The 72,089-nt window shown below is 43.4% G+C and overlaps 2 protein-coding genes across 2 annotated transcripts; both read right to left on the bottom strand.

Annotated features, from left to right (window-relative positions):
- Positions 1 to 13,422: 13,422 nt before the first annotated feature.
- LOC127195272 (interleukin-1 receptor-like 2) lies at positions 13,423 to 38,449 on the bottom strand. Its single transcript, XM_051152656.1, has 8 exons — positions 38,391 to 38,449; positions 37,705 to 37,744; positions 36,384 to 36,546; positions 29,655 to 29,784; positions 28,836 to 28,972; positions 22,600 to 22,743; positions 15,625 to 15,786; positions 13,423 to 13,888 (listed from the first exon to the last, which is right to left on the bottom strand). Exons 1-8 carry the CDS (start codon positions 38,447 to 38,449, stop codon positions 13,470 to 13,472), a joined length of 1,254 nt encoding a protein of 417 aa, XP_051008613.1. The 3' UTR covers positions 13,423 to 13,469.
- Positions 38,450 to 51,367: 12,918 nt separating this feature from the next.
- Positions 51,368 to 53,647, bottom strand: LOC127195271 (interleukin-1 receptor-like 2). Its single transcript, XM_051152655.1, has 3 exons — positions 53,584 to 53,647; positions 52,604 to 52,838; positions 51,368 to 51,656 (listed from the first exon to the last, which is right to left on the bottom strand). Exons 1-3 carry the CDS (start codon positions 53,645 to 53,647, stop codon positions 51,368 to 51,370), a joined length of 588 nt encoding a protein of 195 aa, XP_051008612.1.
- Between the last annotated feature and the right edge of the window lie 18,442 nt (positions 53,648 to 72,089).

Genomic DNA, 72,089 nt, shown 5'->3' with positions numbered 1-72,089 from the left:
AAGCCACCAACAGCCTGTTTGTCCCACAGGGAACCAGCAACCCCTGAACGTACTCCTGGTGCTCACTCTATACCCATTTCATCAGGTGACATTTTCCCAACACCAGGAAGGGGGAGGGGGAAATCACTCTAAGTAGCTTACTTGGTACCCATGGAAATGAACACTTTGGTGGAGCTGGTGTTGGGTATGGCTGAAGCCAGCAACTTGTCAAAAACACAATATGGCCATAGCTGTTGATCTTTCCCACTCTTAACCTTCACGGGTGGTGGGGAGAGGCAGACCACCACTGGGCCCCTCTACCAAAAACACAGAGGTGCTGCTGGCCCTGACAGAGGGATGCCACACTTCAGTCAGCCATGTCTGTGACTGCTGCTGTGTATTTTAAAAGATGAGGGACAGAGATATCAAGATGTCTCTGTCTCATGGTTACCTTCAGTCCTCTCCCCCTCCTGGTCCCTGTCCACCCCCCACTTTGTGACAATCTCAGGGTTGCCTTGACTGGTGCACACCATCAGTGCTGCTCCCCTTGCTCCTCTTCCATCCACACAGGATGGACACCTGGACAGTGAGTGTTAGCAGATGACAGTGGCACTCAGAAGAGGCATTTGGGGCATTTGCTGAAACATCATTAACTGCCCACAAAAGGATGTCTTCTCACCTACTGAAGGGATCACACCTTAGCTTCTTAAACTGTGGATGGAGTGACTCAATGTGGAGGTCAGGAAATGTGACAGCAATAAAAGTGTCTGAATGCAAGAGGACCAAACCAAACCATGAGCCTCTGTTCTGAACACACAGCAGCCACACTCTTCTGAACATGCCATGTTAGCACAAAAGGATGATGGACTGAGTCAAGTGGGGGAGAGGGGGCAGAGAGAGGGAGGAAGGAGAAGGAGAGGAATGGAGATAACCATGGGACAGCTTGATGTCTCTGCCCCTCATCTTTTAAAATATACAACAGCAGTCACAGACGTGACTGGCTGAAGTCTGGCCTCCCTCTGACAGGGCCAGTGGCACCTCTGTGGTTTTGGTAGAGGGGTCCTGGGGTGGTCTGCCTCCCCCTACAACCCATAAAGCTTGAGAATGGGAAAAATCAACACATCTGGCCATATTGTGTTTTGGGAAAGCTGCTGGCTTCAGCCATACCCAACACCAGCTCCACCAAAGTGTTCATTTCCATGGGTACCAAGTAAGCTACTTAGAGTGATTTCCCCCTCCCCCTTCCTGGTGTTGGGAAAATGTCACCTGATGAAATGAGTATAGAGTGAGCACCAGGAGTACGTTCAGGGGTTCCTGGTCCCCTGTGGGACAAACAGGCTGTTGGTGGCTTACCCAGGGCTGGGGCTCCTGCATTGCCAAGATGAAAAGCAAGTGGCAAATGCTGACCTGTCCATTGGACAGTTGTCACCATGTTTCCTCTGCACATCTTGTGAGGTCTTACAATATAGTGAGCCCCTCCATCTCAGCCTGGGGTTATGTACAAGTCTAATTTTAACCTGAGCTCTGCAATCTTTTGATGTTGCAGAAACATCAAATTACAGATATAAACAACACTTGACCTGGGTGTCTTTACCTGCTTAGATGTCATGGTTACCAGATGGATAATGGGTAGGAAGGAAGTGGGACTAACCTCCCATTTGCTTCTCCAGCCATGTTCCCAGTGTGCCTTGCTTCTTTAATCACTTCCTGGGTCATACTGGAGTCCTCCACTCCAGAGCAGCCCATGGTTGTATTTTTTTTTTTTTTGGCTGTGTGCTGTGTGGTGACTGTCATAAAATGATCAAGATGTGAATCCTATATTTGCTCACAGAGTTGGACACAAAGGGCTCAGGATGACAACAGGGAATTCTGCTTCAGAGTCTAAACCCTCCCACAGGCCACCACCTTGCCTCCTTTAGGAGCTGCCCTTTCAGGAGTGGTTAGGCAACAGCAGTAAGCCAAGCAGTAGCAGGTGAGAGCCCAGGGAGAGAAACCCAGGGATCTGGGGCCCTTCCTGAATCAAGAATCTGTTGTGGATAATCAGGGGGCTGTAGACTTATTGCATTAATGCAGCCAGCAGGATTTCCAGGTGTATTCTGGGTAGGTGAGGGTCAGCATGTGTGTACTCAGTGCCCTAACCTTCAGTGTCCCAGAAAAACGAATTAATTTGAGATCAGACAGCTTTAGCCATTGAACTCCAACATTCAGCAGCATTCGGTGCCAGGACATGAAGCCAACACTGTGTATTTGACATCCAAAGAACAGAAAATTTCCACTTTCTTCCTCTTTAAACACATCCTGCCTCCACTCATCAGACAAGCATGTGCCAGAGGAAAGTTTATAAACAGAAGACAGGGCCAAGACCTTGCGGAAGGTCAGCTGTGACATTCAGGGAAGTGTCTTGTACCACGGGGCAAGTTGAACAGTGTCCCAGAATGAGGGAGACATGAAGAATGGAGCAAAGACAAGTCCAGATCAAGGCTCAACCTTATTTAAGCAAGCATGGCTTATATAGCAAAACACCACAAGCTCTTATACCTGTGTTTGGAATGTTGCTGGTTTATGGAAAACAATCGGCTCAGCTGTCAGCCACAGCTGTAAGTACAGTGGTTTCTACTAACATGGCTTTCCACATTTCACCCTTCTTTATTTTTTATGAAGCGCCTGTCTTAGGTTGGTAAACTGAAATCCCTTCTTACCCATCATGGAGGTCCTGGATACAATTCTCACAGGTCTCTGTCTTAGGTTGATAGGGATTCAGAGCCCCTCTTACCTGTCTTTGGCTGCCTTCATGTCACACAGGGCTAGGGGAGTACTTCTGCTTTATACCATGCACCTGTGCCTGCATCAGTTGAAATCACTGAGGCATGAACTGTGTCAGGCAGGGAAGGAAGGCACGGGCAATAATTCCAAGCTTTACCATCCCTGCCAAGGATAATTCATATTGTAGAATATTGCTAATTCCAAAAAGATGACGTTGAATATGAGTCCAATTAAATCTATGTGCATTATATTCATAAGAGGCAGCACAAATCCAGGGAAATCCAATATGACATTGTAACCTGTTCGATGTCTCAAACCACTAACCTCTTCCTAAAGTACTCGAGACATTTTTAGTTAAGTCATTAATATAATTAGTAGTCTGTACAGTTTGAGTTAAATCAATAGCAGAAACAGTAGTAGATGCAATAAGTGTAATCAAGGCAGCTATAACAGCCACTATTAATCCAATAGCAACTCTCTTGGTTCTTACTAACCCTCTAAGTTCCTCAAATACTTTCAACCCCTTATCTGGAAAACCAGTCAGCGGAGACATTTAAAGGTAACATAACAAAAGGTGACTGACAACCATTACTTCAAGCCCCAATCCTTTAGCTATGCAATTGCTCAAATTACAGGCTGGGCAGCTGACATCATAACTTCTATTATTGGAATGAATAATAAGACAGATTTTACCACTCAACAGCACATAAGGAGCATGGACACAAGCTGTCACAGGTCCCTTTTCAGTCCTCCACAATCCTGCAGGTAAAGCTAACTCCAACAATTAGAGTGGAGATTAACTTGTACTGGAACAATCCAAGGTATGGTCAGGTTAGGACATTCTTGAGGTCCACAAGGAGGATGCCTTTAGGTACTAGAACACTTGAAAAAGTTGAAGAAAAGAAGGTGCATGCATTTAATCCCAGCACTCGGGAGGCAGAGGCAGGTGGATTGCTGTGAGTTTGAGGCCAGCCTGGTCTACAAAGTGAGTCCAGGATGGCCAAGGCTACACAGAGAAACCCTGTCTCGAAAAACCAACAAAACAAAACAAAACAAACAAACAAACAAACAAACAAAAACAAAACACCAACCAACAAACAAACAAAAAACCAAAACAACAAAAAAAGAATATATGTCTAATAAACCTTTGCCTCTGACTTTGAGATCATCTGCAGACTCATCCATGCCAGCATCCACTTGACACCTGAGCCTCTTGGGTAGCCAGCGTGCAGCATCATGTTCCTGTGAGAAAACACAGACAGAGCCTCATCCCCATGTTAATACAGGGTGGGGTCCACTCCACTGTCCAGTTAAAGGATCCTTCCATGCCACTCTGGCGAAGGATGACTGAGTATTAGTACAGCTGAACCGATCATCTCCAGAATTCCCCTTGGCATCACGTAATAGAAAATTCAGAATAACGAGAACATGACTCAAAGCATTTTTAGGTGATTAGGAATACAGCTCCCCATTCTTTACTTTTTGTAAATAGGTTTTCGTGTGTGAGTGAGTACGCTCCACCATTCCTTGTCCTTGAGCATTATAAGGACATCTATAATATGCTTTATAGAAAAAGAATCACAAAATTTTTGAAAAGCCTTGCTAACATAACCTGAACCATTGTCTGTCTTAATAGCCTTAGGCACAGCAATGTAAGAAAAGGCAGACAAATAATGGGCAATAACATTTTCTATAGCTTCTCCAGACTGAAGAAAACCAAGTATATATGCAGAATAGGTATCTATGAAACCATGAACATATTTTAACTTTCCAAACTCAGGTATATGTGTAACAGCCATTTGCCAAAGTTGACTAGGCACCATCCTTTTGGATTAACTCTCAAATGTGGTACAGGTAAAAGCTGAGGACAGGTGGAGCATGCCTTCACGATGGCTTAAGCTTGTTCTTTAGTAATCCCAGACTGAAGTCTTACACTTTGGCTATTAAGATGATGTAAATCGTAGGCCTTTTGATCTTTTTCTACATTTGAAAGGCATAGCAAATTTCTAGTAGCTGTATCTGCCATATCATTTGCTTTTGCTGAAGGACCAGGCAATCCAGAATAAGCTTGAATATAACTGATATAATGAGGATGAGTCTTTGTATATAAATGTCTCTAATCGAGAGAACAATAATTGCATTTGAATATTAGTAGTCTCATTATATGGAACCGTTTCTAAAATCTGTAATGTTTGAGCTATATATTGACGATCAGTGTATAAGTATTAGCCATTATATCAAATACAGCGGTCACAGCCCTTAATTCAACCACTTGAGTTGATGTTGAATTTTATCTGGAACAATAAGCAATCCATGCTTTTTAATTCAGGTTGTAAATGTGCATAGGCTGTTAATAAAATACCTTTATTTTATAAGCTAATAATATATTATAGTTTCTTTTTTTTTAAAGAATGAATTCATAGTGCATACCCATAATTTTTATAAAATAAAACCAAATGTTTACAGTGTTAATAATCTGGTGTGTTTTAATGGAACCACAGCATTAATTCTCATTATTCAGCCAACTATTGCTCTCTGTTGTGAGTAGTGACCCTGTACTTACTCACTATGTTGAGGCTTTTGAGCTTGCCAAAGCTCAGAACATATATTAAGTATTTTGGCAGCCCTGGGCTTACAAGCTGGAAACTCACAGATGTAAATGCCTGGTTCCAAGGACAGAGCTAGCCTATCAGTTTTTGTTGTCTCTTTTTATTTTGAGAATCTTTGAAATGAGTTAGAAAAATGGCCATCAGGTGAAGATTGGCCTTTTCCTCAGAATATAAAAATTAAAACAACATTTAAACAATTAAACAAATTTATAGAAACAAAACCTGACATGATAACCATAAAACAAACAGACTGACTGGCAAGAAAATGACACAGTCTCGAGACTTTGATAATATACAGCTGAACAGATTCCAGGGGAAATTAGAAGGAGCTATGTGACCGCTATGAAGCTGTTCTTGTTCTGCAGCCTGAATTTACACAGGCTTGGGCGGCAGGCAGAAGGCATAGTTTCACTTTTCTCGAGCATTGAGGCGACCCTCGCAATGTCGGTTTAACTTTTTTCTTTCATGCCTGGAGTAGAAACTATCTCTCACTAAATCCCACAGATGAAAAATATATACAGGAACCTTCTCAAGTATGAAAGCATCATAATGATCCTGTAACTCAACTTCCACCTTTTGCTAACTTTACTGCTCTGTCTTCAGGGAACCGCGGACATACCTCATCCACAAAATCTAGAAACGTAAAGCAATTGTTCACTTTTTACCCTGACTCCTTGTGTCTTAAGCATAGACTGTAATGTCTGTCTGAATAAATTTATGCTACTCTTTTGTCCCATTTTTGTGCTGCTTTCCTCACAGTTTCTCCAGGAGGCAGGTGACTACAATGAAAAACTTCCACTTTATTTCGAGCACTCTCCAAAGCAGCATCCATCACTTAACCCCTCTTTTTCAGATCCCATTTTTCACACTCCACATGTCCCATCCTGAGGCAAGTCAAATGGGTTCCCCGAAATAGGGAGTGAGGACTGAGGCGAGAGAGACACAAAGGATGGGGGCAAGACAAGTCCTGATCAAGGCTCAACTTTATTTAAGCAAGCACTGCTTACATAGCAAAACACCACAAACTCTTACACCTGTCTTTGGAACATTTCTGGTTTTGTGAAAGACAACTTTTGCTCAGCTGTCAGCCACAGCGATTTCTACTAGCATGGCTCTCCACAGTAAAGATATCTGAATCACCACCACAGGGTCACACACATGGATAGGAGAAGCTCAGCTTGAGCCCTCACCTATACTGTCCCACTAAAGGCTCCCCATTGTATCACCAGCTCAATCAAGAGCTTTCACATATGTACCTTCTGTTTGTCCTTTGTTTGCTTTGTCCAGATAGGGCCTCACTATGTAACCAACTTGAGCTCACAATCCTCCCACCTCAGCATCTCAGACACTGGGATTACAGGCTGCACTATCACACTCAGCGTGTATGTATATGTACACACACACACACACACACACACACACACACACACACACATATATATGCACACACTAATCTAGTTGGTCTTTATGATAAGCCCCCATATCATCTCAAGTCATTTTCATGAGCAGGCCATGGTGAAGAGAAGGCAGAAAGTGGGTTTTATGGCTGACTTAGTCACTGCAGAGTGACACAGGGGGTCAGCACCTGCATTTCACCCTCTTTGATTTGCTCAGCTCTCTCAGCCACAGCTGCGGTTCAGCTCCAGATGCACAGAGGTGTGTATGTGTGTGTGTGTGTGTGTGTGTGTGTGTGTGTGTGTGTGTGTGTGTATAGGCTGTAGGACATCTTTGTAGAGTCAGTCCTCTCCTTCCGTCCTACACTGTGGTTCTGCACTCAGGTTGCCAGGCTTGCACATGAGCATCTTTACCCTTTGATTTGTCTTGCCAGCCCCACTTCTTCATCTTTACATTCTTGCTATGTGTTTAATTGCTGAAATGCATTTGTCTGGATAATTTTCAGCTAGTAAACAAAATAATGAGTTTCATCATGGCATTTTCATGTTTGTGTATCTTTACACTTTGCTCACAGTCACCATCGGGAACCCTCTTCTGTCCCCCCTCCTCTGCCTGCTAGTCACCGCTAAAGTACTACCCATTCTGATTTCATGTTGTTAAAGTACTACCCATTCTGATTTCACGTTGTTAAAGTACTGCCCATTCTGATTTCACATTGTATATTGTAGAGAATGTTAATTCAGAGCATGGCTGCTGGCAAGAGATCACATCCAAACATCTGCTAAATCTGTGTGATCTGACTGGAATACAAACACGACTTTAATTTGGAAGACAGAGGCAAGCAGATCTGAGTTCAAGGACAGCCTGGTATAGAGCAAGAATCAGGAAAAGAAAGTCTTAGGTCTAGGTGTGGTGATCTCAAATAAATCTGAAATAAAGGTAAAATTAGTTAGTAGAAGGAAGCACCCTTGTTGGAAAGTGATGTCTAATTGAGTGACAGAAAATGTGATGAATCAGAGAAGATTTGACAGACTAGGATATGCCCAACTCTCACAAAAAAAGAAGAAGGGGAAACTACTTAAGAGGCAGTTTTATCAAGACAGGAATAGAGAAATGGGTTGCAGGGACACAGACCTCAGTTGAAGATAGCACCAGCCAGAAAATGAGAAGACGCCAGAAGATTAGAGCAGATTGCTGAGTTAGTTTGAGGCCAAGCAGAGTAGTTCCGGGCTGAGAAAGAAGCCATATATCTCTAAGTGACACATTTGTCAGCCCCATCCTGTATTTCTGAAGTCATTTCTATTGCTTCAGGCCAGCCGCTAGCTGAAGAAAGTCAGGAAGGCACCCCTCCTGCCCCAGCCCCATGTAAGTGAAGATGGTGGGGCTGACCCTGAATACTCCTTGGCTCTACCCACAACCAGGCACACAGACCCTGGGTCTGAAGACTCCTAGGAGGAAGCAGAGCTTAAGCTTCCTTAGGTGAACTTTGGTTGACTTCATGCTCTATGTTAAAGTTTTATCTCAGATATGTCTCCTAGGAATCTGTGCCAAGAAACAACTGACACACAACCTCACTCACTGATCTCATTCAACTTAAAAACCCTTAGCACTTTGGGAAGCTGTATGATGCCTATGTTTTAAAGCCAAGTGCCCAAAAGAAAGCCAGGGCTATGATGTGGGCACACTGGTGTTGAAGATCCTGCCTGGTGTGCTGGAGATCCAATGTGGCTATTAGTTATTTATATTTGTCAAGGATGAATTCCCTAGCCATAGCCAACAGCTAACAAACCTAGCCAAGGTCAAAGGCTAGCAATCCTAGACAAGGGCAATAGCTAGGAAACCTAATCATGGTCAAAGGATAGTAATCCTAGCCAACATCAAGGTCTAGCGATCCTAGCCAAGGCGAAGGGCCAGCAATCCTAGCCAAGGGTAAGGGCAAGCAATCGTAGCCAAGGCTAAGGATGAACAATCCTAGCAAAGGCTAAAGGCTAGCAATCCTACCCAAGGCTAAGGGCTACCAATCCTAGCCAAGGCTAAGAGGTAGCAATCCTAGCCAAGGTGAAGAAGGATTGAATAAGGGAGAACACAGCAAAGGATTGACCCCTGTTTGAGCAGACAGTGTGTGATCATCTCCTTGGTTAGGACAAGGGGACACGCAAAGAATATGTAGGCCTGCCGTTGGCTCTGCCTATGATACACCTACCAAATTAACCAATCTTGATAGAAACCCTAACAATCTTTGTCCCATTTCTGGCATGAGCCTATAAAAATAAAGTAAAACAGAAGAAGCTCCCAGCCAAGGATCCTGATGGTACCTCCCTCAGGACCCTTCCACTCTGAAGCTTCAGTCCTTCCTGCCTTACTCTTCATACACTGGCTCCTGCTTGCCCACCCCTCTGTTTTCATTGTCTTTGTTTCTCATCTAAATAAAGTAGCTACAGGAGAGTCACTGTCTCAGGTGACCTGAATCACCTGAGCGTGGATCTCTAGATCAAGTTCAGAGGGCAAGGGAGGTCCCATCACTCTCAAAGGGCTTCACAATTACAACCAGGAGCTGGTGTCAAGGCCAGGAGGTCTGGCATACCTTCTGAGATCTAAACTCGTCAATGGTTTTCTGCTGTGGTGACTCAGGGTGTCCAGTCACTTCACGGCTCTGGGCCTCATTTTTGTCCTTGATAGATTGGGATAGCAGAAACAGAGTGTGAGCACCCTTATCTTTTCCTGCATGGCGTACAGTCATGAGTACCCCATGGGGCCAAGATTCTCAGCACACCTGGGGGCACCATCATGGTCATCTTTCTTATCTTATTGTGTGTTCTGAGGCTTTTGTTACTCACAGTCAACTGAGGCATCGCATCATCTCACATGAGCATAGATGGACAAGTGTGCTTATCAGATGATAAGGGATTTTGATGAGGAGATTCCATGATCACATATATTTTATGACTGTACATATGTTACAGGAAATGTTTGACCTTGTTCTCACTATTGTTAATCTGTTTCAGAGGTATACATTAAATATGTACATCTAGGAAAAGTGTGTCATATATTGAGTTCAGCATTATCCATGGTTTGAGACACCTATCACCATGTGGTCTTGGACCAACTCCACTAGAGATAATGGGGATTTATCCCAGTAAATCTGGAACTCATTAATGACACACCCATTGGGGTTCTGTGATGGCTGACCAAACATGACTAAAAGTCAAGGCTGCTTTTTTACAATTAATTCTTAGGAAGAATCCAAATGACTCACTTCTTTATCCCTGGCCTACCACTCAGTCTCCTGTAAAAATTGTGCCATTGTGTGTTTAGTAAATACAAAACTAAAAGACGGTTTGGGGTGCAGGTCTTATGGGCCTGCTGTAAATCTCACTGAAAGGCTGTAAGAAACCCACCAAACTCCTGGAGGTCTAGTCATGATGGTATTACAATGTTCTCAAAAGTCACCATGGCTGTTATAAAATTATCAAAGCAAAGTTACTGCTAAAGATAGTAGACTTCCTGCTACAGAATGAGCTTTCTCCATCTTTAAAATATGAGTCTGTGTTTTCACAAATCCCACATCAAAGCAATCGCCTACAAGCAAGAATATACTCAACTCCAGAACACATGCCCAGTGCTCAAACATAGGAGGTAGCAATTCCTTTGAGCAAAGGAGTCCTTGTGTCTTATAAAATATACTTTATTTAAAAGTCAATGTGCTAATATAACACATCCACATTTTACCATCCATAGTACATTTCCAATAATTTTAATCAAAAGGAAAATTAAGGTCCGCCCCTAGGTTTCTCAAGCGTTGCTGACAGTTTCCAGGAATCAGCCAGGAGCAAAAACACATGAATGGAGGGGGAGACAGAAGGGAGAGCCAGTCAGAGGCATCTCTTGGATGCAACAAACACTTTACTGTGCTTGAGCCAGCAAATCCTCAGGAGGAGTTACAGTTCCCATGGGGCAAAGAGAAATTGAAAGTCATATTTTACAAGTTTGGGCTTAGAGGAACCCTTAGTGAGCTGGCCATGCTGCAGGCATCCAGATGCATCTCTGTGCCTCTCACGCACTCTTGAGGAGGGAAAAAATGTCTTAAAGAGAAACAAAGACGAGCTATAATGATAAACAAAACAAAAACCGAATCTCATGGATGAACCTTGAGGGCACATGAGGACTCTGTGGTGTGTGAGACAAGTCAGTCATAAGATGAGAAATACTGCACGTGTCTCTCATTGCAGTTCCTAGAATAGTCGGATGCACAGGGGTGGGAAGTGGAGGGATGGTTCCCAGGGGCTCAGAAGGGGGAGGATGGGGAGTCATTAGTCACTGAGAACAGAACTGCAGTTTGCAATGAATGGAAGGTTTTGGAAGAGGATGGTGATGATGATTGTATCAACATGAATGTCTTGAATGACCTTGAGTTGTCCACTTTAAAATGACTAATGGTGAATGTGGTGTTTGCATGTCTTAACATATTTAATTTTTTAATAGAAAATTATTAAACAAAGTAAAGATGTCCAGTGTGCAGTCAGGATGTTAGTGCCAGGATGCTGGGCTGCCTTGCTACATACTCACAACAGGGATATGGGCTTCCCAGGAGGCCTTCAGCCTTCCCAGCTCTCCCTCCTGCCCCCTGTCCTGCCAGCCTTTCCCATCCTGCTGGTGGCCTAGAAGCGCCTCCTGTCCCCTCCTCAGTAAGGCTCAGTTACTCTGTCACAGTGTGTTTCTCTGCAATTATCTCCTCCTACCTTCCTGGCTCCCCTGTCCTCAGAGAACCCAGGGTAGGAGTCACAAGACCCTGAGCCATGGCCTTAGAGCAGAAACTGCTCCCAGGGGACAATGCTCAGTGGCTGCCCAGAGCTCTAGGGACTCAGCTGTCACCCGCACTGTGGGGGCTGGTCCATGACCAGGCTGCCTTGGAGTCACCATGCTCTTCCAACTAAGTCCTCACTCATATTCCTGCAAGAAAACCAATAAACCTGCTGGTTCATCAACCTAGACATATACGGACTGGTTTTCACTGTCTATGTCCTATCAGGGGCAGGAAGACGTTTTGTTCACCATTCCCCCAAGCTCACATGCGTGTTAACCACAACTTGACAGAGTTGGATTGAACCTGAATTTGCCCAGGTTCAGCCTTGGGAAAAGGAGATGGTGTTTAGCAGCTCAGTTTGGCATTAAAATCCTGGATGAACTGAGCAGTCATAAGTTTCACTCTAAAAGGAGCACACACAGTAACAAAGGCCACATGGATTTACTGGGTTAGGATAGCATCACACCAGTGCTGTGGTTCACACCTCTCAGATGTTCCTCAAAAATCTGGTGGACAAAGCACCTTCCTTAGTTTGTTTTGACAGATTATCCTTTAATGCTTGGGGCCCATCGGTCCAGGTGACATGTAAGTGGCTTCCAGGGGCAACGTGCTAGTACCATGGTTCATTCTCTGCAGGAGTAGCATAAAGGAGATTCAGACACAGTCTACACTGCCTGAGGACCAGATCCTGGTGGACACTGGACACTCAGAGTCATTGTGCTACTGTCCTGGCTGGCCCTCCCCAAGGCTGCCCACTTGGCATCTTCAGACTGGCCAGCCTCCCATCTCAGATGTGAGACAAGCATCCTGGCCACCAGTTCTGCCATCTTGACCATTTTCTGGATGGCCAAGAGGTGCAAGGGAATAGTCACCCCATTTTCTTTTTCTTTTTTTTTAAATTAATTTATTCTTGTTACATCTCAATGTTTATCCCATCCCTTGTATCCTCCCATTCCTACCCCCCCCCCATTTTCCCATTATTCCCCTCACCTATGACTGTTCCTGAGGGGGATTACATCCCCCTACATATTCTCATAGGGTATCAAGTCCCTTCTTGGCTACCTGCTGTCCTTCCTCTGAGTGCCACCAGGTCTCCCCCTCCAGGGGACATGGTCAAATGTGAGGCACCATAGTATGTGAGAAAGTCATATCACACTCTCCACTCAACTGTGGAGAATATTCTGACCATTGGCTAGATCTGGGAAGGGGTTTACAGTATTGTCCTTGGCTGATGCCTTAGTTTGAGCGGGACCCCTGGGCCCAAATCTGCTTATCATATTGTTCTACTTGTAGATTTCTGGGACCCTCTGTATCCTTTTATTTTGCTATTCTCCCATGCGTCTCTCATTTAGAGTCCCAATAGGATGCCTTCCCCTCTGTCCCAGTTTCCTGGTAAGTGAAGGCTTTCGTGGGACATGCCCCTTGGGTTAGTATGCAGATATAAGTGAGTATATACCATTTAAGTCTTTCTCCTTCTGGGTTAACTCACTCATTATGATCATTTCTAGCTCAATCCATTTATCCACAAATTTTGGGAATTCCTTGTTTTTAATAGCTGAGTAGTATTCCATAGTGTATATGTACCACAGTTTCTTTATCCACTCTTCTACTGAGGGACACTTAGGCTGTTTCCATGTTCTGGCTATTATGAATAAGGCTTCTATGAACATAGTCACCCCATTTTCAGTAGCATATATGGGTGTTCAGGAGCCATGAAGCCAAGAGAAGTAATAAAGATTCAGCTATGATTAAAACCACCCAAAACAACATATAAACAAAATCAAAAAACCCAGAAACGACAGAAAACACCAATGACAAGGACAAGAACAAAGTCCCTCACTAGCACAGAAGAGTAAGCTGCATGGTAAACAGTTCAAAGAGGATGTAGCTGTGAGCTGCTGCACTCTAACCAGGCTCTGTCAGGAAGCTATGAGCCCTGTGGCAGCGTCCCATTTGCCTGCCGTGCAGGTGCAGGGTGTTCGCCTCAGCAGCTCGACTGAGGCAGGGGGGTGATATCTTCTAGGTGGCATATGGTACCTCACTTTCTTCCAGAATTTGGTCTTGGCACACTGCGGCTCCTCTGTGAAGTGCCCCTTGCACTGGATGGCCCCATGCTTCTGCCGGACATACTGAATTGACTCAGGCATGGTGCTATAGTCCTTGATCTTCCCCAGTTCAATCAGAATGACCTTCATGCCATCCTGGATGAGGGCATTGTAGACAGCGATTTGTTCTTCTGACATGGTCTTTAGAAAGCCGAAGTTGGATGACTCAGGTGTCATGAGCACAATCAGCCTCCTGCACAGTTTGACGTTTTCATCAATGATGTTGGCCACAGCTGGAATTGAGAAAAAAGATTCAGAAGACCCAGCATGAACACAGCAGGGCTTAATGCTACAAGAAACCAGAGGACTGGGCAACGGGTAACATAAAGGGAGTTGTAAGTAGCAGATGCCCAGATGGATGAACACTTGGTACCCGCTGTTCTGGGCGGGGCTTGTTCTCTGGTCTTCTGCTGTCATCACTCTCCTCTTGTTGAGTCATTTACTGGTTGTGTTATTTCCTGTTATCTCATGTTATGTCTCTTTCCCTGACACTACCTCATTGTGCTGTATTCCTAGAGTAGCACAGATTTGCTTGTATGCTAGGTAATGCATATATTTTAAAATCCAGAGCCACAGAGGGGACCCTTCCTTTAGCATCCCACCCAGTTGGAGACTCCATGTTGCTTTGGGTTTACCAAGAGTATCAGACACTTGAAACACTGAGCCCTTTGAGTGGCAGGATTACCAGGTAGCCGTTGAGGTGAAATTAGAGTGACGCCTGGACAGCCTGGTGATGCTTGAGCCTTTTATGTAACTTTTTACCAAGCCTTTGTGTATCTCTGCTTATTAATAAAGAAACAGAGAAATGCAAAAAATCTGTTTTTAATGAGCAGGGAACCTTTCCCCATGTTCTTTACTGCTAGTTAAGCGATCAGAGTTAATATCGCTAATTGTAAAGCCAAATAGCACAATAGATGGTTTCTTAGGGAGAAGAAGGAAGAGACCATCAAGTATTAAGTTTACTTGTTTCATCTGGTCTGTGGTTGCCTCCTGTGATGGGCATGAAGAGGGTACTATCTCTAAGGACAGGATCTTTTCCAGTTTGCTTACTTTGTATTTCTACTGTATATCTGCCCAGTGTCTAGAGATAGCTAGTACCTATTCTCTCAATAATAATTAAAAACACTTTCCTAGTGAGAAGAAAGTATGTTTTTTCTTTTAATGTTCAGTTACTTTGCAATTGTAAGACAGGAGAGCAAAGAGGAAAGGGGGTGGAGGATTGTGCAAGCTGAGTCCTGTGATGGTATTTCCATGGCCAGGTCTCTCAAGCCAGGAACATAGGCATCTCTATTTCATCCATGCAAATAATGGTGCTCATCAACTGCCCTAAACCACATGCCTAGTAAACAGCGAAGATAGAAGATTGATACATAGATAGATAGATAGGTACATAGATACATAGATGGATGCATAGAGATAGGTAGATGATAGATTATAGATGATAGATAGATGAGAGATGAGAGAGAGACAGAGAGAGACACCAGATGTAAACATAGTAGCATTTGCATATTCAAATGAGAAACTATACCATAGTTATGCTCAGGGACCATAAAATGGCCACATGACTTTTTTTAGTTTTGACCAAGACTGCTGCTTGTTCTCATGACCAGGGCCAGTGTATCCTTATGCTGAAAAGACTCAAAGGACAGAAACCAGGATTCCCTAAGTCTCTGTTGTAGCAGTAAGTGTAATGAAGCAAGAACCTAACTTCTGAATATAAGGGTAAAGGGACTAGGAGGCTCTGGGCATAGACTTTTGACAGTTCTATATATTAGGAGAGGAGAGAGGAAAGGAGGTGATGGGAAGAGAGGGGAGGGGAGGGGAGGAGACTGCAGAGGAGAGTTGTCTGCTTGTACATACAACGCCAACTGGGCCTGTATCCCTATTCATCCTGGTTCAATATCCCCAGTGCTGGCATTACAGGCCTGGCCTCCCCCTTTTATTGTCTACCGCCTCAGTTAAATCATACCTTGCCCAGGGAATTCATCCCTGCCAAATATAAATAACTTATATCCACACTGGTTCTCCAGCACCTCTGGCAGGATCTTCAACACCAGTGTATCCACATCCTGGCCCTGGCTTTCTCGTGGGCTCTTGGGGTATAAGACGTAGGCATCATACAGCTTCCCATCTGAAAGGGAAAAGATTCAAGCTCATGGAATGACTGCACCAGATCCCCCACGTGAACAAAGAGAACCCTGGCTTGCTACGGTGACGCACTGCAGCCTGGGCTCACTGACCTCCACAGGCAACACTGGCTGAGTTGGCATTCAGTGGTACCACACTGCATTCTCACTGCTGAGCTGTGCGAGACATGCCTCATCCTAGCCACACAGGTGGTGCCCTTTCTGCAATTTCTAATGCACCATAAACCTTCCACTACCCATTACAGGGATGAAAATAAGACTTTGGAAGCCAGGACTCACTATTTACAGATGTGGGTTATGGATCCCTGTGTGAACTATGCCAAGCAAAATAGGCTGAGTCCCTCCTAATCTAGCACACCAGAAAACTCATCATTTAGAAAGAACAATGCCTCAATGTCCACATGCCCATAGTGGACAAGTCCTTCATGGACAACCAGGAACTCCATTACCATGTCAACCAGGGCAACGAATAACCAGACACACCCTGTGACTGTGCACATGACTCTCATATACAGAATAAAATGGTATGCGATATTTAAGTGACAACAGCCAAAAAAGAAAAACTTCTTGTTGTCTGGAGTTCTTGATAAGCAGTGTTCACCAAGGATACCTAAGGACTCTTGGGTGTGAAACCATGGGGAAGAGACTGGGAGCCAGTGAGTGAGGATCCAAGAGCAGAGGGCTAGTGCTGGTGCGAGGGAGAACCCTGCCAGCACAGGGGTTTCAGCCTCCCTGCCCACTGCCCTGCATGGAGCTGCTGCAGAGCTAAGTGAGGTCTTGGACAGGACAGGCCTCCATCAGTTCTCACCAAACATCTAGACAGTGACAATGAGACCTGGGGTAGAGGAAGAGGAATGTCTTGACCACAAGTAGATTCAGCTTTGGAATCACAGGCACGTGCTAAGAGGGGACTGATTTCTGTTTGGAGACAACCAAACCAGAGACAGCTAAAGCTCTTATGTTGCCTTAAAGGACAAGATCATGACTTCAGGAAATAGATAACTTTTCCATATAAAATCTAATGCTAAATATATGACTTTCCAAAGTTCAAGATTTTTCTGAGAGTGAAAGAAAAGAATAAAGAGATGAAGTAATGGAAATCTGGTAAGTTCTTATTTCTTGACTGTTTAAGGATTAAGTCTTCCAGTATAAGGGTTTAGAAGTGTTTAGCCTGGCATTCCTCGGGAAGTGTTGGCTGCCTGGTGCTCCACTTACAGCAAGGAGCATCCTCCTTGGCACATGTAGTTCCTTGCTTGGTTCCCAACTTTATCACTGCACAGGCCCTGGTATCTCTTCTCCCATCATTTCTCATTCTCCTACAACTGCTTCAATAGGAAACAGAAGGAATTACATTTGCCAGATGTTTTCTTTTTTGAGAGAAGGCCAGTTCTCTTTCAAAACAAGGCATCTGAAAACACAAGTGCTCCTTGGTCTCCAGCTTGCTGTGCTTGGAACAGATGGAGACAGATCTGGGAGCACAAAGTCTCATGTGTTCTGAGAACTCAAAACAAAACAAGGCCTCAAAGTTTATGTCGTCTTCTCTAAGCTTGTTTTCTTTCTAGGATGGAGGCCAAGCCCAGGCGGTGAGTGTGCTTGACCACAGAGTAGTTGGCACCAGCCCTTAGCCTCGGATCTGCAGCAAAGGTATGTTTTGAGGACTTGGTCTCCACATGCATCGGCTTTCCACCACTTTCAAAGATATATTTGCAGTCCACATTTCACCTTTTGTTATAGTCCTTCAGTTTTAAAAAATTATTATTACTTAATTTCATATGTGTGGGTGGTTTGCCTGGATTTTTGTACCTTGTGTGTACAGTGCCCAGGGAAGCCAGAAGAGGGCATCAGACCCCTGGAACTGGGCATTATAGACAGTTGGCCCTGCAGTGTGGATTCTGGGAATCAAACCAGGCTCCTCTGAAGGAGCAGCTACTGCTGTTAATCACTGAGCCATCTCTCTAGCCCAGGTCCTCTGATGTTTGGAGGACGGCATCAGATAGTAGCACCAAGCACTTCCTGATAAAATGTGAGAAATACACTTGGATCCTTAAATTCTAAGAAGGAAGTTGAAATCAATGAAGGTGATTAATTTCTCAAAGCTGCCCAGAATTTTCTAAGCCCGGGCTACTCATTTCCTCTGGTGTGGCCAAAGGCAGTTTTGAATCAGGAAACCCAAGACAGATTTCTCTGTGCCTCATGCCTCATGCCTCGATACGCATGTCAAGTGTATTCTCCGAGCATACTAAGAGTTCTGGTTGATCCTATTTTTTCAGAAATATGCCATGTCTCCACAAGGAAGTGATTTGTAATTCCTGAAGCACTGGGCAGTTTTCTGAAACTGTGTGATGGAACTCACATACATACACACACACAAACACACACACACACACCTCAGATGTGGGAAACACAGGAAAACAAGGCTTAGGCCTATCTCTGGAAAACCAGCATCAGATTTCAATGAAACCCACCTTTACCACCCACCCCTCAGAGTCACTGACAAGAGATGCCCTGAGGAACACATCCAAAGCTAATTGCTCTTCATCTGGCTGCAGCCTCAGACAGGCTACTCTGATCATCTACACAACACACAAATCATGGAAGCCCAATGAAAGCTGTTGTGAACTTCAGAGGTGTCCCCTTTCCCAGTCATAGTTACAGGAATAGCAGAGGAGGAAGCAGCAGCAGAGCAGCAGTTTTGAGATGGTTGCCTCCCAGAATTTCTTGAATTTCCAATGGTTGTTCTGAAGAAACTAAGCTGCGCTGGTCACTGTTTCCAATATCCAACTCTCTCAAAAGAACAAAAGTAGCATAGGCACTTTATTTCTGTCTCTTTTATTTTCTGTGGATATTTAAACATTCCTTCAATAAAAAGCATCTCTCCAGACACTATTGCTGTTTGTAAAACCCACACAAGTTCATTTTTATAGGCTGATAATTGTGAATATTTGCCAGATGTTTTTTCCTTTCTTCTCTCTCTCTCTCTCTCTCTCTCTCTCTCTCTCTCTCTCTCTCTCTCTCTCTCTCTCTCTCTCTCTCTCTTTCTCTCTCTCATCTCCCCTCTCTCTGTGTTATGACATTTCAGAGCAGTGTCAAAATCAGGCAGTTGATAGATGAAAGTTGAACTTTAAAAGATGGTTTACATAAAGCCCATTACTGAGTCACCTCAAGACTGATGTGTCTCCCCCTAGCATGCACAGAATACCTGAGAAGGGAAGCCGTGTAAAACACAGGATGATTTCACTATAGGAATACGAAGGCCACTTCTTACATAGCACTACTGTAGGCTACTGTAAACTGGGACTCTACAGGAAGCCCTTTGGAAGAAATGAGCCACAGAATGGTCTGTGTTACTTCGCAAGCCACAGAAACATCTGTGGGCAACGCAGAATCCATCTACTTGGCTTTAGCTATGAAAGGAGATTTACCTATAGTGACCAAGCTCTCTCCTCAGCTCTGCAGGATGCCTAGTTTGTTGTTCTGCCCTTTGTTTCCCCACACACCTGCTGCTTTGCTTCCTACCATTCTATGCTGTGAGCACACTGCACAGAAGTCTCTATGGAATAAGAGCAGCAATGCACACAGCTCTCTACTGATCCAGCCCTGGCTGATCTTTCTAGTCATGCAGAGAGCAGGACACCTAACGGGCCAGCTGTGGAAGCACCTGGGACTGTAGGGAAATACAGAACTCCCTGACTTCCACCTGTCTTGTGAAGGGCCACCATATTGTAACTCACAGGTCAATTCCCTTGACCCGTGTGCAGCAAAGCTCCACTAACGAAGCTACAATAAACTCTGCTATTTTCATTTCAACATCCATATTTACTGCACTGTATATGTTCCAGAAAATTCCCTCAAGAGAGTCCAAAGTGTCAGCCAGATTCAGGGTCTACCTCGGAGGCTCATGACAACCTATCAGAGCCATTATCCAGAGCTCTAACAGGGTACTTTGAGTAGATGGAGATGTGAGAATGTTGAAGCACACAGTTTCCAGAAATAAAAATAACAAGGAAGGAAAAACATGAGGACCCTGGCTGCCTGTCAACTGCAATCTCCAGAGCCACTGGCTGTGCAGTCTGGGCGGTGCTGATCTCAGGGAGGGTGAGGTCCCCATGTGTCATCTCTGGGGATCCCCTGTTCTGATGAGGTGAGTCATGCTTCCTTCTGGCTCTTGCTGCAGAGCTCAACCTCTGTACCAGGCAGCCTTGCCAGTCTATGTGCACACCATAACTAAGTCAAGGCTGCAGTCGCACTACTGGGAGTCGCAGTGAGTCAGAGGGAAGACACCAAGGGAACAGGGGGTGCCGGAACTTCCAGAAAGACCACATGGAATAATACCAGGTACTCTGAGTCAATGCAGAAAGAAGACAAGACACTCCTATCTATGTTAGAAGAAGAAACAAGTGGTGTGGGCTGAGCCCTCTCCTGCCTCAGAGATATCTAAATGGACACTTGAGAGTCTTGGGTTTTATTGGGATGGCTGGGCAACGGCCATGGCTCCACCTCATCACCAATACTCCTCAAACCCTGGACAAATTGCTGAGGTGTCTATTTAACATATCAAAGTGAATGCTGGCTGCCAGGTTCTCCCTGCAACCCTCAGTCCCTATTTGTTTTGGGTCCTCCTGGCTCCATGCCCCCAACCATAAGTCTCCAACCCGAGGGCCTGGACTGCCCTTCCTCCAACTGCTCTTCCCCATAAAATCCAACCATCTTGGTCACCTGGTGTCTTTGTCTACTCTCTTGTCCACTCTATTGGCTCAGGCTGCTCCTCTTAGCCTGGCAGGCAGCATCTCTCTCCCTTTCAGTCATCTGTGCTCCCTCCTCACAGGGTTCAGGGTCACACCCACTCGGGACTCTTCTGCATGTCCCTGCCCCTGTCTTCACTCCTCCTCTATGGACAATAAGCTCCTCCACCATCCCAGGGAGCAGTCATGTTCTTTCCTTTTTATTTCTGTTGCTGCTGTTGTTGTTGTGCTTTCACCCATCCCCACTGGGCTACACGTCAGGCTCTGGGCTACTCCTCAGGCTCTGGGCTACTCCTCAGGCTTTGGACTACTCCTCAGGCTCTGGGCTACTCCTCAGGCTCTGGGCTACTCCTCAGGCTTTGGAATACTCCTCAGGTTTTGGGCTACAACCCAGCCTCCGGTCCACACTTCAGCCTAGGGGGTACACCTCAGCCTCTGGCCTACACCCCAACCTCTGGATTACACCCCACCCTCTGAGATACAGCTCAGCCTCTGGGCTCCACCTCAGCCTCTGGGCTACCCCTCAGCCTCTGGGCTACTCCTCAGCCTCTGTGCTCTACCTCAGCCTCTGGGGTACACCCCAGCCTCTGGATTACGCCCCACCCTCTGGGCTACAACTCAGCCTCTGGGCTACTCCTCAGCCTCTGGGCTCCACCTCAGCCTCTTGTCTACACCTCAGCCTCTGGGCTCCACCTCAGCTTCTGGGCTCCAACTCAGCCTCTGGGCTCCACCTCAGCCTCTGGGCTATACCTCAGCCTCTGGGCTACACCTCAGCCTATGGACTACCAATGTTAAGTTCTGACATTTAATTAAGTACAGTTTGAATTGCAGCATCTGTGTTTATCCAACATGTAGACAATAATTTGTGTGGTGACTTTGTGCCCAAACAGCTGCTTAGAATGGATGGAGTTTCTCTGTGGATCTGCTATCATGAATGTGTCTGGATTATGAGCTCCCTCACTCTAGTGCTCTAGTTCAAGAAAAATGTTTGGCCTAAGAATGCATGGGCTTGTTTACTCATCACACATACCAGTTTTGAAGATTACATTTGTCCTTTGTACTCATTTATATAGGAAAATAAGGGACATTAAAATATACTGAATAGGTTTTTTTCTTGGTGGGTAGAGGCGGTGAGGGCTCACTAGATCACATTCATTCTGACACCAAGTAGTTTTACTTTTACTTGCATTGTGTTACAACCTGAATGGAGAGAAATGCCAGCTCTGGAACACAGGGAGGTATTTCTGTGTCAAAAAACAAAGCAAAACAAAAAAATGGTGTCAGGACAGAGCCACGACTAAGCTCCTGCAGAGTGAGCATAAGGCATGGGAAGACAGTTCTGACCTTCAGAGGAGCAATGAAGGACCTGAGCCTCGGGCTCCTGCTGAGGCTCTCCTCACCCTCAGCAAGCTGACTGCTTCTGCAAGGCTAGAGACAGCTTCTTTCCTTTCCCTTAGCCTATCCCACACCTGCCTTCTTCCCCCTTTCCTCCCACCCTTCCTTCTGCCTCCTTTCCTCCCTCCCTCCATTACTTTCCCTCCCTCCCTCCCTTGCTCTCCCACACTATCACTCTCTTTCTGTAGTTAAAATCTCTAATCTCACCCAGCCACCAAGCAGAGAACTCAAATTAAATTCGGTGAATCTCCTTTGAAAGCAAAGTAAGAAAATTACTTCAGGTACCAACTACAGGGTTTACTGTAAAATAGGCTGAGCTTTGGGGGTGTAGTGTACATCATGACTGACAGACTTTGCTCCTGCAGTTATTGTCTTTCTTTGCAGACCCAGAAGATGGGTCTCAGGCCTCCACATCAAGGAGCAGCTGGCCCACTGCCAACTAGTGGCTGTTTCCTGGGCACTACCCTCCAGCCTATTTGTCAAAGGAGGCTAGCAACAACAGAAAATCATTTCTCTGAAGCACATGAAGACAATGCACACTACATTTTCCAGCCAGAAGAAAGGCTCACTTATAACAATATGAGAAGAGCATTTAAGGACTTTACACAGCTGAGTGGACAGCAACTTTGAGGTCCCTCCCAACAAAGGTCACACACTTACCATCTGGAGCCTGGGCAGTGTAGAAGGTGCCTCTATACCACAGAACAAGGTCAACCTTAAAGCTATTGTAGATGCACAGAACAGACACCAACAGAAGCAGAAAGGCCATCAGACCTCCTATGAGGTAAGCCCGGAAATCTGGAGCTGCAAACGACAGGGAAAAGTCAGTGGCAGAAGGTCAGTTCATCTTCTCTTTGTCTAAGCAGGCAGGAAGCAGCAAGACACTGCTTGACTATGTCTCTAAGTTTCTTTGGAGTATGGGGGTTGGATAAGTTAATTTGGACTGTGACGTTTAGGGACAAATGAGCTCTATGAAATCCAGGATGCCCTGGGTGCAGACCCAGGAAACACAGGAGTCTGGCTGCAGGGAGACTATTTAAGAGCATGCAGGCCAGGTGTCTTCTTGAGGTATAAGCTGACTGTATCTGGGCTGCCCCCAGGGATTCCCCTGGAGATTCTGGAGACCCTCAGTGCTGAGGAGAGGGACTTGATAAAAATTTTTTAAAAGACCCTTTGCTCCCCTGCCCTGAAACCGGCTATGCTGGCTCAGAGGGCTGAGAGGCCTCATCCACCCTTCCCAGGGCTCCTGAAGTCAGGGCTGGGGTCTGTCTGAGAGTTCCTGGCATGGCATGCATTGCCTGCTCTGCTGTGTGAGTGTGCTGCTGCAGAGTTCTGATGAAAACCCAGTGGGCAGACTGTTGTGAGGAGAAGGGAAGTCCTGTTGCTTCCAGAACAGCTCCTGAGCATCTAGAAGCAGAACCATGCAGCAGCATCCTGCCTGGCCACACCCCACATGGGCGCTGCCAGGAGGGGTGCCTAGGAACGAGGGAAGAGAAAAAGGGAACCCACCGCACCAACCACTTCCTTCATCAGACCATTCAGATTGTCCACTCACCCTGGGAGCAGATGTTGGTGGGTCTGATGGGCGGGGGAGAAGTGTGGGGAGGAGGTGCCTTTGTGTTTGGGTCTACCAGTTTATAAAATCTTCATGAAAGAGCTTATCAAATCCTTCTCAGGCCACACACACAGCAAATCCTGTAGGCCTAAGTCTTCCTGCATGTTGGTGCACATCTTTAGATTTGGTGGCACAATAGAGCACAGAGACAGAAAATACACTTAGTAGCACCCCTACCCCAAATCAGTCCATTCAGTAAGTCCCAGCACATCCCATAGACACTGATCCATAGGCTCCTGTGCAATGGGTCCTGCCCCCTCTGTTTAACCTTTGTATGCCTTCTCACTATGAGATGGAGTCTCCCTCCTGTCCACCCTCTGCTTATCTTTGCCAGCTCTTATCACAGTTGTGTGAGCAACTCCATCACTGCCTTTGGGAGGATCCTGTCTGGAAGATTCAAAGTCTATGATAGCCACCTTGGAATTATAAACTGTGCTATGACTGTTCTATGACTAAGCCCACAGTACTTATGAGAGTCAGAGAACCATCGGCAACCAGAGCATGGTCGACTGTTCTTTGCACTGAGCAGTGACATGCTTGTAAATTTGCTCAAAGATGATGACCTTGAAATCATCTTATTAGCGAAGAAGCTACTATTGAGTAAGGACTTTGAAGTAGAAACAAATGTAAATCTCCCTGCTGATGTGCCAGATACCCTTGTTAAGAATGGGATTTGTCTAGGTTCAAGAGCTGGCTCAGTGATGAAGAGCACTGGCTGTTCTTCCAGAGGACCCAGGTTCAATTCACTGTAACTCCAGTTCCAGGAAATCTGATGCCCTCTTCTGATTTCCATGGGCATTGGGCATTCACAGGGTGCACACATGCACATACGTAAAACATACATAAGAATAAAATAAAACTGCTTTTGAAACATGGGGTTTGTCATTTGAGGTCATGTAACTGTCATCATCAGCCTTTAGATGAGATGACAGCACAGGACAAATGACGGTTAAAAGACACAGAGGGAAAAGGACTTCCACAGGATGATACATCCCACCCAGACACCTTTCTACTGATCCTGCTCTGGAGGAACCGAGTAAGAATCAAATCTGGAAGTATCTTCAAAAAAATGAGGAAGTCAAATGAAGAAGCCACCAACAAATAAACCAAATGATTTAGGTTTAGGAGGGTAAGTTTCCTGAGAACTCAAGGCAAACAGAATAACGTATCTATGACCAACCGAAAAGCTGCTGTGTAGGGCTGTGGAGTGGGAACGTGGCGAAACCAAGATCGGATCACCAAGACTTTCCTAGGTATGGTCAAAACCAAGGAGCAAAGAGTCCCCCCTACTCCCACATGACTTGCAGGTGTTCCCTTGTTATTTGGTACCAACATTAACCCCTCTGAGACTGGATTGTCCTCAAATATTCTTGCAAGCATATTGCTTCCGGGTGGTTAGCATGGACGGACTCTGTATTTGCCATCTTGGGTCTAGGCAACTAAACAAGAACTCAAACCCACAAAGTAAGTTAGATTGAAACTGAAATCATGATAACTGTCCTGGAACTCCCAAAGTACATTCTAGAATGTGCTTTCCTCTTTTCTGTGGGGCTAACTGGACATCACACTCTCTGGCCCAACAAACCAGGCTCTGGTTTTTGTTTTTGTTTTTCTATCAAAGCCACTGGAGTGTCTTCAGGTTCTTCTCTGTTCCTTGGCTGAGAAAAACATGTCCTCACTGGATTAAAGTCAACTCCTTAATCATATATGGGCCTTTGGAAGGGTTTTCTTTGCTCTGGTCTGACTGTGTTCTGCAGGGCAGACAAAGGACTTGTTAGAAGTGAGTGCAAAGAGATCATTCAGGAAGGCCAATCATGCCAAACCAAGAGTGTCTGTTCTATCTCACGGGGGTATGGAATAAATGTCATCATGTCCAATCAGGAGGCAGCGGCATTTCAGCCATCCTTGGAGAAATAACTTCTACTAGATGAGAGAAAGTTCTCCAGGCCAGGATATTTTTTGGAAAACTGATATAGTCATCCAAGTAGCACATAGTGATGGCCAAAACCACACTAGTACCAACTACAGAAGTGTTGTAGTCCTCACTTTATGTCTCTGTTTATAAAATTATCTCATTTGATGCTCTCACGCACTGCTTTATGGGGAGTGAGTATGAGCACATGGAATGACACAGTAAAGCAGGTGACAGAGCTTGTTTAGTAATTTTACTCTCAAGAAATATATCATAATGAATGTTCCACGTGGGGTACCATAGCACACACAGAAACTTCCATAGTGCCATAATTTCCCAGTCTGGAAACAATCCAAATTGCCAGATATGTATCCTGCAATTGGTGAAAGGTAGCCTGGCTGTGGCGAAGAATATGTTTCTTGGATTCAGATGGAAAAACAGCTGCTTGCTATGTTTTCAATGCACTAACGTATCCCAGGCACCTAAAAAAGAACCAAGTCAGAGGAGAAATAACACCATCTACTATCCTTAATATAAAGCCCCTAAATGGCAAAAATAAACTATTTTTTGGGAAAATCAACAAATACCACAAAGCAAAAAGGAAAAAAAGAAAAGACTTTCCTGAAATTGGGAGAGGAGCAGGTCAATGTAGGAAAGAGATCCGTTGGCAAAGAAGGGTGTGGAGAGTCGTCTGCACCTCACAGTGTTTGTCTGTTGTTCCTAATGCAAATGGTAGTTTCATTTTTATTTCTGTGTATGTGCATTTGGTGTGTATATTATATTTGATAATGAAGTAGAAAATTCAAATTTGTTTTCAAAACATTTTCTGCACAATAGTGACAATGACACAGTTATGATTCTCAACAACTCATCTGAGAACACCCAGGCACAAGTGGTCACACAACACCATGCTAAAAACAGGATCTAAACACAGTTAGTAACTCAGTCCTAGTTTGAAGCACTCCACCATCTAGCTAGGCAGCAGAACACATGGCGGGGGGTAGGTGGGTGGGAGTCAGCAGATATAGCAGGCAGGCATCAGGAAGACTACACAACCAGACAGGTTAGTCAGCCATTGCCATGAGATAAGGAAATAAAAGGATCGAGAAGACATCAGACTTGGATTGTAAAGTAAATGGAAAAATATGGGGGTATATTTAGCAAAGGCAAGGAAACAAATCTTAAGAGATAAAATGTATTTCTAATTGTTGGGATTGCAGCTGTCCTCTGGTACAGAAGAGGAAATGAGAAGTTGTCATAAAGGAACAGAAAACATAGTTGGATATGGGGAATGTGTCTGCATCTACCTTGAGGTGACAGTTCAAGCCACAGAGAAAAGAAGATGAGGCTGTGGAGGTCAAAGCAGCCCTGATGGGCCTTAAAGAAGCTCCAGAGAAGAGCAGCTGGCACAGGTGGCCAAAACTGATTCTGCTTGTAAAGCCAGTGAAGGACAAGCAGATAGTGCACCTCACAGTGTTTGTCTGTTGTTCCTAATGCAAATGGTAGTTTCATTTTCATTTCTGTGTATGTGCATTTTGTGTGTATATTATATTTGACAATAAAGTAGAAAATCCAAATTTGTTCTCAAAACATTTTTTTGCACAATAGTGCCAATGGCAGTATTATGATTCTTAACAACTCATCTGAGAACACCCAGATACAACACCATGCTAAAAACAGGACCTAAAAACAGTTAATGACTCAGTCCTAGGTTGGAAACACCCCACCATCTAGCTAGATAGCAAAACATTCAGTGGGGGGTGTGGGGGGTGTCAGCTGTTGTAGCAGGCAGGCCTCAGGAAGACTACACAACCAGACAGGTTAGTCAGCAATTGCCACGAGATAAGGAAATAAAAAGAGTGAGAAGACATCAGATACAGAGTCTAAAGTAATGGAAAATATGGGGGGTATATTTAGCAAAGGTAAGAAAACAAAGCTTATGAGATAAAATGTATGTCTAATTGTTGTGATTGCAGTCGTGCTCTGGTACAGAAGAGCAAATGAGAAGTTGTCATGAAGGAACAGAAAACACAGTTGGATATGGGGAATGTGTCTGCATCTACCTTGAGGTGACAGTTCAAGCCACAGAGAAAAGAAGATGAGGCTAGAGATGAGGCTGTGGAGGCCAAAGCAGCCCTGATGGGCCTTAATAAAGCTCCAGAGAAGAGCAGCTGGCACAGGTAGCCAAAACTGTCTTCGCTTGTAAAGCCAATGAAGGACAAGCAGATAGTGGACACCAAGGAGCCAAGGTTCCTCTTGCCCAACCCAGCCCCGAGGGGCCCCAAGAGATCAAGACAAGGAAGGGAGTGCTGCCTGTCTACTCACAGTTGATGTAACTAGGAGCAGAGCGAGCTTCGCCTCCAGTCATGAAGGTGAGGGAGGACACATGTACACTCAGAATTATGTACTCTCCTAGACATGTTCCTACTTGTAGCTGCTCTAAGGGAAGTGCTCTAAGGGACACCCCAAGGTCAGAGATCAATAGGAGCAGAGCCACATCGCCCAAGTTTGAGAGAAACATGTCCATTGGGCTTTACCTTGCTGCAGGAGATTAACTTATCATCAATGTATTCTAGTGAACTCATGGCCTCTCTGATGCCTATACAGACAGACAGACAGACACACACACACACACACACACACACTTGCTACATTTCACAGGATATATTGTGCACTCCCCTTGGCATGTTTTGAGGTTCAAGTTACTCTAGAGAGCAGAACTCTCTGCTGTGGAGCATCAAGGTGACAGCAAAGCAGGAGATGGGCACAGAGCTGGGAACCAGGGACTCAGCAGGAGCAGGAGACAGATGGGAAAGGTCATGGTGGGCTGCTTGTGACCACAGTGTGGCCTATCATGTGTAAAAGTGACAAAGGTAAAAAAAAAATGTAAGAGCTCTTTAGATCTTCAAAATGATCAAAGGGAAAAAATAGAGCTCTGCGCAGTTGAAAGGCCTGAGATTTTAGATAATATCACAACACTACAGAGTAAAAAATTAAAGCTAAACATCTTATTTATATAACAAATTATTTATGATAAAATGAAAGTTGAAAGCCACAGCTAAATGAATGTCAACACTGAGCAACTTATTTTAAAAATTTAGTTTAAAAACTCCATTTTCTGGGGTTTTCGTGCATTAAAATCTCAGTGTCTCTGAAGATGGATCAACCAAAAATATTTTGATAGAATCATAGCTTTATCTCAACACAGCTCAAGACAGAGCCCCATCTTTAACAAAGTGGAGCACCAGGGTCTCTGTCTTGTGCCTCTGGATGCCTCCTCCTGAGTACATGACAGCACTTGTCTGTAGCCAGCCTTCTCTGCCCATCATTTTCAGCGCTCTGGGCAGCATGTGACACGTGAGGCATTACCTGGGAGTTTCAGCATGATGTAGGCTACAGACACGCCAGCGTGGCACGTGAAAAGACGGCCATAATCCTCCATCTTCACCTCGAAGAACGTTATGTTCACTGTGTAAAAAATATGATTCCTCTGAGAGACATTGATCCTAGGGAGCAAAGAGTCTGCATTAACACCTGAGCCAGGTACACCCAACAAAGCCATGGCTTATCTCCTGCAAGTACTATGTTTCTTTGCTTGCTTTCCTAGAAATCTCTCCGGGCCATTGTTTTACTCTATGAGTGCTTACAGGAGTGACTCAATGTATAGACATTCTGTAGGTGCCAATCTGCATTTTCATCTGAACGGTCATAAGAAAGTGTGGCTCTGCTAGCTACCATCCATGTGCATTTCTGTTCCCCTAAATTATATCCTAAGTTGTCCATCCAGTGAGCCCCATCACGATCCTGATTTCACTTATACCACAAACCATAGCTCCATCAGCTGTACTGGAGTATCACTGATACACACTGTCTCCCACAGGAAACCCCTCACTGGCCTTTGCTTTGCTAACTCCACACTAAAGGCCAGCAGCTCAGAATATAACTGAATGATATGGGCTGGATTTGCGTGGCAGTTGTGTCGTGGATGCTGTTTCTCTAAGGTACAGTTCATGTCTTGCCGATCCCGTTGAAAACATCAGCATCTTGCCTTTGCCAGGACCAGATGCCTAGATAGTGATCGTTAGAAGGCAGAACCAAAGGCAGAAAAGCAAAGGTGGGGCAACTGCCTGTCCATCTAAAGCAGTAGGGACAGCGTATTGCTGTGGATGGAGTAACTCTTGCACCTACTCGATCCCTTCCTGGATGCGCCTGGAGTCTCTGTAGTAGTCATCCACCAGGGTGTTGTTGACTCTCCAGCATCGCAGGTTTGTGTTCCCCTTCGTATCTGTTATGTTGCAGTCCACGATGAGAGTGGAGCCTGAGGAGATCAAGTTTATAAACACTGACTCAAAGGCCCGTAGACCCTTCAAGGCCTCAGAGTGGTTGATATCTAGCTAACAAATAAAACATGCCTTGCTATGAGCCAGGTATATGCAGTGCCCAGAAACATCCCCAGAGGAGTTGATGTCAGTGTCCCGGGTCCCTTTCTGTATAAAAGCCAGGAGCAAGGAGAAGTCTTTGTGCTGTGAAGGGACCAGCACACACTGTCCAGATGCGTCACTTCTGAGGACAGTCGCCCACAGCGTGAGACATACGTACTACGTCATGCAGCCACATGGACGGTAGCCAAGGTCTTTACAGTCTACAGAGTGTCTCTAACACATCTCACAAGAGTGCTGTGTATCCTTGAAATAATTCATCAAAGAAGAAAAGTGGAAGGGACTCCTGTGTGACAGACAGAGAGCTCAAGTTCAGATGGACTGAGTGATTTGCTGTTGCTAGCACAAGCATTGGAGGGGCCGTGGCCATGAGCTCTATTTCCCTACTCTCAACCCCAGTGATGGGCTCACCTTCACAGCCGTGGCCCCTGCCCCTATCCCCTTTCCCTAACTCCACATCTGCACACGCAGCCCAAACCACATTTAATAAGCCCATATCATCACTTTATCTTGTCTCTCAGTCTAATAAGGCCAGCTTCACCTTTCAAGAGGAGTTCTCTATTCTATGTGATGTTTTACACTTTATTCTGCTGCATAACATGTTCAATAAACACCATGGGGTGTGGTTAAATAATAAAGTGAACAGCCACCTCATCTTCCCACATGAAGGAAACAGTGTGATTTCAGAATTCGGGAGCTCCCACATTTCCTTTTACTCCTTTCATATTTCACCTATTGCATATTTACCCCCAGATTCTGGCTCTGATGCAGAAAACTTATTTTCAGTGTTCACCTTTGCTGTTGTATGTGTTTTACTTTGGAATATATTACTGCTTACTTATTTATTCTAAAATCGCTTCATACTCATTTGTGTTGTGTGCATTTCTGATATTTGCTTGGTGAGTCTTCGAGGAAAACTGTTGTGTTTGTTTCCAAAGGCACACACATTCCATGTATATTACATATATGTGCACGTACATGCATGTAATCCATATATGAGAGGCACACATAACTTCTCCAGCATTAGTATTGGCTACATAGGATATTCAACCTCACAAGAGTGTGATAGACTGTTTCCTTGAGGGCTGATTCAGTCTGCGCTCCCCCCAGCACTGTGTAAGCTTCTTGTTGTACTCAATAGTACTAGTGACCAGAGCATCTTACTACAGATGTTCACACTCTGAATTTCATTAATATTTCTCCAGACTGCACTTGAGCAAACAGCCACCTTGTATGTTTGTAAGCTTCTTGTTGTACTCAATAGTACTAGTGACCAGAGCATCTTACTACAGATGTTCACACTCTGAATTTCATTAGTATTTCTCCAGACTGCACATGAGCAAACAGCCACCTTGTATGTTTTCGATCATGGCGGTAGTATTGATTGAACATGGTGGATTTTCCCTCTTCTAATCAGTCCTATTTTCCTTGTAAATGGGGAAAGGTTTTTGATCTCCTATTATAAGCATTTTTCTCTGCTCAAAAGTTTTTTCAATACATTTAATAAAAAGAAATGTATTTTAAAAGCATCCTTCTTATATATGTTTTTCTTTTAGATGTAGGGTTTTTTGTGTCCCAATTTTTAAAAAATATAAGTTTTTACTTCAAATTCATGAAGTTTTGCCCTAGAAACATAATGTTCTGAGTACCTTATTCAGGTCTAAAATCTACCCAGAATTATTTTTATATGATGTGAGGGAGAGGTCAAAATTTATTTTATTCTGTAGTACATCTGTTAGGAAAGTACTATTTAAGCAATTTTAGTTTTCTAGCCCAGTATGGTAGGGTGGTAGCACACATCTATAATCCTAGCACTCAGAGAGATGAAGGCAAGAAGATCAGGAGTTCAAGGCCACCCTGGGTGAACAGAACTCTCCCTTTTTTTAAGATTGTAATTTATCCTCAGAGATCTATATAATATATCATTTAAAGATATTTTTGTACTATTTTAAAGATTCATTGACATAAGACAGTTTAACTCCAGGCAAACCCAGTCTACCTCAGTGATGATGAACACTGAAGAACCTACTTATGGATATGGCTTCAAATGAAGTAAACCAGCCCCTGGGCAAAATGTCCTCATTTTGTCCACTGACAGGATTCTGTCTAAAAATGGGCAAGCGTGGATGCAGGCCGAGCCAATGGACAAACTCTGCCAAGACAGGGTAAGGAAGTCCTCAATAGCTCCTGCCTCACAAATATGTCTGTCACATACATTGAGCCATAAGGCTGAAGATGATGCCCCAATGTTATAGAGAGTTTTGTGTGACTGTTCAGGCAGCAAACTATCTCTGTCACATTTTTTCACCTTGGAAACTGCTATCCTGCACTTCCTGTATACAGGTAATTAATTTTATTCCTTTCCAAGTCTCTGATGATGTTGAAGACCGGATACTTTAGTTTTACAAATAAGCTTAGTTGTTTAGGGATTAAGACTTCATAGATGTAGATAGATGTTTTAAGTTGATGGAGATGACATATGATAGATATTGACTTACATTCAGAATTTTAGACTCACCAAGATAGAAAAGATGTTTTCCTCAAGGTTGTCAAATACAAATAGACAAAACACTATGAATATAACACTAATATAATTCCTGATTGTTTCGTTGTTCTTCTTGTGTGTGATGGTTTATTATATATATATATATATATATTTTTAAAAGATTATAATTTATCTACTTTTCTGTAGAGTATTTATCAAAATCCAAAAGTTTTGTGTGTGTGTGTCTATTTCTCATCATTCTCTTCTGTTAATATTCCTTATAGCAGCTATAGAATGTGTACATTTGTTAGCCTATGAATACATCTTGAAATTATTAGCTTCAAGCTAGTTCTTCCTCATTTAAAATTCATTGATTCTTATAAAGCCAAGAAACTCTTAGAAAGTTATGTAAGAGAACACAGTAACGTTTTTAATGCATTGAAATACCTATCAAAAGTCTGTATTTGATTACTGAACACTGTTCTTCTGTGTGTACAATTTTTAAGGCCATGTTGTATTACGTATTTACATATTCAAAATTGAAATTTCATCATTACATCTCTCCTGGCATGAAATAAAGCTTTTTCCTTAACATCTGTCTTGATATCAACATCCATATAGCAATATTCTTGGAAAAAGTGTTCTTAGTGCCTCGGGATGGGTGATGGGGGGGAGCACCCAACAGGTCAAATATTTGCCAATATATGATTTTCTATAGTACCTGTGTCCCAAAGGAAATAGCCTGGTAGAATAATTAAGAACACATGTTACAATCAAGATGCTATACCAGTAATCCAGACATGTAAAACTGGCTTTGAAAGTTTTTATTGTATTAGAATAGTCTTAAAGAAAAAGTGCTGGTCGTTGTTGCATTTTAGATAATTTTCTTAGAAAAGCTAAGTAGATAAAAGATTCTTCAACATAATTACATTTACTCTCCTTCTTAAAAACTCCAGTTCTCCTGCCTCTCTCATGTACATCTGTGTGAACGTATATGTATGTTTGGGTACATATATATGTTCTGGTAAGTTCAATGTTTGTGAGGATGTGCATGTATAAGCGTGTATTGCATGTGAAGACACATTACTTGGAAAGCTGGGTCAAGAACATTAGAAATTCAAGGCCTACCTGGGATAGAATGCAACTCACATTTGGTGACACCCTGTTCAAAGTAAAGAAGTAAAAGACTTGGGAATACAACTCAGTGGTAGATAGTTTGTCCACTGTGTTTAAGACTCTAGACTCAATCACTAGTATCAATGAAAGATGTATTTTGAAAGGCATTGCAGTTTTAATTAGAATAAAATGATTCAATTTGTTATTTAGTATGTTGGGTCTTGAAAGATTATTATTGAAATGAAATACCAAAACTGATTTTCATGATAATTTCTGTAAATCACACTTTGCTAGTGCAGTGAGTTTTGAACATTTGGACCATGAACTTATACGGTGTCTCTTTTGAAAAAGCATGCTATTGGACCAATAAAATCCTAACTGAATTGTGATATTGACTGATATGAGGAGTTTTCTTTTAATAAAGCCTTGATTTAATTGCCTTCTTCTCAGTATGCGCTCACTATCTTTATTTTATTGATGGTATTTCTACATTTAAAATAACTTGCAAGTCCCTATTCTAACATTGATTTTTTTCTCCTTTTCTAAGTAAATGAAGGATATAAATTAGTCATTCCCTCTCCCCTTGAATAATATGAGATAATATGATCCAGAATTCCATACTTAGTAGCAATAGTTTCATATTTCAGTAATCATGTCTGTGTTTTCAATGCCTTTGTACAAACAAATTCACAGAAGTCAGTGAGAATTACAGAGCTCAGTGCCAGAATGTAACACCACAGTCTCCCAAGCTGAGGCTCTTGGCTTTCACTTTGATACATCCCCTGGTGAGTTCAGGCACACCAAGAGTTGTAAGTTAGACATGTGGGTGCAATGAGCTTTACCCATGGGATCCTGGATGGCTCCAACAGCTCTACTTACCAAGCTGAACTTCAATGGAGTTGTTTCGGGGATATGTGATATTAGGAATCCTTCCTCCAGGCACAACTTCCGCTGAGAAGAAACCATACCCACAAGAACTTGCATTAGAATTGCAAAAATGTTACACTCCACACTAACAGAATGTAATGGCATGACATTCAGCAAGAGAAGACCTTGCTGAACATTGTCATAAACATTGTCAAAAAAAGTCAAAAGCAAGGGTATGACATTTAGGGTGACCAAAATATTGCTGACATGTAAAGCTCAATTCATTATTCATGAGGAGAGGTCATCACCTGCTAGCCAAGGGTCACCACCACTAAATCACACATGTGTCAACTCAGGAGCTCATCACAGTCAACAGCTTTCTCATCATCATCATCTTCAAATTCTTCATCACACATTCTAACACATTTTACCTTCTGTGTCTTTGCCTCTGAATCATTCATTTTCTATTCTCTACACCGTTTAGACCATCTTACCCATGCACATCTTGAATTACCTTCTAAAAGACCGTCTTAACCCCAGAACTCCCTCTGAGTTCCAGACCCACAGAGGTTGTGATCTATACCACTTCTCCTCTTGCGTGACTCATGTTCAACTTGCTAAACACCAAATCTCTCCTATAACTATTTTCTCCTTGAGCCATTTTGTTTTGTTGACTAATGTCACTGTCATTTTCCATGCAGCAACACATGCCCAAAGGCTTAGAGGAAAGAAGTGTCCTCAACTACTCATGTAAAACTAAAAGCATTGTGGCAGCCAATAAATGGATCTGGACCTAGGAGAGAGTGGAGCTCCAAATATAAACAAGATGAGGGCCTGTTTCCAGAAAACACCATGAGCAGGAAATCCCAAGAACAGGACAATCACAAAATCAACTATAGTTGGTTTTTTTAGTGAAGAGGTAGGAAATGAGAATTGAAGAGCATCCAAAGTTCTAGCTCTGAATGGTGCAAGGTAAGGCAGGAAGAACCACGAGGGAAGAACAAGGCTGAGATATGACAGAGAATGACAGAGGCTCTGTAATAAAGGGTCCACACTGGAGGAAGCCACGGGAGCAGATAGCCCAAAGTGCAACTGCAGTGAAAAAAAGTTAAGGCTCTTCCTGATAGACTCCAGGTTCAGTTCCCAGAACCCACATGCTGGCTCACAACCATCAGGGATCTGATGCCCTTTCTGTCCTCCTTGCCCCCAAGGCATGCAAGCGATGCACTGGCATATATATATATGCAAACACCATGCATATAAGAGAGAAATAAGCTGAAAGAAAAGGAAAGCTGTATTTCCTTAGGTGCAGTAACAAACACGAAGGCCCAAGAGGAAGAAGCACCAAAAGAGACAGTACTGCTTCATCCACTGTGTGGGAAAGAAGGGACAGGGCTTACCTGGGCACTACAGGGCACAGTTCTGGCCCTGACTGTGGTTCTAATGACCTCTGTGAGTTTCGAGAAGTTGCTCCCTTTCTGACCACACAAGATATGCTTGACCTGGATATTTGATGCCTTTATGGCCTCGTCTAAGATGCTGCTGTGGATGGTCACATGTTCAAGGACACAGTGCAGGTGACACAGCAGTTAGCAGGGCTATTCATAGAAGGACTGGGCTGACATGGTGCAAACAGTGGGCTGTCTACGAACCCCATCCGTAGACCCTGAACTCTGCAGAAGCAGAGGCCATGGGAGCAGGACCAAGCCTGCAAAGGCCAGCACAATGCTCACAACCGTGGGGGTGTTGTTCACACTATCACCAGGTGCCCAGGAAATTCCTGTTACATGATCCCTTTCCCATGTCCTGCAGCTAAGAGCTTTGAATATTCTGTTTTTAAAGTAGAGAAAAACCAAACTGATTGTGCCCGTTGTCTCACTCTCTGGCCCTCTGTCCTAAAGGCAGCTTGAGGGGCTGCCACCCCTCAGCAAAATGTCCAAAGCCCGGAGCCTGAAGCCACCCAGATCCCATAAAGCTGAGAACCAGGCCGTTGTACCTGAGCACACTTACTACTGCTCACAGCAATGTAATTTCTAATCATGAACTGTCTCCCCGAGTGGGTCAGTCTGGCTGTGCATGCATAGAGCCCAAGGTCCTCTGCGGTAACATTGTTCACAAGAAGCTTTTTTCCCAAAGGTGCATACTGCTTCCCTGCTTCAATCTCTTCACAACCCTAAGGACACACACACAAGAACTGAATGAGTGCTGGTGAATCCTAGAGACTTTGTTACTTAGCATTATCTTATGAACTACAGGGAACCACAACTTCTGTATCAGTGGTTCTCAGCCTGTGGGTCACAGCCCCTTTGTGGTTGCATGTCAGATAGTTACATTATGTATAATTTAAAGCAGTAGCAAAATTAGAGTTATGAAGTAGCAACAGAATGCTTTTATGGCTGGAGGGTCTCCACAACGTGACGGACTGTATTAAATGGTTGCAGCATTAGGAAGGCTGAGAACAACTCTTCATTATCCTCATGGTCACTTACAACCTAAACCTTAGATACTAATAGTCTAATGAGAAGACAATGCATGATATAAGATAGATAGATAGACAGACAGACAGAAAGATATATGATGGGTGAGTAGGTGGATGGGTCAATGGATGGACAGACAGATGGGCAATAAAATAGTGGCAATAAAGGGCAATCAGATTAAGGTATTGTGCTAGTCATTTTTTTTGTCATTTTGACAAAAGCACATGATATAAACAACAAAGACAAGCCTTAATGTACTTGAGGCTTCAGAAGTTTTTCTCCATCATGTGGAGAAACATGTGATACAGTCCTGGAGAACACAGCATGGAGGCCAGGAAGTAGACAGAATGCCTGCAGCACCAGGCTGTCTCCTTTTCCTCGGTGTTTCATCTGGAACACAGCCTATGGGATGCCACCACCCCCATCAGGGCAGGCATTTTCCTCTTATCAATCTTCCCTGGAAATGCCCTGATGGACACACCCAGAGCTGTTCTTTAAATTCTTATGCATTTCTCCATAAAATCAAGTTGACCAAAACATACAGAGAGAAAAGGAGGTGGACACTCATTGTGTGTGTGTGTGTGTGTGTGTGTGTGTGTGTGTGTGTGTGTGTGTGTGAATGCATTGCTCTCCACCTTGTATTTTGAGATAGCAGTGACTTTGCTTGGTTGGCCAACAAACCCCAGGGATCTGCCAGACTCTACAGCGTCACTACACGTAGCTTTTCTATGTGTGCTTATGGGGATCAAACAAGATCCTCATTTTACAAGACATGCCTTTCATGTTCCAAAAACTCACTTCATCAAGTTAATCACCATCACCTCACACACCCGCTTCTGGACTCTTGCTCAGACCTGTTCCTCTTCCTTTGAGAAGTCCCACTCCACCGAGAGACTATTTGACAAGTTAGATCCATTCTTAAAAATTCAAATATTTGAGTTCCTATCTTTCCCAGCCCTGTGGAGGCTTCAGCCATGGGGCAATTAGATGTATTTTCTGTGTGCATGAAGCTCACAATCTAATAGATCAAGCATAAGGTCCTAATTCAATAAAAATGTAACCAACTCAGTGTTACATTCTTTCCTCACGCAATCAGCCACAGGTGAGTCATTCCTTGTTCTCGACACCAGAAGAGGAGAATAAATCTACTTCTCCTGGGAAGTCCAATCATTTCAGAATGCTCACTTACAGTGTGTAACGTGTCTTCCTAGATTTCTTACATTGCTCCAACAGATGCTCTATAAGGAAACCGAGTTATCATTGGACAGTAGCTCATCAATAGATGGGACCTACTATTAGGGATTTGATGGGTTAAACTATCACAGTAAGACAGGTGCCTTGAAGACAAAACACATCTAAATGAGTGCTGGGGGATGCTATTTCCATAGTTACCAACTGTCTACAAAATAGGGGAAGATAAGAACATTTACATGGTTCCCTAGATCTTAGATTGTTTCCAGTCTATATCCATTAGACACATTAAAGCTAATCTCAGAGGTATAAAAATATGTCAGTGGATGAAAAAAAATTTAAGACTTACCCTTGCACTAGTTTGACCAAAAGTAAACTCAGGTTTGAATTCTCCTCTTCCTTCCCCATGTCTTCCCTGTCTTTAGTTTGTGGTTGGGGTTTGCCTTTATTTGCTGCTGTGTTAGTTGCATGGGATACTTATTCAGGGTACAGAAACATAAGTTTTGAATTAAAAAAAATTCTGTCCTGTTTCCTTAACTGCAGAGTCCTTGACTAGGCCCAACCTGTGTCATGCTTCATGGACGAGCAGTGCTGACACATTCTCTCTTCCATGGATCCAAGTGACCAATCACAGGAGCATTGAACCTCCCTGTGCTAGGGGCATCCTCTGGAGTATACAAACTACTGGAAGGTACAAACTTTTTACTGGTTTGATTTTTCAATTTCAGGAGGATATCTCATTATGATTATTTAAAGCATAAACAATAACATCCATCTATTTTTCCAGTTAGATTGTTACAGGGATGCGTTATTGTGAAAATATATCTCATATTCTAAGGAAGCGGAACTGTTGTTGGACCATAGAGTCACCTTACTAACATGTCTTAAGACCTATTAAGACTTAGCCTGACATCTTGCCGTGTGCTCAGCCTGTTTGTCCACTCTGCCTTTAAGAGAATCACGTAACAATCAGCCTTACTTGCCTTGGATTTCTCATGTATCAGCTTTTACAACGTAACCTAATGAATAGTTGTAATTTCAAATTGTGTGCTTTTTCACTCCCCTGGCCCTAGCTGAATGCATGTATGAGTATTCTGGGAGTAAATGCTGGAAACATCAAACAGGTGTTATACTTCATAGGACAATGCTACAAAGTGCTAGAATTTACCAACACACAGTCAAACAATAGTAACACTAAGGATGAGCTAGGAGATAAGTTTAGAACCAGACCAATAAATGAAAACCTCCAGCAAAGGGGTCAAAGATAATACACCAGCAATCATAGAAAGTATGAGAGGTAAAAACTCCCTGCCTGGACATTTTATAGGCCAAAATACTTGCTACTTAAAAATAAATATGCCGAGGATCCAAGATGGCGGCGAGCAGTGTGGACCGTGTTTGGAGGCTCCAGTGACAATTCAAGGAATTGCACAGATTTTTGAGCCAGGAACACCAATGTCCCCACACCACGGCAGCAGGAGTGCTCCACGGTTCGGAGGGACCAGGGTGCAGAGGACCTACATGCTCCTGCACACGGGAAGAGCGCGGATTTTCTTGGATCGGAGCAGCAGAGGCAGCAGCAGCAGCGGCACCAGCGGCACTAGCGGCACCAGCGTCAGCAGCGGCAGTGGCTGAGGTTTGAAGCTTATAGCCTTCCGGTGGAGGCGATTGGTGTAGTGGCCGGTGGGAGTTGCTGCGGGAGAGGGGACTCTGGGCAGGATTTGGGTTGCGTGGTGCTTTGGGACTCAGACTGGACTCGGCGGACAGTTCGGCCCCAGAGTCCCGGGTTCTGGTTCAGCCCAGCAAGCAATTCTGCCCAAGGCACTAACTCAGTGCAGCCACAGCTCCCCTGCTGTGGTGCAGGCTGGGTAGAGTGCTCAGTTCCACCCTAGGCACCACCACAGCTCAGCGGCAGCTCCCCTGTAGTGACGCAAGCTGGGCAGAGCGCTCAGTTCCACCACCGGCGCTAACTCAGCGCAGCCGCAATTCTCCTGCTGTGACGCAGGCTGGGTGGAGCGGTCAGTTCCACCACCAGCACTGGCTCAGCGCAGCCGCAGTTCTCCTGCTGCGACGCAGGCTGGGTGGAGCGCTCAGTTCCACCACCGGTGCTAGCTCAGCTCAGCCACAGTTCTCCTGCTGTGACGCAGGCCTCCTGCTGTGACACAGGCTGGGTAGAGTGCTCAGTTCCACCAGCTCTAAGACTCTGGTTGGACACAGTGTGTAGTTTGAATCCAGAATTCCTGGCTGAGCTTGGCGGACAGTTCAGGCCTTGAGTCAATAACTGACCAGAGCACGCACTTTGGGCCAAGAGCCCCTGGCTGAGCTTGGTGCGTAGTCCCAGCCCAAAAATTCTGGCTGGACCCTGTGTGCATTTTGGGCCCAGAATCCCTAGCTGAGCTCGGCAGATGGTTCAGGCCCTGAGAAACTAGCTGAGTTTGGCCCGTGGTTCGGGCCCAGTGTTCCTGGCTGGACTTGGCAGGGGACACAGAAGGCTGTGGATACCTTGGCCTGACCCCAATGCTCATTCAGAGACCCAGAACCATCGCAGGATCCACAACACAAGGGAGCTGAAAATCACTGGCTGTGAGAGTCCAAAACAATAGGGCTAACCTCCTAACATCCACACCAGTGAAGCATTAGAGCTCCAAGCCTAGGGAAATCGTGAGAAAACAAGTGAATCTATCATCAGACTCCCTCCATCCAACTCTGGAAGCTACCCAACAAAAACAAAGATGGCAAGATGTCTAAAGGACAGCGAAAAAGCATATGCAAAATCCCCAAAACAACATGGCATCTCCAGTTTCCAGCTATCCCAAAGAAAACAACCCAGAGAATGCAAATACAACAGAAATACAAGAAAATGACCTCAAATCCTTAGTAATGAGCATGGTAATGGAGGAAACAAATAAAATTTGTAATCAAATGCAGGAAGACGCAGACAAAAAAGAAGCACATAGAGTGGAACTGGAAAAATTGCAGAAAATGCAAACAACCAGATGAAAGAAATTAAAAAAAAAAAGGTTCAAGCTCTGAAGACCTATAAAGAGGCAATGGAAGAAACTCAGGAATATACAAACAATCAGATGAAAGAAATAAAAAAAAAATCAGTGCAAGATCTGAAAATGAAAATGGATTCAATGATAAACACACAGACAGAAGAAAAACGAGAATGTGAGACCTCAGAGAAGAAGGCGAGCAACACAGAGGTGAGCTTTTCTAACAGAATCCAAGAGATGGAAGAACGAATCTCGGGTCTAGAAGATACAATCACAGATCTTGAAGCAACCATTAAAGAAAATGCCAAGTCTGGATAACTCCTGACACAAAACATCCAAGAGATTAAGGATAACATGAAAAGAAGAATTGAAGAAAGAGAAGATATCAGACTCCAAGGCCCAGAAACTATTCTCAACAAAATCATAGAAGAAAATGTCCCCAATCTAAAGAAAGAGATGCCTATAAACATACAAGAGGCCTACAGAACACCAAATAGAATTGACCAGAAAAGAAAAACTGCCCGTCACATAATAATCAAAACACAAAACATACAGAACAAAGAAAAAATATTAACAGCTGCAAGGGAAAAGGGCCAAATAACATTTAATGGTAAACCTATCAGAATTACACCTGACTTCTCAGCAGAGACCATAAAATCCTGAAGGGCCTGGACAGAGATCCTGCAAACCCTAAGAGACCACAGATGCCAGGCCAGACTACTTTACCCAGCAAAACTATCAATAACCATTGATGGAGAAAACAAAATATTCCATGACAAAAACAAATTCAAACAGTACCTATCCACAAATCCAGCTTTACAGAAGGTACTAGAAAGAAAACTCCATCCCAAAAGGTCAAGCTACAACCAAAACTACTCAGGAAATAGTTAACTATACCATGGCAAAAAACACAACTACACAAACGCTCGACTGGAAACAACATCAAAATTAAGACTCTTAACAGTCACTGGTCATTAATATCTCTCAACATCAATGGTCTCAATTCTCCAATAAAAAGACACAGACTAACTGAATGGGTGCATGAACAAGATCCAACATTCTTCTGCATTCAAGAAACACATCTCACCCATAATGATAGGCATTACCTCAGGGTAAAAGGTTGGAAAAAATATTCCAAGCAAATGATCACAAGAAGCAAGCAGGCATAGCCATATTAGTATTGAACAAAATAGACATTCAACCAAAATTAATCAAAAGGGATGAGGAAGGACACTTCATACTCATCAAAGGTAAAGTCAACCAAGATGACATCACAATTCTGAACATCTATGCTCCCAATACAAGGGCATCCACATTTGTAAAAGATCTGCTAAAAAAGCTTAAACCACACATCGATCCCCACACAATAATAGTTGGAGACTTCAACATCCCACTTTCACTGAAGGATAAGTCATTGAAACAGAAACTAAGCCGAGAAATAACATCATTAACTAATGCCATGGGTCAAATGGATCTAACAGATATCTATAGAACCTTTCACCCAAACAAGAAAGAATATACCTTCTTCTCTGCACCCGATGGAACCTTCTCCAAAATTGATCACATCGTAGGTCACAAAGCAAGCCTCAATAGATACAAGAGGATTGAAATAATACCTTGTATTCTATCAGATCACCATGCTCTTAGGCTGCAATTCAACAACAACAGAAATAACAAAAAGCCTACACATACCTGGAAACTAAACAACTCTCTGCTAAATGACACCTGGGTCAGGGAAGAAATAAAGAAAGAAATCAAGGAGTTTCTGAAATTCAATGAAAATGAAGGAACAACATACCCAAATTTGTGGGATACATTGTAAGCAGTGCTAAGAGGAAAATTCATAGCACTAAGTGCCTTTAAAAAGAAATTAGAAACATCGCACATAAGCACCTTAACGACACAATTGGAAGCCCTAGGGGGAAAAAAAAAAGAAGCAGAAACACCCAAGAGGAGTAGACGTCTGGAAATAATCAAACTCAGGGCTGAAATTAACAAAGTAGAAACTAAGAAAACAGTCCAAAGAATCAACAAAACCAAGAGCTGGTTCTTTGAGAAAATCAACAAGATAGACAGACCATTAGCCAAACTAACTTAAAGGCAGAGAGACAGTGTTGAAATCAACAAAATTAGAAATGAAAATGGAGACATAACAACAGACACTCAAGAAATACAAAGGATCATAAGATCCTACTTTGAAGGCATATACACCACAAAATTTGAAAATCTAAGGGAGATGGATGATTTTCTTGATCAATTTCACTTGCCAAAGTTGAGTGAAGAAAAGATAAACAAGCTAAATAGTCCCATTTCCCCTACAGAAATAGAAGCAATCATTGATGGTCTCCCAACCAAAAAAAAGCCCAGGGCCAGATGGTTTCAGTGCAGAATTCTACCAGACCTTCAAGGGCGAGCTAATACCGATACTATTAAAGCTACTCCAAAAGATAGAAATGGATGAAAAATTACCAAATTCATTTTATGAGGCCATAGTCTCATTGATACCTAAACCTCACAAAGACTCAACAAAGAAAGAGAATTTTAGACCAATTTCTCTTATGAACATTGATGCAGAAATACTAAATAAAATACTTGTAAAACGAATACAAGAACACATCAAAGATATCATTCATCATGACCAAGTAGGCTTCATTCCAGGCATGCAGGGATGGTTTAATATATGGAAATCCATCAATGTAATCCACCATATAAATAAACTGAAATAAAAGACCACATGATCATCTCTTTAGATGCAGAGAAAGCATTTGATAAAATCCAACACCCATTCATGTTCAAAGTTTTAGAGAGGTTGGGGATACAAGGCACTTTCCTCAACATAATAAAGGTTATATACAGCAAGCCAATAGCCAAAATCAAAGTAAATGGTGAGATACTCAAGGAAATTCCTCTAAAATTGGGAACAAGGCAAGGATGCCCACTCTCTCCATATCTCTTCAATATAGTACTCTAAGTTCTAGCCAGAGCAATAAGACAACAAAAGGAGATCAAGGGTACCCAAATGGGAAAGGAGGAAGTCAAATTATCCCTATTTGCAGATGATATGATAGTGTACATAAGTGACCCTCAAAATTCCACCAGAGAACTTCCAGAGCTGATAAACACCTTCAGCAAATTGGCTGGATACAAAATTAACTCAAAAAAGTCTGTAGCCTTCCTATACACAAATGACAAGCTTTCAGAGGAAGAAATTAGGAAAACCACACCCTTCACATTAGCCACAAGCAATATAAAATATCTAGGAGTTACCCTAACTAAGCAAGTGAAGGACTTGTATGAAAAAAATTTCAAAACTCTGAAGAAAGAGATTGAAGATGACCTGAGAAGATGGAATGATCTTCCTTGCTCATGGATCAGGAGAATTAACATAGTAAAAATGGCCATCCTGCCAAAAGCAATCTACAGATTCAATGCAATCCCTATCAAAATACCTACACAATTTTTTAAAGACATTGAAAGTTCAAGTCTGAACTTCATATGGAAAAACAAAAAACCCAGAATAGCTAAAACAATCTTGTACAATAAAAGGTGCTCTGGAGGAATCTCCATACCTGATCTCAAACTGTACTATAAAGCAATAGTAATTAAAACAGCATGGTACTGGCACAGCAACAGGCTGGTTGATCAGTGGAATCGAATCGAAGACCCAGATATGAATCCACACACATATGGTCACTTGATTTTTGACAAAGAAGCCAAATCCATTCAATGGAAAAAGGATAGCATCTTCAACAAATGGTGCTGGTCTAACTGGAGATCTATGTGTAAAAAAATGCAACTGGACCCATAATTGTCACCTTGCACAAAACTCAAATCCAAGTGGATTAAAGACCTCAACATAAAACTAGAGACACTAAGTCACATAGGAGAAAAAGTGGGGAAGAGCCTGGAACATATTGGCACAGGAGACAACTTCCTGAACAGAACACCAACAGCCCAGGCCTTTATGTCAACCATTAATAAATGGGACCTCATGAGGCTGAGAAGCTTCTGTAAGGCAGGAGACACTGTCAAGAGAACAAAGCGACAGCCTACAGACTGGGAAAATGTCTTCACCAACCCTAAATCTGACAAAGGTCTAATATCCAAAATATATAAAGAACTCAAGAAATTAAACACCACCAAACCAAATAACCCAATTGAGAAATGGGGCTTGGAACTAAACAGAGAATTCTCATCAGAGGAGTATCAAATGGCTGAGAAACACTTAAAGAAATCCTCAGCCTCCTTAGTCATCAGGGAAATGCAAATCAAAACAACTCTGAGATTCCATCTTACACCCATCAGAATGGCTAAGATCAAAAATTCAAGCGACACCACATGCTGGCGAGGATGTGGGGAGAGAGGAACACTCCTTCATTGCTAGTGGAATGCAAACTAGTACAGCCACTTTGGAAATCTATCTGGTGCTATCTCAGAAAAATGGCAATAGGGTTTCCTCAAGACCCAGCTATTCCACTCCTTGGAATATACCCAGAAGATGCTCCAGCACACAACAAGAAAATTTGCTCAACCGTGTTCATTAGCAGCCTTATTCATAATAGCCAGAACATGGAAATAGCCTAAGTGTCCCTCAGTAGAAGAATGGATAAAGAAACTGTGGTACATATACACTATGGAATATTACCCAGCTATTAAAAACAAGGGATTCCCGAAATTTGTGGATAAATGGATTGAGCTAGAAATGATCATAATGAGTGAGTTAACCCAGAAGCAGAAAGACTCAAATGGTATATACTCACTTATATCTGCATACTAGCCCAAGGAGCATGTCCCATGAAAGCCTTCACTTAACAGGAAACTGGGACAGAGGGGAGGACATCCTATTGGGACTCTAAATGAGAGAAACATGGGAGAATAGCAAAGTAGAAGGATCCAGAGGGTCCTAGAAACCTACAAGTAGAACATTATGATAGGCAGATTTGGGCCAGGGGTCCCACTCCAACTAAGGCACCAGCCAAGGACAATACAGGAGGTAAACTTTAAACCCCTACCCAGATCTAGCCAATGGTCAGAACATTCTCCACAGTTGAGTGGAGAGTGGGATATGACTTTCGCATGTACTCTGGTGCCTCATATTTGACCATGTCCCCTGGAGGGGGAGACCTGGTGGCACTCAGAGGAAGGACAGCAGGTTGCCAAGAAGAGACTTGATACCCTATGAGAATATATAGGGGGAGGTAATCCCCCTCAGGAACAGTCATAGGGGAAGGGAATAAAGGGACAGTGGGAGGGAGGGAAGAATGGGAGGATACAAGGGATGGGATAACCATTGAGATGTAACAAGAATAAATTAATAAAAAATAAATAAAAAATAAGTATGCCTAAGATTATGTAAATACAGAAGTGATATTGTTTTAATAAAGTAAAAATATACAAAAAAGGATTAGCATTCCACCAGGAAACCTGGTATTACTGTGTTAGTCCCAAATGGAGACAAACTTCAAGGAAAACAAACCAGGCACACTTCAGAAGCTCAATACATCATGAGGCCACAGTAACTTAATGTATTTCTATAAGTAATATCTCAAAAGCACAATGCAGACATGACTAAAGTCAAGAGCATAGCAAAATCAACACGTACACTAAGTTACCTTAACACTTCTGTCTAAGTTAAACAAAGAGAGGACAGTGAATGACAGTGAATGAAAAACACACTGCTTCTCATAATGCCACCCACAAACCCAAAGTTCAGTGTTTACATTCTCTGCAGTACACACACACACACACACACACACACACAATACATGTGCAGAAGTGGGACATGTGCTATTTCAAAACGCCAGCCTGAAATTTCAAAGTTCTGAGCTTGCATAGAATGTGCCCCGTGTCACCCTGCCTTCTATCAAAGACAGACAAGTCGCTTTAAAGAAACACGCAAACACGCCATATTGGCAAAGTAATTAGCTCTTCTAACACACCCAGACTCTGAGAGGAAATCACCAGGAAAATCAGAATCATCTGAGCAGGGCACGTAGAGAATGATAGATCAAACCTGTGGAGGTTAACCAAGACACAGTTGAAAAGTAAGCCACAGCTGTAAATCTTTGTATTAGAAACTCAGGCTTAGTGATAGAAAAGTCTATCTCACGCGTTCATAAAACAGTAACATATTGAACCAAAAATCAAATAAAGGGGTGGTGAGAACTAGACAAGAACAGGAACTGAGGACACAAACAAATAATTAATAAAAGAAGATTTATAAGCTCTGTGGTTGACACTGTGACAACATCAACAAAAATGACAAACTCCTGGAAAGAGCGATGACTAAGAAACAAAAGAAAGTAGAACTGCAAGACACTGGAAATTAAAATCCTATGAACATTATTAAAAAGAAAATAGTATATTTTAATAGTTCCACCTTAAGGGATCAAAATCAACAATTCTAAGTGAGCACGTGTTAACTCTGTCACAAACAGAGCTAAGTGGGATGAACAAAGACAACTGGACATGTCACTGAGAACTTGTCCTTAGAGGAGTTCACGTCCTGCGCATGGTCACTACTGAACTCTGTATGTATGTAACAGAAGAGCCAATGGATTTATTACTTTCTATTTTCTTATTAAACATTCCTATAATAAAGAAAGCTAAAATTCCATTCTATTTACTTTACAAGACAGACTGCCAATGTATGAAAATCTGACATAGGTACAACATGAGATCAAAGAGCTCAGAACAGCATCATTCATGATACAAAACCAAAACCCTGGAAAAAATTTCTAACAAGTGATATGTGATGGTGTTTACACACTGCACGATGGACTCCAGGAATGGAAGAATACTGCGAGAGCCCCAGTGATCTTGTTATTCATGCTGGCTAAACGAGAATGGCCCTGTAAGCTCATGTGCTTGAATATACAGTGCCCAGCTGATGGACTTATTTTGGAAGGATTAGGAGGTGTGGCCTTGTTGGAGGAAGTGTCACAGAGGGTGAACTTGAATGTTTCAAAAGCCTATGTCCTTTTTGTCTTCTCAGTTGGTTCTCTCTCTCTCTCTCTCTCTCTCTCTCTCTCTCTCTCTCTCTCTCTCTCTCTCTCTCTCTTCCGTGTGTGTGTGTGTGTGTGTGTGTGTGTGTGTGTGTGTCTGCCTCATGTTTGTGGATCAGATGTAGCTCTCAGCTACCTCCCCAGCACTATGCCTGCCTCTGTGCTGCCGTGTTTCCCACTATAAAGGCATCACTCTATGGAACTGTAAGTCCAAATTAAATACTTTATAAGTTGTCTTGGTCATGATGCCACGTCAGAACAATGAAAGTTTGATGAAAGTCAGAATTGCCTTGAAAAGCATGGAAAAATGACAGGTGAACTGTGAATCCACATAGAGAAAAGTTAAATTATATGTGGCTCCAACTAACACTCACACTTAAAAACAAACTCCATGAAATATTGGCATATCAGTAAAGATGCTTACATCCAAGCCTGAGGACATGAGTTCAGACCCACATGGTCAGGGGAGAGAACTGAGCCCCACAATTTGTTCTGACTTTAACATGCATGTTATGGCAGAAACAAGTTATCACACACACACACACACACACACACACACACACACACACACACACAGAGAGAGAGAGAGAGAGAGAGAGAGAGAGAGAGAGAGAGAGAGAGAGAGAGAGAGAGAGAGAGAGAGAGAGAGATGCAATTACCAACAAACAAACTCAAGGAGCCAACACTATCATTCATGAGGAAATCAGTCTGTCATCTGAAAAGCAAGTACCACAAGGAGCAGGGCTGCAGGGAGCTCAGTAGCACAGCCCTTGTTGGGGGTTTTCTCCCTAGCGCCTAGGAATGCAAGGAGAAGAGGGCGCTCAGGTCAGTCACACCCTTTGCTATCAGATACAGAAACACTAGGGCACTAACATCAGTCCTAATCTCTAGGACCCAACTGCCTCATTCCTCTGCAGAATGTTCTACAAAACCACATGTGTGTGTGATGCACATGGTGTGCACAAGAAGGTTCACACTAGCGTCACCTCTAACCGGAGCAGCTCAAGAGTCTGACCAGAATAATGAAGGGCTACACAACAATTCACGTAGACGATTACTTGGAAGTACAGACTGCAGTGTGATGGATCTCACAGGTTTACTCTTGGTCCAAAGAGGCTAAATACAAAATATTGCACACAGATAGTTTGAAGATGAATGACAGAAACAAGCAAACCTAATGTGAGAGTCCAAATTAGGGAAGTGCTGGTCCTGGGAAATGAGGAAAGCAGAGGGTTTAGCTTTTGCGTGGTTGGTTTTCACTCTTTATAGTAACAGCAGCCGAGTTTGAAGCTCTTGGTAATAGTTAATCTTGACCTTGTGGTAAGTACAATTAAAACCCCGTTAACTTTCTGACAATCCCTGTCCACCTGAATGACATTCTTCTATTTTCTAGTATATATTTTAAGGTTCAGTAAAAATATTTTAATGGAAGTCTGTTGGTCCCAAGACAAAGAATGTATAAAATATATAAGTTAGCAATAAAACAGGGAGAAAAATTAGCAGAGAAATACAACCAAAGACATGGGCAGATCTGAAGAGGATTCAGAAATGGACAACAAACTCAATAGACTGTCAATCCATTGGTGACTGAGGAGAAAAACTAAAATGACAAGGCAGCATGTCAGGCTCACCAAATTGAATAGATTTTTGTTTGTTTGTTTGTTTTTGAGACAGGGTCTCTATATATAGCCCTGTTCTGGAACTCTCTGTGTAGACCAGGCTAGCCTTGAACTCACAAATATCCACTTGCCACTGCTTCCCAAGTCAAATTGATTTTTGAAAATTAAAGCTAACCTCCAAAGCCATCCTAAGCTTGTAAGAAATCACCAATAGTCCTACAGAGTCAAATTGATATGAAACTTTGGAAGCAAGTTGTGACATCAGTGAACCAGAATGATTCCTTATTTGCATCTTTGCCATGTAGCAGCTGTAGGGGGGGGTGATCAAGCACCCTGAGGGCCTCCCCTCTGTCAGAGATACATAAGGCAGGAATAAGGACACTCATTTCCTCACAAGGGGGCAAAGAACCCAGTTGAATAGGAAGAGAGAGCCAGCAGGCTTTCAGAGAAGACAAAAGGCTCTGTTTGAAGGACAAGTAGCTCGTGTTAGACCAGGTCAGGGAAAGAGAGGAGGAGTGTGGGTCTCCATCCTGAAATGAGGACTAAAAACATCTCCACAGCTGTAGGAGAAGCGATGATCAATTATTTGCCAGTATGGATGAAACCTCCAATGAAATGCACCGCTTCCCAGGAAACAATCTTCCACCAAAATTCAGCAAAAGAAAATGTGAGACAGTTGAATAATCCTGTCACTGCAGAGTAAGTGGGGGGAGTGGATGATCAGGTAAAATCTGGAAAGCCATGGCTGTCAACCTGTGTGTCCTGACCCGCAGAGAAGTCTCATATCAGATAGTCTGCATATCAGATATTAACATTACAATCCAGAACAGCAGCAAAAATCACAGTTATGGAGGTGAAATGGAAATAATTGTATAGTTGGGAGTCACCACAACAGGAGAAAATACCATAAAGGAAGTCCATGACCCGAGTAGCTGGGCTGAGGAGCAGGAAGCAGGAGGAGTAGCTTGGCTGAGGAGCAGGAAGCAGGAGGAGTAGCTGGGCTGAGGAGCAGGAAGCAGGAGTAGTAGCTGGGCTGAGGAGCAGGAAGCAGGAGGAGTAGCTGGGCTGAGAAGCAGGAAGCAGGAGGAGTAGCTGGGCTGAGGAGCAGGAAGCAGGAGTAGTAGCTGGGCTGAGGAGCAGGAAGCAGGAGGAGTAGCTTGGCTGAGGAGCAGGAAGCAGGAGGAGTAGCTGGGCTGAGGAGCAGGAAGCAGGAGGAGCGACTGAGCTCCAGAGTCAAGCTGGCCCTTGTCTGTGGAGTCAAAGCCAAGGTTCAGTGGAAACAAGATGAAGAAAGATGCGCAAGGGAAGATGCGCTGGTCACTTGTCAAAGGGAAAGCAGCTAAGATATGAATGTTAATGGTCAGATGCAGCACTATAGGAGGCCATGGTGGGAACTGACGGTGGCAGCCACCTGCTGGGGGCAATGTGTGCTGAATAACACATAACAGGGATGGCAGGGAAGATCTTAGGCGTGAATATGTGTAATTTGTAATTTTCAAAGCAACTTTCTAACAAACCAATGTGAGTGACAAAAGATAACCAGGAGAGCTTGAAAATGGACAACTGGTGGCATAAAGAGGATACAACAACATTACAAAATAACAACAATCATACATTTAAAGTAATTATCAGGATTACTCTCACTTGTTGTCTGAAGCACACCAAAAATCTACCAACTCTGCCTTGAAGAATTAAATTTACTCTTGTTTAAAAAGTGGGTTTTATATAAGGAAAAAGCAATATCAATAGAGGGTGGTGGTGGTGTTCTGTTTGTTTGTTTGTTTGTTTGTTTGTTTTTACCTTATACCACTTTATTGAATCCAAAACACAACTGTCTGGAAAGGTCAGATGACACGCCAGACTGCCCGACATTCCAATCGGTAACGTCTGTTGGTACTCGTCTGCTGAATTCATGGGACTCTCCATGGATGAGTTACACCAATTCTTTTTAAAAATGGTTATGTTTATAGCTATTCGGTAACAGCTGTGGGCATTCCTGAAAACAAAACAAACAACAAACAAACCAACAGCAGGTTGAGCCCAGTGAACTCGTAGGCAGTCCCGGAATTCATTGAGTCATTTTCCCATCTTCTCTGATTATTTTCCAGACCCTGTACAACCCATCTGCCTCATAAGAAGTAACGAGCAGCCCAGAAGCATGCATTACCCTAGGGTAAGTGGCATTTATGCAGGGTGGACACTAGCATCTCATCCAGCCTGGCCCAGCCTGACTGATGGATACTGTAGGCCTCTTGAACTGTTTCTCTGAAGAGACTCTACAATGTTCACTCTGCACCTCAGACACAAAAGTCACCTACGCTTATGCGTGAAGAAACATCACATAAAACAAAGGATTGGTGAAATATAAAGCACCTGCCTGTGCCACTTAAATATACTGAAGGTAGGAAAACCACCGACCAAAAACTGTTCCAGATCAGCATAGATTAAATCTGTATGGACTTGCCATAGGAAAACCAGGATTTAGAGAGAGAACATAGTAGGTTGTTGCCAGTCAAGATTGTATAGAAATTTGCAGAATTATGGTCTGTGGCCAAACATTGCTTAAAAGTGGGTTTTGCTGAAGTCTTAGAAAGCTTCACAAACTGAACCTTGAAACATCATTTCACTTAAAAAGATGCAACTTGTGCTCCAAAAATTATGTATAAATCTGTTTTGCTTTCAAATGTGCTCACTGGAAGCCATCTCATACCAGCTTGAGGGCGTCCTGTATTTGTGCCACGTTGCACTTGTCTTTAAGAGCATTCCTCCTGGTGGCTCAACCTATCCTTTTGGTACTTAGGGGCCTCTGTAATTAGGAAACTGGTAGAGCCTATATAACGTGTCTAAAATACTAAAGGTAACAACACCCCCTTTCTTAGAAGATGTATATAGAAATGGGGAAAGAAACACACTAATCAGTTCTGCTTTAAATGAAGGACTTACCTTATAACACACTGGTAGATGCCTGAGTCCCCCTGTGCCAAGGGAAGAAACAAAATCCAGGACTGGTCCTGGTGGACTCTAAGCTGCTGGTTGCTGGGCACTGGACTCTTGTTGGGTGTTTTGTACCATATCAGACTGACAGCCCCATTTGTTACTATGGGGTATGTGCAATTGAAAGCAAAAGGCTGGCCCTCTGAAATCATTTTGGGGTGCATTTCAGCATCCTCGCATGTATCTAGAGGAGAAAAGGAAGGAATGAGAAATACAGTGACAGAAAACTGGTGTCACTGATCATTTCAGGATGTGTCTTGCTCTGGGCAATGTGACATTTTATCTAGGGGCTTGTTCAGTTGAGGACTTTCCCAAACTAGCCCAGTCATTTAAGGACAGGACTTCCCCAGCCCCCTCCCCTTTGCCCTTCCTCCTCTGCCCTTCCTCCTCTGCCCTTCCTCCTCTGCCCTTCCTCCTCTGTCCTCCTCCTCACAGCACAGACACATCCTGGCCATCTTTTCTTCCTGTGCTTGCAGTCAGTTAGTGACTTGGATGAAAGGCATCCTCATCTACTATGGATTGGGGGTTTAAAGCCCATTTCTACCAAGTTAATTTTCCTTAGGTTGTTCTGTCTCTGGCAGCTTTGGACCATAAAATAACCCTTCATATGAAACAGACACCACTAGTAATCCATCCATTCAAGCACTGGAATTGAGTCCACATGAGTCTTTGAGGACTTCTCTGTATCACCTAAGTTAGTCTAAAGCTCCAAAGTGGCATTTAGTGTTGAGCACTTGGGGATGAACTTTTCCTATTCCCCCATTTTTTTTTGGCCTCTGCCTACGAGATCATCTGGAGGAAAGCGTGATTAGCAAAGCTGGGGCTCAGGTGATGCCCCTGAAAGTGAGTGAGTTGCCTGGAGATGAGTGACAGGAGATGCTGCCCAGGAGGCGACAGGCCTCCGGGACCCAAAAACTCACAGAACTTACCTGCTGTCACAATGAATGGAAGCAGAAAAGACACCCCACAGAGCAGCAAGGATGGCACCCCCATTTTGGGCTACATAGGAAAAAGAAGACATGGGAGAAGTAAGGAGTGCAGTGGGGCGGGGGCCCCTTCCCTCAAGCTGCGTGGCACAGACTTCTGAGAACCCAGAAAGTGAGATCCCAGGCCAGGCCACTGGCCTTCTGCTCTCCATTACTTTCCTCCACATTGGCCTCACCTTTCCAAGGCTGACCTTGTCCCAGCCACACTCTATGCACTTTGCTGTGCCAGATCTTCAGAAGCCAGGAAACTCACACCAGCCTGTGGAGGGGACCAGTGGGGAGGTTGGGGGATTTGATGGTATCTCTTGCCCTTACTTGGACCAAGCCAGGGCCAAATGATCCAACTACAGCCAGAGCAGGCTGTGGACCTGCCCCTTGTGAGCCTGGAATTGGAACTGCCTGGGTCTGAGGGGTTCCCCGAAAATCCCAGATTCCTGCTTGCTGACCAGTCTGCACTGGCCAGGCAGGAATTGGAGGGGAGGACCAGAGCCCAAAGACCCAAACCCATTTTCCAGGAAAAGTTGCCTAGCAGCCCCAGTGAGAATCCCTGACTCCCTTCTGCATTCCCCTAGCAATGATGCTGCCGTGGCCGGGTGCAGGATGCTCCACCTGCCTTTGGGCTTGCAGAGCAATGAGTCTCTGTGAAGAAGGACAGGAACCCCACCAGGAACAGGATCCTAGTCAGACAGCCTGAGCCATGGGCCGTGGCAGATTCACCTTCCTCAAGTGGAGCAGGAGAGAAAGAATCCATCCCTGCAATGGCTTCCAGTCTTGTGTTTTTAGTTTTGTTTTGTTTTTTGCCTGTTTCTGAGTTAACATGTTTCTCTATCAGGAATGTTGTCTTTAATCTGCTCCAGATTGTTGGTGGGGCGGGGCTATCAACCTTTCCTTTCCAAATTTTATTTGAGAGGTTCTTACATGCCCAGCACTGCCTAATATGGACTATGCCAGACATGGACGCTATTCCATGTGGCTCCTGTAGAAAAGCATTAACCCTCAGTCCTCCTGCTAGATCTTCTGTGAAACGGACACGCCGCAGGTGGAGCACCTCTGCAGTCTAAACTTGTCAAGAAGCTCTGCTTGCCTGGACCTGTTGCCCCACCCCAGAGGCACAGGAGACCCCACCCCACCACACACACACACACACACACACACACACACACACACACACACACACACTGCACACTGAGGAGAAGAGAAAGACAGTAAGTGCTGTCAGCTGTCACCCAGCAGCTTCTTAGCTGAACATTCCTGATGGTCTTTGTGGAATTAGGGACAGTGAGACTAGGGGTCCCAAGCTCACAGAGTTTAGATGGATAGGTGTTCATTGTGCCTTGCCAGAAGCGCTCTGGACCGAAGCCTTACACTTCCGGGACGATCTCTGTGATGATTAAGTATTTTTGGTACGTGAAAAATCGATCGCTGAGTTTAGATACAGAACAGATTTGAGGGTTGTAAGTTTTCAATAAAAAACAAAACAAAAACAAAAACAAAAAGAAGACCATGGTGTTAAGCAAACTAAGAAACAGAAGACACTTCAGGTTCTGCCTATATGGACATTAAACAAAAAGGAAACTCAAACAGGGAAGAGTGACTAGTGGGTAGGTGGAAGAAGCCGGTAAGAGGACTCCAATAATGTACAATTAACACAGAACTGATTAAAGTTTTAAAAATAAAAATACAAAACTATAACATGTTTGCATGCAGAACCTCCCAGAGAAAGGCACTGAGCAGGTACTTACAGAAGTCGCAAAGCACAACTTCAGGGGCGTGTGTGATGGCCAGAGGAAACCCTACCATGGTAGAAATTTAGTGCATCTGTCTCTTTGCTTGTCCTCCCAGCTTTTCACGTCCATGGCTTTCTCTTTACGTGCATGTCACATGGTCGTTAAAGCTACGTAATTCCAAACAAGCTGCGTCCTGTAAGCAACACACAGAAGGAATCCTCTCCGGGCTCCCTGTGTCTATCCAAACATGCCCAAATCTCTGTCTTAAACTTGCTACCTAATCTTCCTTGCTCCTCCTCCTCCTTGTGGCAGAGGGGGAGGTGGGGGGAGGGAGAGAGAGAGGATGAGAGACAGACAGACAGAGAGACAGGCACAGAGACACAGAGACAGAGACACAGTTTCTTAAGCACTGGAAGGTGTTCTTACATAGGTTTTATTAGTCACTATAAAATTTACTACATACATACTTATATAACAGGTTTTCATAGAAGCATTTTTGTGGGATTTAAAAAATTGAGGTATTGTCCTTCTTAATACAGGCTTGCTGTTGTAGCGTATCCCATTGACATGAGCATGCGCAGCCATGTGGCATCCCATAGTATGAGCATGCGCAACCTAGAGTCAGTCTCCTTTAGCCGGTTTGATTGTTCTAATTTTGTACTTTTCCATTTATTATGAACACTGTTTCTGGGACAGTGCTGGCAACGTCTTCTCGCATGTCTGAGAGCAGTTCCGGGACTATTGGGTAAGTGTCCTCATCTGCATTGGCAAAGCTCTCACTGTTTCTCTAGCGAAGGTTTTCATTGTCTGTTCTTGCCTAACATTAAAGACATCCCTATGTGCCAGATGACAGACATGCTGAGTGTCAGAACCACAGCTTACAGGCACGGGCCTTTCCACAGCTTGCGGTCATTATTTTCTGGTTTTAAGAAAAAGATATTCAACTATTAAGAAGCACACAAAATATCTAATATGAGGAAGAGATAAAAGGAGCATCATAAGTCCAAACCTTTCCCTGGAACAGTGGCCAGGAGGCCAGCAGAGGTCTGGAGAGGAGCTCCTTTGTTTTATTTTTTAAGGTTTATTTTTATTCTTTTTAATTATGTGTGTACATCTGTGTTGGGTATATGCATGTGACTGCAGGTGACCATAGGGTCCAGAAGAGGGTGTCAGATCCCTTGGCACTGGAATTACAGGTGCTTCTGAGCTACCTGACATGGGTTCTGGGAACCAAAGTCTGGTTTGTGGCAACAGCCGTTCACACTTTTAATTGCCGAGCCATCTCCTGTAGAATGAAAAACTAGTACAAAATCTCTGAAGGACAGTGTTTAGGGAGTTCCAAAAAACTGAAATGAAGGCAGGGTGACCACCATACAGTAAACAGGGAGCTGGGTAAACAAGGATATGGAAGACATGCGGCCAAGAACACAGTACGATTGCTGAGTTTATTATGGGTAAAATGAAAGGATATTAGAATGTTTCAATCACGAAAATATAATATAATATCACACTTGTTGTTTCAGTGTTACCATTACCACTAAAGATCACCGAAATGGCTGAGCACTAAGTGGATTCCATAGGTTTTAAAAACAAGGATCACATCAGAAGGAATGGGGCCGGGATGGGAGAGGAAAAGGAGCAATGTAATAACCAAATCCAGGCCATGAGTACATGCTGGTTAGCGCTGCGATAGTGCGTCCCTGCGGCACAGGCAGTGGAGCCTGGACACCAGCAGCCCGTTCTTCAGTAACGAGGACCTGAGGGAGAGGACCAGGAGATCAGGAGATGAAGAGGATAGAAGAGAGAAGACAAAGCCTTTGGGATGGGGGATCTGTACAAGCTATGTCTTATACCAAGCAAACGTGTTAGAAATCACAGCATTTTCTATACTATTTCCAGGGAGAAATGGGACGTCCAGCAGAAGCGATCATGCAGTGGGGCAGAGTCAGCAGAAGGCTAATCAAACCATGGCTCAAAGGAAACACATTGGTCAAGAACATTATAGACCAAGCATACAATGGCCCTGGAACTGATAGCCGCAGCTCCATACAGTGGGAAGAGCCAGATTCTCAGCATCTGAAGCCACAGCTCCCCTAAGGCCCTGGCCAGCATGTTCCTGGTTAGAGAAAGAGCTATGTTCCTCCTCCTTGGCGCATCAGGGAAATCCCAGGTTAATCAGCCAGTCAAGCTCTGAGCTGATGAAGACGCCCTCTTGTTGCTCTTACTGCTTTGATCTATATGCTTGTGACATTTGTTTGCACACTTATAGCATGTGTTTCCCAAATGTGCACCCCAATAAATCAAGAAATGCCTTGTGAGGAACTCTTAACAAGAGGTAAGGTTGCAGAGCCCCAGTTAGGAAGCTCCTGAAGACTCTGCGAAACAGGTGATGGGACTGGGGTTTGCCGGCAATGGTGGCGCTTAACAGCTGGAGACATATTTTGGGTCTATACCAATGTCCCAGCTTTTTCTCAATTTCAGTCTAACTTATATGAAATTTAGAGAGCCACAAGCCATACTTTGTGGTCGAACCTAAAGTCTGGATATATGTTGGTTAGAGTGGTAAATGTCTGTTTCTAAATGGGACACTACCTGGTGCAGTAGCCAGCGCTGTAGAGCCTCGGAAGGCGATGATAGGTAACATGCACACCCATACATGCACATATCCAGGCATCCTTTGGCTTGTGCTTGAAGGAATACCCACTGCGTCCAACTGATCCCACTGCAAGCTAAGGTCCCACTAGCAAATCATTTCCCTTTTATAGAAAAAGGAAGCTGTGCTGTGTGGCTTTAGTTGGTGGCTCTTGTTCCATCCCCTATGTCCACAGAAAGAGGAAGCTTGTTTTTCCGAAGGCTGTGTATGCAATGTTTCAGTGATTCCTCAATGTCCCTTCTCTCCAGAACAAGAAACCAGAGTTAGCGATACAAACAAGTCTTCAGGACACTCATATGTCAGCTGGCATCTTCTGGTCCTTCCAGCTTGGAGAACAGGGAGCCATCTGTCTTGATACTCTCTCCAGGTGATGCTCATGTCCACAGAGCCCACAACAGATGGCATATTTTGTTTCCACCCAGCACTACAATTCACTGTGTTCACACTTAAGCTGCTAAGCCCCACTATCTTTTGAAAAGAAATGTCATTTAGCTGCTCTAAATGTGCAATAGTTAAGCAATAGCATGCTTTTCCCCATTTGGTAATATTCTTCAATAAATATAAAATAAGCCGTATCAACCAACAGAGAGCCAGATTCAGCCTTTGAAGCCTCAATGATGGCTCCATTTACAAATTCAGAAAACACACATTATAGAACATGCCTACTTCTACTCCAACAGCGTCAAACTTTGGTCCCAAAATAGCTGGAGCTATTTTTTTGTTCGCTAAAAGCAAGCAAACAAACAAACAAAAACATTAGAATTGCCTTGCACTTATCTTGAACACACACCTGTCAATCCGTATGACAAAGGATCCAACATAGCAGCTCTGGATCATCCATGACTATATATTCTGCAGTTTAGGTTACTGTAGGTCAACACTGACCCCAAAACATTAAGTAGTAAAAACATTAAAATAATCAACTTTTGTGCTGTCCTGAGCTTTCCCTCCATTCCACCCAAACTAGAGGATGAAGTGTCCCCTTGTATCCATGTACTGTGTGCTGTCAGTCCAGTTATCATTGCGTCAGCTGCTTGTGTTCAGGTAAAGATTCTTCTGTCTTACACAGAGCCATTTACCCTGCAGTCAAGCGATGATGCAGCCTGGAGGCCTTATTCTTGGGGCTAGGGAGGTGACTCAGTGGGCAGGAATAGCTGATGTGCTAGGATGGGACCTGAGTTCGAATCCCCAAAACCTATGGAACAAGCTCAGCAGGAATGCATGCGCCTGGAACCCCAGCAGGGGAAAAGACAGACAGAGCATGGAATCTCCCTGGCCAGTGAGTCTAGCCATGTGAGTAAGCTCCTGGCTTAGCAAGAGACCTGTCTCTCGGCAGTCTGCAGAGTGATAAAGACATCCAATGTCCCAAGCCACACAGCCCACCATAGATACACACTCACTGGTGGTCCCTTGATCAGAACTTTTCCAGAACTTCTAGCCAAGTAAACTTCATTGGTTTATAATTGGCTCCATCCTTGGCATTGTGTTCTAGTAAAAGAATATGGCCACAAGAATTTTGTAGGTGTGACTGCTTAAGGACCTGGGGAAAGGGAAGTTATCCTACATCATCCAAGTGGCTATAAATGTGTCTTCATAAGACAGTCAGAAAGGTCAGACTCAGGGAAATACATCTACTATGGATATGTGTGCATGTGTGTGTGTCAGGGGAAAAGGGTGGGAGGGAGAGGGAGGAGGAGAAAAGGAGAGGAAGGAGAAGAGGGAAGACTGCCATGTTGTGTGCTGTTGGCTGTGGTGATACAGAGACGGCCTTTGGATAGTGAGAAATGGCAGAGAAGTGTATTTCCTCACACTCTCCAAAAGCTGCTGAAACCTCAACTTCAGCCTAATGAACTTATTTAGAGTGTGACCTCCAGAGCTCTTAAGTCGAGGTTTGTATGTTGTTTGGGACACTTAGTCTTGGGGTGCTTTGCTGTGATGCATTACCTAACACAGTGATGTGTGGGTGATCAGCTCACTATAGTTAGGATTTTCACATGTTATAGGCAAAGATTTCTCACCTTCTACATATTTACTCTTCACAAGTTTTTCAGAAAAACAGTTGTGGTCTTTTCTTTTGGTGACACTGAAGGTCCATTTTCAACCATCATTTCTAAAAAAACAAGGGTATAGAGGGATTTTATAGTTACTGAAGGAATTTTACAAGTACTTCTAAGATTCCAATTTATCCTGATTTCTTTTTTTTTTAACCTTGATTTTTATATGAAGAAAGTTATTCAGTGATGTATAAACTTTTCTCTACAACCTCTTAGTTTTGAACAGAAAGTTTACAACTGTGATGGGGTGAGAGATTACACTCTAGAACAGTCTGTGTAAATGCACACACACACACCATCACACCATCCACAACACCATTCACATAGCACATACACACACCACACATACATACCAAATTTACTGCACACAGTCAGCCATATGGCATGGATAGCAGAGCAGCAAATATCTTTATTTTAATTTTGTCTTTGGTGCTGGATAAATTCAGAGATTCACAGACCAGCGTAAAAGGACAGACTTAGTTTCAAGAGATTTATAAACAACTGATGATGACACTGTCTCCTGAATATGTGTGCATATGCAGTGTGTGCTTGATTTCTCAAGCTATTTAATCCTATGGTCTTTTTCCTACTATTGAATAAAGTGGAGTTTGGCACAGCCCTTGCACAACTGGCCAAAGATGAAGTTCAGTATCTCTTACGGTTGTGATTCCTGTTCTTAGAAGTCAGCCATCTCGAAGATGGTGTTAAATGGCATGTTTTTCAATAACAGTTTTCTAAAAAAGTAAAAACATATTTAATTGCATGTTTGCTTACACCATACATGTAGCATACCAATCCACACCCTAAAGGTAGGAAACATATTGTTAAATTGTCCTGTGACCAAGAAAAATGTGTGTATAGCTGGGTTTTCCCAGGTCCTTTCTACACGTACAATGAGATGGACAGGAGGGTGAAGTGCTCTATTGCTCACCGACTCTCAGGTATTTCCCAATGTGTGTACGCAAGGGAGCTTGACCACTTCCCTCATGCTCAGGTGAAAAACCCAAGCCTTAGAGTAACCAAACAACCTGCCATGGCCACGTGCGTGTGTGTGTGCGTGCGTGCGTGCATGCGCGGGCGCGCGCGTGCGCGTGTGTGTGTGTGTGTGTGTGTGTGTGTGTGTGTGTAATGGATGGGACCAGGATGTAAATGCACATTTGACCTAAGGGGCAGGAGTGGCTGGTATATACTACATTTTCACACTCCACGAAGCCATATTCTTTATCTTGCAGCTCAACGTGGAGAAAAGCAGCTGGGAATGGAGAGCTTAACCGACTGTCACATGCTAAACAGCAGCGAGTAAGTGGCCATGGAGCAGAGCAGAGCTACTTGGCCTAGAAAAAGCCTCAGATTCCCATTGGCAGCACCTCCTTCTTAGGATTCCTCTTCTCAGATCACATTATTTCCTACCTCTGCAGTCCTCAGTTCCTCACAATCAGCCAATCTTGACAGAGTGCCTGCCATGTGTGGGAATCCCTTAGGAACGCCGAGCCAAGCAACACTGAGCACTTGCTGTCACATGCATGTTGTAAGTAAACATACAATTGAAAATGTGTTCTTACTTCTTAAAACACTGCTGATTAAAAAACCCAGATTAAAGGCTGATTGCTCAGTTGTAGAGCACTTGCCTAGTGTGAACATAATCTTGGGTTCCACCAGCAGCAACATAAAACAAGATGAAAGAAGAAAAGAAAAGGAAGGAGAAAGAATGAGAAATTACTAAGGAAGGAAATAGAAAGGAAGAATGGAGGAATGGAGGGAGAAGAGGAGGGAGAAGGTGAAGATGCGAAGACTGCTGGTTTCTTCTCCCTGGCTGCTAACTGAGCTTTCCGTCCACCAGTCTCAGGCTCCTGTCCTCAGCCCTCTACCTCTACCACAGAAAAGTCTCTCTTCTCTATGCCTTTCCTTCTTAGCTGGTTTTCTTCACTTTTTAAAAGATTTCAATTTTTAAAGTTCTGTGTGCATGCAAGCATGTGTGAGTATGAATGCAAGTACAGGTGCCTGCACAGCCCAGAAGAGGACACTGGTGCCTAAAGCTGGAGCTACAGGTGGTTTTAAGTGCTGGGCTAAACTCATAGCTTCTGAAGGAGCAGGGCATTTTCTTACCACTAAACTCTCCTCTGCCTCCAATGCCCTCAAAAACTGTGGGCCATTTATTTAGCACTTATTTCCTTCTTAAAATATGATGCAGACAAAATTGAGAATTGTCACAGACATGGGGATAAGTTCCAGAGACCTCCGACTGTCCAGCATGGTCTCCAGACATCCAGAACATCTATTGAGGCTTTGCTTGACAAAGCTCCAAAGATCTCCAGCTGGTCACCTCTGCCTTAAATATTATGTATGATCCAGGTGAAATTTTGTCTGGAAATGTGCTTTTTTGCCTAAAACTTTCTTTTTCTTTTTATTTCTCAGACTTAAGGAAATTCACACTGGGAAAACTTTTTCCGACAGATAATGCTGAAAGAGGGCATCTGGCCTAAGGCTTGGGACGATGATAGAGTTCTTTGCTTTGACTGTGAACACCCAACAGAAACTGCATGAAAGAAAGTTAACCTTAACATAAAGGTACCTGGCTAGATACTGTTAGGTGGAGAAATGTTTTTTATAGAATCTGCTTTGAGAAAAATAGAATGTGGCTTGGAATATCATTCTTTACACATATTTTATAATAGAAGACACCTTGGCAGTTAACCTAGGCTTAGATAGCACACCTGTTGGTTTGGGACTGGGTGTAAGTCATGTTTTTTCTGTATTAGAAAACATTTAGCTCCATCTATGTTGCTATGACAGTCTTGTAAATGCAATGGTTTAGCACATGTAAATGAATGATTCAACTTTTCTGAGTATTGCTTAAGAAATAATAATCAGTTTTTGCTGACCATTGCTTGGTAATTAATTGATTTTTCCTTATGCTTTATTGTAGGTTTCACAGAACTTTTTGTATTTCCTTGGTAAACTGTCTTCTAACCTTGTTGATTTTTGAATGCTGTATTGATTATAAAAGATAGCAAAACTCATGATATAATCTGTAATGAAAAAAATTGAACTTCATTTTACTAAAATACTGGGGTTGGCCCAAGGAGAACAGCAAGGAGTCAGACAGACAGCAAGCAAGACAGAGACAGATAGAGAGCCAGAAAATAAAGTTCTCCTGGGCTTTAAGAACTTCAGCACATATGCCTGAGTCTCTAAGTATTTCTTTTCCCTCCATTCTTCAACTTCTCCTCAACAACTAGTTCCTCTAGCTAGTTGTTCGACCAATGGTTGGTTTCCCGTAACCAGCCGTTCGTTGCCTGCTCAGTTCTCCCTATCACAAATCCACCTCTCTTCTCTCCTCTTCCCTGTTTTCAGAGCTGGTCTGTGGGAGCAGCAGAGAATAGCTCTACCTCAGCTATACCACTACTGGACATATACCTGAAAGATGCTTTACCATACAACAAGGACACTTGCTCAACTATGTTCATAGCAGCTTTATTCATATTAAACAGAATCTGGAAACAACCTAGATGTCCCTCAAATACAGACTGGACAAAGAAACTGTGGTGCATTTACACTATGGAATACTACTCAGCTATTAAAAACAAAAAAAATCATGAAATTTGCAGGCAAATGGATGGACATGGAAAAATCATCCCAATAAGGTAACTAAGACCCCAAAGGAACACATGGTATGTACTCACTTGGAAATGGAATTTAGTCATATAGCACAGGATAAACACACTCACAGACTCAAAGAAGATAAGTAACAAGGAAGATCCAAGGGAGGATGCTTAAATCTCACTCAGAATGGGGAAATAGAATAGACAGAGGCAGTGGTGAAGAGAAAGCGTAAGATAAGAGAGGCAGCACAGAGAGATATGATAGTGGAGACAGCAGGGGTGGGAGGACAGAAGGCCTATGGGCAGGTCAGACTTCTTGTGGGTCCTCTAGGAAGGGGAGCATGGGCTGTCTCTGACATGGGCTGTTTTGTCAGTTTTTTGATAGCTTCTCTCTGGTGCGACTGCATTGCCAGACCACAGGGCAAGTGGACATGCTCAGTACTGAAGAAACTTGATGAGCTGGTCTGGATGGACAGGGAGCATCGCTTTCTCTTAGACATAGGAGAAGGGGAATAGCGAGGGGGGAGGGTGAGACTGGGAGGAGAGGATGGAAGGGGCTACAACCAGGATGTAGAATGAAGAAATAATTAAATTTATAAATATAAGATGTAGACATGGGGTTCTTCTATCTGAACTATTTCTGAAGATGTTCAAAACGTGGAAGCATGCTTACACTCAAAGCCATTGTCAAAGTGTCTTCCTTATCCTCAGACCAGGCCCATATGACCCACAACCATCTCACATACTTCGGAGTTGTCTCTGAGCTCTCTTAAGGCCTGTTTTGTTCCTGCCTCCCTATGTGCCCATGTTGTCCTCTCAGCCTCCCTCATGCTGATGACCGTCCTTTTGCTCCCTAACGCAGCTGTGGTATCTGCCATCCACATCAGAAAAATACCAAACTCTTCTGTCTCCATCTTCTCCCCAAGGTGACCAAAGAGGCCTCTTCCCACCGTGGCCACAATACCCAGGTCTTTATGTCACGTCTATGCGATTAGGACAGTACGGACTCAGGTTGCTGCTGTTCTCCATTCATCTTTAACTTGTTCTATAAAGATCCAGTTTCATCCTATTTATTATAATTATCTTTCTTAAAATGTCACATATACTGCATGGTTTAAAAAAACAGTTCTACAGCTGATTTCTGATGCTCAGAAGTTTCTGTGTCTAATAAACAAGTATGGCCTCATTTTGTGAAAAACCACAGGAGCGAAAGACCAAACCAAACCAAACCAAAACATAAATGGCTTTGTGAAATCTCACTTCTCTCTCTAAGGCTCACTGATAATGATCAGGACTCACTCTTGAATAAAGAGAGACTTCTAAAAGAAACCTGCTACATCTCCCAGCACAGTGACACCAGCCAGCTAGCCCTGAGAGACTGTCTACAGGTTAATGTCCTATCTTTATAAAGAATGCTTACCTATGCCTGTGTGCTGGTGCCTGTGTGTGCATAAACATGTGCATGCCCCTTCTCTCATGGACATTGGCTATTAGTGTGTGGGCTGTGTAGCAACTATGCCTTTTCCCCTATAACCCTGCCTCTTGCTTCAGGAACTGAAAACTAGACTGTGATGTTTTCCCATCCGTCCTCCCCTTGCTCTAAGCCTGAACAGGCCATGTGGGCGGCTGCCCCTGATGCTCTTTCCTCCACTGCCAGATCATTCTGAAATCCTCACTACTAAGCTTTAAAACTTTAAAACCCACCTAAACCTCATCTCCACTTATCATTAACAAGGGAACACTAAAAGTAAATCTCATTAGTCATTCCTTAAAATCACTAAAAAAAAAAAATAAATAAATAAATACAGAGTGAGTGGCTTACTTTTTCTACATGCTTTTTTCCTTTTGAAGAGTTAGTTGGGGAGTCTGAGGCCGAGGAATCATGGATTATCTGAGCATACAAATGTGTATTTGACTTGTTGAGCCAAGTCCAAGAGTCCTAGGAAACATGTTTAAAGCAAAATGGTTTGCTCACTCAACTTGGGAAAAATATGTTCCCTCATCCTCCAGCTCAACTGGCCAGAATTCCAAAACGTTACTATGGAGAGTAATTCTGGGCGAACTTGCAGTGTTCAGCTCCACATCTTCATGGGGGCCGTGGCCTTTGAACCATCTGACGGCGGCTGTCTCATTCTTGTGCATGGATGCGGACACGTCACAGTGCTTCAGATAAAAAGGCTCCCTCTCTACCACGTGAATTTGTGGGTGGTTAGTGCAATCTTCTACAGCAGATTAATAAAGAAAAGGGAGATACAACAGGACAAAGGTGATTTTTTCATCTCTCCTGTTTAAAAGGTAACGTCAGTGAGAATGCTACAAGAAATCGCAGCATCACATTCATGTCCTTGCTTTTGTCTGAAGGGAAGACATACCGAAGATGAACAAAGATGAAAATAAAACCGATGGCCTTCACTTGACAGAAACTTGAAGAACTTAACCAGCCCTCACTCAAAGGCATCGTGGCCTTGGATGCTATACAATTTATTGTTAAGGAAAGACACAGAAGTCACAGTGTCACCATGTTGCCTCAAAATGTCACCACCATGGGCTCTCCCTGGGAACGAAAGGAAACCTGTGTGTGCATTCTTCACCTATATCATGTCAAGTCTCATGTCCCTAGTGCCCAACCAGTCTGTCTACTGAGCTCTGGAAAGGCTTGGAAGAGACAACAGACTTCCTGGGTAGCTAAGTCCCTGTGGCTTGCTCCCGTGTAACTAACGCAGACCACTCCGAACAGGCTCTGTTTCTCCTTTTGTCTCCACATACCTCAGCCCAGACTCTTTGGCTTTGGAAAATAAATTTTTTTTGTTTTGTCTTGTTTTATGTACAAAGAGTGGATTAAATTGGGATTGTTGAACAGTTCTCAACCTCATACCCTCTGGCTCTAGAACGTCCTTAGTCCTCATTGAGAAGATTATAATCTCCTAAGTAAATGCAATATTTCCTTAAGACCATATACAAAATGTTGTGTCTGTTGTTACGGCCCTTTTCTCAGAGCAACGTTCTGGCTTTAACTTGACGCTAACCACAGCAGAAGGAGGAAGTGGCTCACATGTCAAATCTACTTCAAAGTGCAAGAACGACACTGAGCATCAGCTTCTCGCTGGTGGTTGCAACGTAATCTCTACTTTACATTTCAGGAGCCAACACACTTGTTCCTTGACAGGGAAGACAGGAGGCTTAGCCCATCAATAACTCTCTTGGCCTGAGAGAATCAGGGCTGCAGCTCACACACTATGTGTGTGCTGCTGTGTCTCTGTGCATCAAGTTTATGATGGCTGTTCATTTTCCTACATGTAGCAGCAGTGTGCTCTTTCCTCATTATTATGTCGTGTTCAGCTGTGCTGTGGTCTGAGAATTCATTATATATGTGCTGGGCACTTGCATTATTGTAAAAGGATCTACTGAACATTTGAAGTTATTCTAGATTCCCAAGTGTTGGTTCATTTATGAAACAAACCTGCTATAGAATTAAGTACTTGTGCTTTGATTGATAGATGCATCAATTCCTTTTTGGAGATGCCCTCAATTTAAAACAAAATAGCGTGCAATAGGGAGCTGAAAATGCATAATTATGAGGAGCCTCAAATTTTAAGATACATTTTCTTATATTTACTTTACACTTTTATTTGTTGATTAATATGATGCTCTTGGTTATATAAATGTACAGAAGTCAAGGTGCCCAGAGTGTGTGAGCCGTCAGTCCAGGGCTTCCATGGATAAAGCCAGTGGTTTCAATTGCTCTAAGCAGACAACTGTGAGAGACCAGTACCAACAAGTTTTACATAAAGTCTGCATACAGAATATTGCTACATGTGGCTACAATTCCTGCTCACGAAAGGCATTCTCTCAGCCCCTATAGGAGCAGGGAGGTAGAATCTCAGTGCCAGACCCAACAGGCTGTAGAGCTGCTTTTGATCCAAGACTGTGTTCCTTAGCAATCTGGAACAGGTGGTTGACATTTGTCTATGGAGCGCGGGACACATGGCACACATCTTGTACTTTGCTGTTTTGCTCAGCACTTCCTGATAAATCATCTCATACCGAGAAGGGAAGTTGGTCCTCAGGATTTGGAGGTCAGTGCACTGTATGGTGGGTAGCATCCCAGCAAAGCATGGCCCGCTCACAGTCACAGCTCCTGGCTGGATGTGTGTGCTATGAAAGCAGTAACAGCGGATCTCTGCTCTCCTTTCACAGCAATTCTCAAAGTAACGCATTTGGGCCCAAGTGCTCCCTTTTGGGTGTGAATTCTGACATAAGTTATGTGGCTTGCTCCCCTTCTCCTCCAGGTGCTGGGAAAATGGATGTTATCTCCAAAGAATAGGGATTTCAGATCCTTCTCCCTGGGCAGGAGGCCACCAAACTACCACAGCGAACGGACTGCAGCTGACACCTGACCTGCTCTCACACTTGCCTTAGGTCTAGTCCTGCCTTTCCCTTCCTTATATTTGCTAGCACTTGGTAATTTGTAAGATTCGGAAAAGGCTTTCTGTTTATTCTCTTTGAATATCCATTTTTAAATGAATGCATTCTTGCTCCCCTCTGGGAAAGAGAAGCTGTATAATTGTCTAAAACCAGTATAAAAAGTGTAATGTATAGGCCCCACCCCTCCATGCAGTGCTCCATACATGCTTGTCTGGAACATTCCTGCCACGTTTCCATTCTCTATCCCGGGAACAGCAAGTGTTTCTCAACCTTCTAACAGAAACTTTGAAGTCACTAAATGTTAAATAGATTAGACATCATCAGCTATAAAGAAAAAGAACTCCATACTTTCCCTCTGGCTTTCTAAAATAAAGTCTGTGTATGTTTGTGAGACACTTATTTGAAGCACCTTTAACAATAAGAATCCAGAGTATCAAGAACAATTCCTCACGATGCATGATTTGGCTTGGGCTTCAAATGGTCTCTCTAGGCAAAGAATAATATCAGGTTAAACTTACACCTTCAAACAAACCAATTCCACCTTACAAAGGAAATTTTAAAATACTCCTGGCACATAGACCAAAGCAGTCCAGCAATAGTTCCTATCTCTTAAAATAGTTACCAATTCACCAAACTATTAGCCACATAGAATTAAGAAATCTCAAGGCAAAGAGTTTTAGCTCTCACAAAACATTAATTACTGAACAGTTTTTAATACAATAGGGCCCAATGTCTTCCATCCTTGTGTACTAAATCTTGCCTGCAGGGTTAAAAATAAAAATCTATGATTTTACAGGCTAAATAATAATGTCATATTGAGGTATAAACAGTAGTCGCACCTGTGCAGAAGGCTGTGTGTGTGTGTGTGTGTGTGTGCAGGCACAAGTGTGTGTGTGCCCAGAAATTTGTATACTTGTAAAAGTGTATGTGTGCACAGAAGTGTATGTTCATGCAGAACTATGTGTGCGTGTAAGTGTGTGTATACACAGAAGTGCCTGTGTGTGTGCAGGTAGAGGTGTGTGTGCATGTAGAGGTGTGGTGTATGCACAGAAGTGAGTGTGTGCATTCACGCACACATGGAAGTGTGTGTGTGTGTGTGTTAGAGAGTGGGGATTAACGGGGAAAAAGCTGACTTTGACTCACAATGTCACAGTTTCAGAGATTTCAGAAAATTTTACAATTCTAAGAATTATATTGTCCTGCTCATCCGCAGAGCTTTCAAAGTGCCTGGAGCACAGCAGCCACTGCTACTAAGTGAGATATGTACACCTGGGAGATGTGTGCACTTGGGAGATGAGGTGTGCACCTGGGAGAAGTGTGTGCCTGGGAGATATGTGCACCTGGGATATGTGTGCACCTGGGACATGTTTGCACCTGGGATATGTGTGCACCTGGGACATGTGTGCACCTGGGATATGTGTGCACCTGGGACATGTGTGCACCTGTGCAATGAGTCTGCACTAGCTGCTGCAGAGCACTCACATTATATAAATGGAGAAAGTAAGTAGCAGGTCCCTGTACTGTTCTTCTTACACTGACTGTGACCCAGGTCATTAATCTTTATACACTCAACTTGGTTTTTAGAACAGCCCACCGTTTACTTTTTTATTTATGAGCAACAAGAGCAAAATGGAGGAAGGCTCTTCCCTGGTGGAGTCATGCTTGAAGCCTACATATTTAACAAATGATCCTATATCTCCTGTTTCCTGACAAGCCTACTGCTTCCATGGGACTGCCTCAAAAGAACACTGTCCCACAGAACACAGAAGGATGTGAAGAGGCTGGTTTCTTTCAGAGGTACAAAAAGCTGACTAGAATCTCAGTCTGATAAAGCTCAGGGAACTGAGGACTTTGGACAAATAAATTATCTCAAGAACTGTTAGTGCACTGCCAAAACACAGGCGGTGAGGCAGCTTTCTCCAGAATAGAGAAGGGACCACAGTGTCTAACGTTAATAAATGAAGACTTCTGGGTGCCTGGCAGCCTTGTCACCTAGAACAATATTCAACTGCCACTCATCTCCCATCCAACTCCTCAACCACAATAGAGGGCTCTTATAATAAAGCTGCCCAAACCACCCCGCAGTTGTCAGAAGATGATACTGAAGAGTATAAGATATTTATTCATGGAAAGTTCGGAGTGAAATTTGAACAACATACAACTTGAAACCTCCAGTCACCGACTCTCACACCTTTTACTGCTGTCTAATCTTTCTGTCTTGGGTGGAAAAAAAAGTGTGATTTACTCTATGGCACTCTCCAGTTAAGGCTCTCATAGGCTTGCTAGAGGCTCTGTTCTCTCTCTCTCTCTCTCTCTCTCTCTCTCTCTCTCTCTCTCTCTCTCTCTCTCTCCTCATTTTAAGTTCTAACAAGAAATAAAATTATACAGTTATTCAGCATTCTGATGAGATGCAAGCTTTAACATGAGACATGCTAAGATCTGAGTATATAAACCAATACATGCTACACTGTTGTGGGAGCAGAGGTGTGTATAGTACTTTAATGCTCTGTTGTACTCTTAAATTGTATGAGAATTTAAGAAATCTGGGTTTTATTAAGTATCAAGTGCCCTTGCAGTTAAGCGCTGTTCTGAGAAGTGCGTCATGACCCATCAGGGCCAGCCAGAGAGCAATGAGGAAGCAGAGGAAGGACAGCAGCGACATTACACATCTCCCATGTAGGGGTTTTAAGAATTGTTACTGCTTTGCTGTTGCTGGGCTTTTGTTTTATTTTGTTTTGCTTTGCTTATCTGTAATTGAAGTGACTTTCTTTCGTTCTTTCATTTGTTCTAATTTTAAAGTAATGTCAGCCCAATGTAGAATATTTATCAAACAAAGAAAATGTTATCAACGTGTGCAGCATCTTCTTCTACTTCATGGATACATGTTCACTAATGAAATGATGTCTAGTTTCCTATCTTGTAGTTCTTCTTGAAGAAGCCTTCACTGAAGGTTTCCTGCCTATACTTTTTTTGTCTTGCTGTTTTAAGTGATGCCTCAGGTTCCTTCGTATGCATGTACTATCTGACAAAACAAGCTAGATAGTACAATCACACAGGATTGACTTCATTCAGGAGGTCGTATATCTCAGTTTTATGTGCACAACCACTAGCACCAGGCTGTCTGTATCTGAATATTTATGCTTTCTTTTAACTAGCCATGGCCAGTCACCTTGCCTAGCTGTGCTTGTATCCCCTTAGACATGAGAGGGAGTGACAGTGCCACCTCCCTGAGCTGATACAGTGGCTAAAAGTGTTCCTGTCCAAAATGTCTAGAGACTAATAAGTGTTATCTAAGTGTCAGCTGTTACATTGCCTTTATTTCTTATCATTTGTTAGGGTTGTGATATGGTGGGACAGTGAAGGAGCCAAAGGCGTAATGAACACATGCTGCCCAACCACATTCCAGAAACATCTTAGCAGCTTCTACCTTCCTTGAGAGTGCAAGATGCTTTCTACCTCACCCAAGACAGCATGCCCCATCTTGTTTTTCACATCTAACTATGCCATCTAAGCAAAACAAGGCCTCTTGCTTATTTGAATCAGAATTTTTGTTTTGTCATATTATGAGGCAAATCATCACACAATACTAGCTCTTTTATTTCATGATTATTATCCTTTTGATAGCAAGTGATTTTGTCCCAGTTCTACAACGTCTAGAATTATATTCAATTTGTTTAGTTTACTATTAATTTCACCTCTGAAGTATTAAATATAGATTTTTTTCTGATGGTTCACTCAAGCCAATGCTATTTTGTACATGTTTCCATTTTTTTTCCAAAACAGCCTTGACTGTCCTGGACTCACTTTATAGACCAGGCTGACCTTCAATTTACTGCACTCTCCCCAAGTGCTGAGATGACAAGTGTGCACCACAACTGGCCCATTACTTTTCAGTATAGATCATTCTTTTTTTTTCTTTCATCAAAGGTAATACAGATGCTTACCTATATTTTCCTCACTTTTATATCTTCATTTTTTTTGCATTTGG

This window comes from Acomys russatus, chromosome 11, assembly GCF_903995435.1.
Source record: "Acomys russatus chromosome 11, mAcoRus1.1, whole genome shotgun sequence".
Taxonomy (NCBI): Eukaryota; Metazoa; Chordata; class Mammalia; order Rodentia; family Muridae; genus Acomys; species Acomys russatus.
Note: the sequence above shows the minus strand (reverse complement) of the source record. Positions and strands in the feature narration are given on the sequence as shown.

Bases quoted from the DNA above. Each gene is read 5' to 3' on its own strand.
- LOC127195272 (XM_051152656.1), bottom strand. From the start codon at position 38,449: ATGGGGAAGGAAGAGGAGAATTCAAACCTGAGTTTACTTTTGGTCAAA. The intron at 28,973-29,654 runs GTAGGTGCAAGA...TTTGCTCCCTAG, and splicing joins CGCATCCAGGAAGGGATCGA to GATCAATGTCTCTCAGAGGA. The intron at 15,787-22,599 runs GTAAGTGTGTGA...TTTCCCTTTCAG, and splicing joins CACTGCCCAGGCTCCAGATG to ATGGGAAGCTGTATGATGCC.
- LOC127195271 (XM_051152655.1), bottom strand. From the start codon at position 53,647: ATGGGGGTGCCATCCTTGCTGCTCTGTGGGGTGTCTTTTCTGCTTCCA. The intron at 52,839-53,583 runs GTAAGTTCTGTG...TTTCTCCTCTAG, and splicing joins TCCATTCATTGTGACAGCAG to ATACATGCGAGGATGCTGAA. The intron at 51,657-52,603 runs GTAAGTCCTTCA...TTTTGTTTTCAG, and splicing joins ATCTACCAGTGTGTTATAAG to GAATGCCCACAGCTGTTACC.